Below are 69,799 nucleotides of genomic sequence, written 5' to 3' on the forward strand. Positions count from 1 at the left end.
ATTTATTTAAAGAGCGAATTATATAAAAAAAACTTATTATAAAAAACTTCCTGTTTTGTTTTTTGTCAGACATGAGAATTATTCCTGTACTTGAGGATTTCATTCATCTCTGGTAGTTTCAGGTACAGCTTCACCTGGTGGTTCAGGATTTAATGTTTCTGTCTGATAATCACTAACAATCATCTAAAAATTCACAATTAGTAGAAACTGAGGGTTTTATTGGATAATTAGTTTTATGTTTTGCAGGTTTAAGACTCACGTCCACCTTTACTGCGTCACTCTGACACCTAGTGGTCAAACCCAGCAGGTACAGCTCACTGACACTAGAAACCTGATTAATGTTTATCTGGTTTGTGTTTGATTTGAAAGTTCAGAGTCAGAACATGAAGGTTTTTTATTTATTTTTTATTATTATTATTATTTTTAGCAGATTTATGTCAAAAACAATGAATCAAAGTCCTTGTTCATACTTTTCCGACATTTTAATCATTCAAACATAAATGAAGCAGCTGCTCCTGCAGTAAATCCTCCTCCATTATTTAATTATCTCATTTTAAAAACCTGCTGCTAAACTGATTTAAAATTTAATTTTAAATATTTATAGATTAATGTATTTTAGTTTATTTGCTTTCTACTTTATTTCAGAAGGAAACTTTTACTTTTTAACTCAACTACAAATGTTTTAAAACCAACTGACTTATTTAAATTCTGCTTGACTGAAGAACATTTAGCTGATTATAATTTACTTAGAGTTTAAATTGTGGTGTTTCTATGTTTCTATGAGGACGCGAACATGAAGTAGAGACCAGATCACATTAAGAAACAGAAGATTTTATTAATAAATGATATAAAATAAATGGCAGCAAAATGAAAGATTTAGCAGCTGGAGAGGAGACTGTTTTATTCCTTTCTAGATTTAAGATGAAGACGATCATCCACCAGACCTTTAACATCAACAGCTGGTCTCACCTGTCCATCCACCTGGTCTTCATCTAAATGTGTCTCCACATGCGTCCCCAGCCAGCTCTTGAGATCTGATCTCAGTTTGTGTGTCTGTAAATCAGCAGCGCCATCATGTGGTCAGTAGAATATTGTAGCAGCTGCTGTCTCTAATGGATCTCTACCTACCACTGGATCAGAACCATCAACAGCTGCTTGTTGACTTGGAGACATGATCCAGATGTTGGAACAAGATGGAAAGACTCTCACATGTTAAGATCTGATTTATTTTAGAGACAAAGACTCAGATTAGACCTGAACCCTGAAGCTTCATCCTCTACAACAGACATCACTGATTCATGTGATCATTTCTACTAGTGGTTGAATGAATGAGTTAAACTCCTCTTCCACAGATCAGCCCTGTTGAGTAGGTGGTCTTTAATGTGACCCAGGACTCATTGTGTGTTCACACTACCAAAGGAAGGAGGTCACATGTGTCCCAGACCACCTCCACATGTGGACTGACACCAGATCAGTGTTCACACCTGGACCTGTTTAACCTGGACTCTAGAGACCAGATCAGTGTTCACACCTGGACCTGTTTAACCTGGACTCTAGAGACCAGATCAGTGACAAACATCCTGAATGATCCATGAACAGATGTGAACCATGTTCAGAGTCTTTATTCAAGAAGAAGTAAAAATACATTAAAAGTACTTGATTGTACGTAGGAGTAGTATGGTGTTAAAGCAATGATGGAGATGTGGAGGAAGAACAGGGAGGAAGGAAGGAAGGAAGGAAGGAAGGAAGGAAGGAGGGAGAAAGAATGGGGAGGAAGGGAGGAGAGGGGAGGAGGAGAGGGAGGAGTAAATCAGTGTCGGAGACTCTGACGCGGAAGAAGACGCGTCTCTGAGGAGGAAGAGGAGCCCAGAATGAAAGCAGAAGCTCGGCAGCACTTGTTGATCCTCGACTCTCTCCAGACCTGAAGCCGGACTCCGGGCTCTGGTCTCCGGGCTCCGGGCTCCTTCCTCGCCGCTGTTTTCGCCATTTCTCCGGGTTCGTTCCGGTCGTGTCCGGTGCATGGCTGACTGACTGGAAACAACATCCGTTTGGTTTCCACCGCGCTTCCACGCTGATCGCTGAGCTCCACCAGATCAATACTGCATCATTAATTCATCCAGCGTCCTGCCGCTGGGCCGGGACCAGGCGGAGCTCTGCCCCCCTCCTCCTCCTGCAGCGCCGCCGGGTGGCACCGCTGTCTCCGGGCGGAGCGACCGAGAGACACGACGACGAGAACCCGCTGAAAGAACCCAGCACCCCCTCCCGCCGGAGCTCCAGCTGTGCTTTCAGAAGGTGGATGCTCGATTAATATTTCAGGAGTTGGATGTTTCGCTAGCTGGAGAGGCGGGGGTTCTCCTGGAGCTACACCGACCTCGGCACCCTCTCCACCGGGCTGCACCGCTGGCTCCAGCCGGGGGGGATGTCTCCACCCTGGAGGACACCACATTCACTCTAAACTGATCTTTGTGCGTCGTAAAGTCGTAGCCAGCTGGTTTAGTTTGTATTTCTGTTTTTCTGTCGGGTTAAAAACAAGGGAGAAACTCAGGAAACCACGCCGACCACAGCGTCCTCTCCCCGGGCTGCGCCGCCGTGTCCTTCCCGGTGGGATGTCTCCTCGCTGGGGCTGGAATACCTTCTAGAGACCCGGGCTTTAACCTCGGTTTGTGTTTGAGGACATGGCCGACAGCGGCCGGCCCAGACCGGCGGACCCTGACGCCGCGGACAGCCGGACATCGAGCCCGCTGGCCGCCAAGAAGAGGGTGCAGCAGTCCCCGGCGCTCCGGCCCAAGTACCCGAGCTCCGGGCCGGGCCACTGCTTCAAGAAGGTCACGCTGACCAAACCCACCTTCTGCCACAGCTGCAGCGACTTCGTCTGGGGCCTCATCGGCTTCCTGTGTGAAGGTAAGACCTGCCCTGTACCCCCCACCTCAGACCAGGTGTGCTGGGTGTCTACTCCGGCTCTGTCCAGGCAGGTGGACCTTCCAGGCCTAGAGTCTGGTCAGTGTGTGTGTGTGTGTGTGTGTGTGCATGCAGCCAAACATGCAACAGCTGCAGCAGGTTCTCCTCCTCTTCCTCACTAGGCTCCAGATTAACCAGGAGTCCAGACCCGAACCTTCACCCCCCCCCCCCCCCCCCCAAATGTCCCCACAGACCCTGGCCCCCACAACTAAACATAAAACCAGAACACACACTCTCTGACTCCAGTCTGCCCAGTAACACTCTGGTCCTCCATCATGTGTCTGAGGAGGAGGAAGAGGAGGAGGAGGAGGAGGAAGAGGAGGAGGAAGAGGCGTAAAGTGTCTGTTGCAGTTAGAGATTTACTTCCTCCGGTTGGCATAGCAACAGGAGACTGGCAGGGATGCTCAGTGCTGGAGGAATGTGTGTGTGTGTGTGTGACCTTCATCATCATCATCATCATCATCATCCTCAGCAGCAGCTGCATTAAAAGCTGAACAGCTGGATTATGTAACGTTTCGTCTTTAAGCCACGACATCAACAACTAAACTTCACCTACAGCGACGGAGGCAGCGTCGGCCGTTCGTTCATTCATTCATTCTTTCATTCGTTCATCAGATGGACGGAGACATATAAATACATGTCCTCATACTTTCATGGTCTCACACCTCAGAGGCTGTCGAGGTTTTAATGTCGACAGGAAACAAGCAGCTACAAAGAAAATCAAAGCCTACGTGTATTTTTACAATAAAATGTTTCCTGAGACGCGTCAGACTGTCGGACAGGAAAGAGACAAAGAGACTAGAGACGTCCCTCTCAGGTCCTGACTGTCCTAGAGTTGGTCTCCTGTAGCTTCCTAAAGTCTGTCCTTGTCTTCCTTGTCTTCTCCTAGAGTTGGTCTCCTGTGTCTTCCTAAAGTCTGTCCTTGTCTTCTCCTAGAGGTGGTCTCCTGTAGCTTCCTAAAGTCTGTCCTTGTCTTCCTTGTCTTCTCCTAGAGTTGGTCTCCTGTAGCTTCCTAAAGTCTGTCCTTGTCTTCCTTGTCTTCTCCTAGAGTTGGTCTCCTGTGTCTTCCTAAAGTCTGTCCTTGTCTTCCTTGTCTTCTCCTAGAGTTGGTCTCCTGTGTCTTCCTAAAGTCTGTCCTTGTCTTCCTTGTCTTCTCCTAGAGTTGGTCTCCTGTGTCTTCCTAAAGTCTGTCCTTGCCTTCCTTGTCTTCTCCTAGAGTTGGTCTCCTGTAGCTTCCTAAAGTCTGTCCTTGTCTTCCTTGTCTTCTCCTAGAGTTGGTCTCCTGTAGCTTCCTAAAGTCTGTCCTTGTCTTCTCCTAGAGGTGGTCTCCTGTAGCTTCCTAAAGTCTGTCCTTGTCTTCCTTGTCTTCTCCTAGAGTTGGTCTCCTGTGTCTTCCTAAAGTCTGTCCTTGTCTTCTCCTAGAGTTGGTCTCCTGTAGCTTCCTAAAGTCTGTCCTTGTCTTCCTTGTCTTCTCCTAGAGTTGGTCTCCTGTGTCTTCCTAAAGTCTGTCCTTGTCTTCCTTGTCTTCTCCTAGAGTTGGTCTCCTGTAGCTTCCTAAAGTCTGTCCTTGTCTTCCTTGTCTTCTCCTAGAGTTGGTCTCCTGTGTCTTCCTAAAGTCTGTCCTTGTCTTCCTTGTCTTCTCCTAGAGTTGGTCTCCTGTGTCTTCCTAAAGTCTGTCCTTGTCTTCCTTGTCTTCTCCTAGAGTTGGTCTCCTGTGTCTTCCTAAAGTCTGTCCTTGCCTTCCTTGTCTTCTCCTAGAGTTGGTCTCCTGTAGCTTCCTAAAGTCTGTCCTTGTCTTCCTTGTCTTCTCCTAGAGTTGGTCTCCTGTAGCTTCCTAAAGTCTGTCCTTGTCTTCCTTGTCTTCTCCTAGAATTGGTCTCCTGTGTCTTCCTAAAGTCTGTCCTTGTCGTCCTTGTCTTCTGCTAGAGTTGGTCTCCTGTAGCTTCCTAAAGTCTGTCCTTGTCTTCCTTGTCTTCTCCTAGAGTTGGTCTCCTGTAGCTTCCTAAAGTCTGTCCTTGTCTTCCTTGTCTTCTCCTAGAGTTGGTCTCCTGTGTCTTCCTAAAGTCTGTCCTTGTCTTCTCCTAGAGTTGGTCTCCTGTAGCTTCCTAAAGTCTGTCCTTGTCTTCCTTGTCTTCTCCTAGAGTTGGTCTCCTGTAGCTTCCTAAAGTCTGTCCTTGTCTTCCTTGTCTTCTCCTAGAGTTGGTCTCCTGTAGCTTCCTAAAGTCTGTCCTTGTCTTCCTTGTCTTCTCCTAGAGTTGGTCTCCTGTAGCTTCCTAAAGTCTGTCCTTGTCTTCCTTGTCTTCTCCTAGAGTTGGTCTCCTGTGTCTTCCTAAAGTCTGTCCTTGTCTTCCTTGTCTTCTCCTAGAGTTGGTCTCCTGTGTCTTCCTAAAGTCTGTCCTTGTCTTCCTTGTCTTCTCCTAGAGTTGGTCTCCTGTGTCTTCCTAAAGTCTGTCCTTGCCTTCCTTGTCTTCTCCTAGAGTTGGTCTCCTGTAGCTTCCTAAAGTCTGTCCTTGTCTTCCTTGTCTTCTCCTAGAGTTGGTCTCCTGTAGCTTCCTAAAGTCTGTCCTTGTCTTCTCCTAGAGGTGGTCTCCTGTAGCTTCCTAAAGTCTGTCCTTGTCTTCCTTGTCTTCTCCTAGAGTTGGTCTCCTGTGTCTTCCTAAAGTCTGTCCTTGTCTTCTCCTAGAGTTGGTCTCCTGTAGCTTCCTAAAGTCTGTCCTTGTCTTCCTTGTCTTCTCCTAGAGTTGGTCTCCTGTGTCTTCCTAAAGTCTGTCCTTGTCGTCCTTGTCTTCTCCTAGAGTTGGTCTCCTGTAGCTTCCTAAAGTCTGTCCTTGTCTTCCTTGTCTTCTCCTAGAGTTGGTCTCCTGTAGCTTCCTAAAGTCTGTCCTTGTCTTCCTTGTCTTCTCCTAGAGTTGGTCTCCTGTAGCTTCCTAAAGTCTGTCCTTGTCTTCCTTGTCTTCTCCTAGAGTTGGTCTCCTGTAGCTTCCTAAAGTCTGTCCTTGTCTTCCTTGTCTTCTCCTAGAGTTGGTCTCCTGTAGCTTCCTAAAGTCTGTCCTTGTCTTCCTTGTCTTCTCCTAGAGTGGACTGGATTCAGTCCAATAAATCTTTCAGTCAAAGTTAATGTAGTGTGGAGAGGGTAGCTGGTACCTTGTGTTCTCTACTCCAGAAATGTTCTGGTCATCCAACGCTGCCATAAACTCCCTAACCCTCTCTGGAAGATGTTTCTCCTTGACGCTGTCTCCAGGAAACTTTTCTCTTCTTTTAAACGTTCAGTGTTTGTTGTTGTTGTTTGGGTGCAGCCTTTGACTGAGTGGACTCCATGGATTCTGTTTAGATGATCAACTACTACCACCTCACCACACATCCACACTAGTTACTGACTAACAGAGGACGACCTTCATCTACACAGCACACATAATTAGACATGTGTCTTCTTGTTTTTTCTTGGTAGCTTTGAACGCTCGCTAACCGCCCCGACACAGACAGAGAAGTAGTTGTAGTAATCTTCGGTGTGAACTAAAACCAGAGGACTGATTTACTGACCTCCGGTGATGAGCAGATAATCACTTCCTGTTTACACAGCTCTACCTCCTCTTCTCTGTGTGCATCTAGAGTTTCATCTCTGCTGGTTCACCTCCTTCATCAGATAATGACCTGCAGCTCCTGGACCAGATAAACCAGCCTGGGTCATGTTGTAGTTGTTGTTCTGGTTGGTCTGCAGCCTCAGGTTGAGCTCAGCAACACCCGCTCTAGATAAAACCACTCGAGTCAGTTTCATCTGAAGCCAGCGACGCTTCCTCCTTTTGTCTGAGGACGGAGAATAAAGACGTTGTTTGAATAACAGGAGACATTAAACGTTTCCTCTTTCTAAATATTCAACCAGGATGATGACGGCTACGAGCGTCTCCATCTGAACTGGGTTCTTCTCAAGTTCTTCTTGGTGCTTCTTCATCTTGAGACCTAGATTATTACTGACGTGATATAAACAGAGAAGTGACCCATAACGTTGTCACTGAGGCTTAGTTTCACATTAATCTTTTGGTTAATTCACTAAATAAAAACCTGAACTCCCACCGTCAGATCTGATTGGTTTATAACTGAATGTGTGCCGACCAGTCCAGCTGTCTTTGTCTCAGCTTTGTGTGTTTTTTGCTTTAACTTAACGAGTAAATAAAAGAACCTCCACCTGGAGCTGCTTTGCTCAGAGGCGTCTGACTCTCCTCCTCTGTCTCCTCCTCAGTGTGTAACTTCATGTGTCACGAGAAATGTCTGAAGACTCTGAGGACGGTTTGTTCCTGTTTGACGCCGACGTCGGTCCAGGTGAGCTTCATGACGTCTTGATTATTTAAGATTTAGAGACAAAAACTGCAGATGTTAACCCTCATTGAAATACAGCCCTAGAGTGTTATTGTAGGGCTTAAGAAAAATGTTTTTAAAAATGTTTAATTTTCATGTAGAAAATCAGCATTGATGTAGTTACCAAATATGGTTCCTTGTCCTGAAGTGGTAAACAAATGTAAACATGTCTTTAGAGCATTAGAACATCAGGGCTGATCATGAACGTGGTTTAAACTGTGGATGAAACTAAATATTTATAATTATAAAGGTCAGATAGTAAATGACGGCCTGTTCCTGTGACACCCTCTGATGTGTCTATTGATCTCTGAGCCTGACGAACTGCTGCATCCATCAGTAAACCTGAATAACCTTCCTGCTCTCTGATTGGTCACAGAGCTGCTCTGTGTCAGCTGATCCAAGTCATTTTATAAAACCAGAACATTTTTCTCTGAGAGAGTCGTTGAGTTAATTCACCTCCAGGATCAGTCTCCAGATAAAGAACACATTCATAGACATGAGTCTCTCAGCAGGACGCCACCATCGTGTTGTTCTGATGTTCTGCAGGAACCTGCGAGGCCCCCAAGGCCCCCGAGGCCCCCAAGCTCCATCCCTTCATACTAACATGTTGTTGTGTTGTCATACAACCAGTGACACCTTATGTTTCTGTCGCATCCAGAGCTTTAGAAGCAAACTAGACGACTTCCTGTGGAGGCTGGAAAACAAAAAACAAAGCTTCCGTCTAAATCTTTTAAAACAAACAGACAGAGCTGCTTCAACGTTTTAGCTTCCTTCAAAAGGTTTTGACTCAAAACATCAACAGATTTTCACACAAGTCCTGAAAAAAAAAACATACATGGAACAGAAATATTAGAATATTAGTATTTGTTTATTCTGGAAAATGAGCCAATATTACATATATGCTAATAGTAGCTCTTCCTAGCCTCAAAGCTAACTGTAGCCGTTTCCAACTTCCTAGAAAGGGCTACTGTTAGCTGGGAGATGCTACTAGTGAGATGCTAACTCCAGGCTTACCAGTTCTACCTGTACCCATTCTTACCTGTGTACCTGCTAAGATCCGTTGTCTCCGCTGCCCCCTGCAGGTGCCGGTGGCTCACTGCTTCGGTCCGGCCGGACAGAAGAAACGATTCTGCAGCGTTTGCAGGAAACACACGGAGGGAAGCACGGCGTTGCGCTGTGAAGGTCAGACCAGTTCAACCAGTCCATCATCATCATCATCATGAGATGCTCCTGATTATAAACCAGCTGATCCGGTCTAATGACACTAACTGGACTAACAGCATTTACATCTTTTAAGGGAACTGACGATTAAGAACTAATTAACAAACCCATGGAGACACTTCCCGCAAGTTTAGAGGAAATGATTAGCTTTAGAGTTTAAGGAGGAACAAATAGCTCTTATAATATTAGCTCCTCCTAGCTTCCTAGCCTCCCAGCTAACGGTAGCTCCTCCTAGCCTCCCAGCTAACGGTAGCTTCTTATTATCTGAGTGTTTTATTCAGCAAAATTAAATTCTGTTGAGAGAACGTTTACATCTAAACCTCTGACTCAGATTCCTGTTAATATGAAGTGTTTGTGTTTTCAGTGTGTGAGCTTCACGTCCACGCTGACTGCGCCGTCTTCACCTCTGCTGACTGTCGCTGTTGTCACCTGGACGGGACTCTGGAGCAGGTGAGCAATGCTTCTACCTGACAGTCTGTTAGCATGGAAGCTATCCTGGACGCTAGCGTCTATGTTGGGAACAGCTTCTGCTCTTCTTTCTTTCTGTTCCTTCCAGTTTATTTGTAGTGGACTAAAGCTGTTCTGGATTCTCTCTGTTGGGAACTGATTCTGCTGGGAACTGTTGGGCCAATCAGATCTTGTGGGCGGGGCTTACAGTCGTCATACACGTCATCTGAATTGGTTTAAATGTCTCTGACTGGCTGAATAATGAACTCCAGATGTCTGAGTCTGGCTACGCTAGGCTAACAGGGTGCAGGGTGAGGGTTCCTGTTTAAACACGTCTTTATTAAATGAAACTGTCTGTCCAGGACACGTTCCACCACCACTGGAGGGAGGGGAACCTGGCGTCGGCGGCCAGGTGTGAGGTGTGTCGGCGTTCATGCGGGTCGTCAGACGTGATGACGGGAATGAGGTGTGAGTGGTGCGGCATCACGGTGAGATCATGTCTCTGGTTCTTCTCCCTTGAACCACCTCCTCTTCCTCCTCCTCCTCTTTACCTGTGACCTGTGACCTCTGACCTCTGTCCTGTGTGTCACAGAGCCATGGAGCGTGTTACACCAGCGTTCCTGCAGGATGTTCTGTGGGCCGCCTGCGCTGCATGCTGCTGCATCCGTCCTGCGTCGGCCTCCACTCCAGGAACTTCAGCAAGATGCACCTGTACCGGATCATTGACACCTGCAGCCACGACCCAGGTACTACACCCTGTCCTGGTCCTCACTCTGACCAGCTCTACTCAGAACCAGGACCAGAACTAGGACCCTAAAACCAGAACTTGAGACAGTCTGGACTGTTAATAACTATTATTCTAAAGTTGAATAATTAACAAGTGGAACATTTCCTCTGATGCCTCCGAACTCCACCAGGTCGGTTAGAGCTGAGACAGAGGCTGAGTTGACTCGTCCAGACCACATCCTGTGAAGTTGAGTGTTAACCACAGGTTCTGGTTTCCTGATCTCAACTCTAACGATCAAAACTATCTTTGGACACGAACTACAAACTAAAACCAAACTAAATGAAACCAGTCGGAGTAGACGGCATGTACAAAATAAAATACATTTAGAAAAAAGGGATTCTTTCATTATAATTAATCACTAAAACAATAAAAAGGAAAAACAAGAAAATGAATTCATTGATACTTCAATAATAAACAAATATTAAAAGTAACTGCCATAAGAACATTAAATAAAATACTTAAAGAATAATAGAAAAAACGTGTTAAAGATTTATGATCAAATACGTAATAATGATAAAATATATCAGTCATTTATTTACATTATTATAAAAACAAATTAAAATGTATTGTTCAACTTAACAGTGAAATAAATCAATAAAACTAAATGTATATAAATAAATACAGCTTAAAATATGGACTTGGAGTTATTTAATATTAATAAAATACATAATAAATAAAGACTTTGACAACTATTGAGAGAGTTTGTACGTACTCAACAAAAAATAATGCAAATAAATAATGTGAAGATTGTGTTTCTTTCTGCATCTCTATCGTTAAACTGGTCTCTGTAACCCAGTTTCTACTGAGCTCCAGGTGCTTATTAATAAATAAAGATAATACATTAATGATTACATGAAGTGATTAATGAGAGCTGACTGGTTCAGACCACCATCTATGTTTAGCTGCTTTATAAACGTCACTGCTCAGGAAGTCGTGGTCGTCTTAAAAGTTTCCAGTAATCTCTTTGTCTCCGTCAGAAAACGCAGACGATGTCGATCCGACGGCTGCGGCGTCTAAAGACTCTCAGCCGGCTGCCGCAGAGTCAGGTCAGTCCTCTGATGAAGCTCCTGCTTCCTGTTCATCTCCATTTCATCCAGACAGAGGTTTAATACACCTGTAGCTTTAAAGGACCAGTGTGGTGGAGGTAGAGCCATCTGGTGGTGAGTGTGCAGACTGCAACCAACTGAATACAGCTTCCTACAGAAGAATGCAAGATGGCCGACACGTAAACACTAAAAACATCTACTCATAACTAAAGAGAAGATACTAATGAAAACATAATACTAGATTCTGCTATTAGACGGCCGCAGCGCTGGGCTCAGACTACAGGAAGTTTCAGGACGTTTTATTAACTTCACTAAGAAATCTGCTCTGATGTTATCCTCTAATGTGAAGTGTTAACAGAATTTGCAGAAGTAAAATCTGGATGATTATGTCGATAATTACACAATAACCAAAGAGAGAAATTCCTTTTTCTTTGATTAGCGGTTGACAAACCAGCATCAGGTGCAAAACCCAAACCAGCGCCACCTACAGGTCTGGAGCATTACAACAAGCTGTTGCTCCACAGTCTCTGATTTATTCACTCCATTTAAATAATATCCCAAGGACTATCTGTGAAGATTCTCCTCAAGTGTGTGATGCACCGTGATTTCTGAATCAGATAGGATTTTAAACCTTTGCAGACACAGAATCTTTAAAGGTTTCCCAGAGATCAGATGAACTTTTATAAAGTGAGCATGTTTGACCGACCAGAAACTCCTTTAACACAAACTACACCGTGTTTTAAATCTCAGAGATAAAGTTTGAGACCTGACAGACTGAATTGTCGGTAAACGCGTGACCTGTTATTCTGGCCCCGCAGGTAAGCAGTTCCTCAAGGTGTTTGACGGCGATGATGGAATCAAGCGCGGCTGCTTTCGATTGGTCCCCGTCCTTCGAGCCACGAGGAAAGAGGAAGTGGTGGTAAGAGTCGGGCTTCCTTCTCGAAAACAAGACACACCACTACTTCCTTTTTTTCTGTTTTTTTCACCGATGCTACTACTATTGATATTACTGCTGCTGCTTCTAAAGTAAAACATGTTTTTCAAAATAAAAATGGTTTTAAAATAATAAAATACAACATTTAACCCACATGCAGAACTTAAGGTGAGATCAGCTGTTTGTTGTCTCAGATCAATAATTTTATTAATAAAAATATGAGAAAGGAAAATATATTAAGTTAATTTGAAACATGGAGACTTTCACCTTTCTTCTGAAATTCATCAGATTTAGTTTATTTCTTTAATTTTTAATTAATTAATAGTTTATTACAGGTGACATTTGTCTTGTAGTTTTAAAACATGAGTATAAACAGCTGAAGGTGACAGAAAGGTAACTGCTAACATGCTAGCAAGCTAGGAGGTATGCTAGTTGTAATAATTAGTTTCTTTCAGTTTTCTCCTCAGGATTGTTAGCCTGGTTGCTAATGCTAAAAACAATAACCAAACTGTCTCTTGGTTCATATATAACTTAAATAACTGAGAACATGAGACCACTAGCTAGGTAACTGTTAGCGCCTAGAAGCCACCTAGGCTAACAGTTAGCGAGCTAACGAGTGGCTAACTTGAGCTCACACAGTTAAACCCAAACAGCTCATGTGAACGTCGTCGGCTCAGTGTAGTGTCCGTGTTTCCCTGCAGGAGGCGGCGCTGAGGGCCTTCTACCTCCCAGACGATCCCAGCGGCTTCGAGCTGCTCGAGATCGGACAACCACAGCATCTCCACAGCGAGGACATCCTGAACCGGAACGGCGGGCCGGACAACAGGAGCTCCCTGAAGGACGGAGGAGACTCCTGGCTGCTGAGGGCCAAGCCCAGGGACTCGGAGGAGATAAAGGTGTATGCCGGCTGGCCCAGGTGAGCAGGACGAGGGAACACTGGTATAGTTGTACTAAACTATCCAGACAGATCTTACATTTCAGGTTGTGTTTCAGGCCGGGTGCAGCGGTCGTCTCCGTCTCAGAGAACGACACGGCAGCTTCAGTCCTCGCTGAGGTCCTCCCCCAGCTGGACAGAAAGGTATCAGTAACCCCCCCATCCTGGAAACCCCTGATATACCCCTGAGCTTTAAAGTCTGTTTACAGGTAGAAACGTTTAAATAACAACCAGGAGTCCCTACAAAGCTCATCCTCAGAGTACTGGAGGATTATTTTATGGTTTAATTTTAAAATGATTAGTGAATAAAATGCTCCTGCTGCTGCTGATGATGATGCTGTTTGTTGTTTAAGGGTGAAGATGTGCCAAACTTCAGTCTGATGGAGGTTAACATGAACAGCAAACAAGGTAAGAAACAACAACATGTGTTAAATAAATATTACAGACTTTTAGTCCCAGAGCTTTTTAAGAACGACTGAAATCATGTGAAGAAAAAAACAAGCTGAACAATACTGGGATTAATAACTGGATGTGATGGTCGACTGTGACGTTACGTGAACGCACCACTAGGAAGAGCTGCTATTAACTGGGGGGCTAGCTTCCAAGGGGGCTAGCTTCCAAGGGGCTAGCATCCTAGGGTTCTAGCTTCCAAGGGGGATAGCTTCCAAGGGGCTAGCGCCTGGGGGCTAGCTTCCAAGGGGTCTAGCTTCCTAGGGGCTAGCTTCCTAGGGGGCTAGCTTCCAAGGGGGCTAGCTTCCAAGGGGCTAGCTTCCAAGGGGCTAGCATCCTAGGGTTCTAGCTTCCAAGGGGGCTAGCTTCCTAGGGGGCTAGCTTCCAAGGGGGCTAGGTTCCTAGGGGGCTAGGTTCCTAGGGGGCTAGCTTCCAAGGGCGCTAGCTTCCCAGGGGCTAGCTTCCTAGAGGCTAGCTTCCAAGAGGGCTAGCTTCCAAGGGGGCTAGCTTCCAAGGGGCTAGCTTCCTAGGGGGCTAGCTTCCAAGGGGGCTAGCTTCCAAGGGCGCTAGCTTCCAAGGGGGCTAGCTTCCAAGGGGCTAGCTTCCAAGGGGGCTAGCTTCCTAGGGGGCTAGCTTCCTAGCCTTTACTCTGAACATTTAGAGTCTTCATCATCATTAAACTTTAATAAACAGTGAGTCTGAAGGGCCGTGTGGACTGAAGCTGACGTCTGTGGGTCTAAAGTCATTTCTGTCTTTCAGTGCAGAGACAGACGTTGACTCTTCAGGAGAAGATTCTGGACAAACTGCAGGAGATCAGGAAGGTAAGAGGACCGGCAACGCAACAACAACAACACAACAATCTGCTGCTCTCACATCTGTAAAGAGATTAATTCAGGAAGGCAAATTAATTCTCAAGCTCCAGCTGGAACGAGGATGTTTAGCTTGTTGTGTTTCTCAACGAGTGAAAAAGAAAGATGAGAGTTCACTAGCTAACAGCTGCCCAGCTAGCTAACAGCTGCCCAGCTAGCATCCTAGCCTCCAAACTACCTGTAGCTCCTCTTAGCTTCCTAGCATCCTAGCTAGTCTTTGTCTTTGTGGTGCAACCATTTGGTCCAGACAGACAGTCAGCCTGTAACTGACATTCATTGGTTTGCTGTGTTCGTACTTTTAAACTGAAACCTGTAGCGAGGCATAAAAATGGCTAAATGACGTCCCTGACATGGAGCGGTTGTTTTCCAGATTTCTTTGCGGCAGATGAACCAGACTCGATTCTACGTGGTGGAGAACGTGAACCGAGCGGTGCAGGTGAGCCTGCTGATTGGAGGATTACCCACCCTGCTGACCAGTGAGGACTACGTCCAGCTGATCCAGGAACATCTGGACATCAAGAGTGAGTCTGCAGCGCCCCCTGCTGTTCAGATCTGATTACAGCTGTGTCACACTGAGGTTGTCTCTCTGTCTCTGCAGGTCACCTGGTCACCATCAGCCACGTCTATGGCAGTCAAGGTGAGGCAGTTGTCATGGAAACCACCCCAATTGAAGCTACTCTTTCCATTAATACCAAGCATCACATAGCTGGAGCTAACCAGCTAGCCGCAGCTAACAGAGAAAACACAATCTTTGAGTCTCAGTCATCATGTCAGAATTTATTCTTCTGTCTCAAATTTTCATCAAATCCAAAAACAACTGACAACAAATATATCTGATGTAGTTTCTATTATCTTCTGTCCTTTAGAGTCTATCCACATGATTCGACATCAACTATGAACCACATGGTGACTTGACTGATAGAATCTTAGCCCTGTGCCTCATACATGGTCCTTTGTCTCCATCTAGTGGCCTAGTGGTGGTACTACAGATACTAAACACAATTTAGCCATCTTTCAGTGGAAGTTAGCTTAGCATTGATATGTAGCATGCCTTGGTGACTGGTTTCCCTGGGGAGTTCCATGTGTGAACAACATGGAGGAAATCAGTAGTGGAATCAGTAGTATTTTGTAGCCAGATTCCCTTTCAAGAGGTAAAAACCCAACGTATTATTTTATTACTTATGGAAAAAGGTTCAACTTGTGTCTGACACAGTAAAAAGAAAATCTTATCACGACCGTAAATAAATACTTGGCGAGCCGCTGCTGCTGCGTGATACTAATACATGTTGATGTGTGTTCAGGTGCGGTGGCGTTGCAGATCTCGTGTTTCTCTGAAGCAGAGAGGATCTACATGTTGGCTAAAGACACTTCCATCAACAACAAGACGCTCACCGCCCTGGTCATACCAGACATCGTGGTAATGAAACCTTAGAGGATGAAATCTGGACAATATTTGGCTTCTTTGCATCAAAATCATAGTAAAATAGTTAATTTTCTGTACATTGATAAACTCAAAAAGGTGAATGTTCTGGAGTGGAAGCCCAAAAGGCCTGTAGTCCACCTGGACGTTTTCTGCTTTTATTGTTTTAGTTTAAGTTTAATCATGGTCAGTGTAATTTAGCTTTTTGAAAAAAATAACAATAGTTTAATATTTTAACTAAACATTGATCCATTAATATAGTAAAGGACTCTCTCTCAGATATTTGTAGACTGACTGGTCGTCCTTGTCTTTCAGCTCAGTAAGATGGGAAAAGACGTCTGTCCCCTTCTGGTGTTTGTCAACCCGAAGAGTGGTGGTCTGAAGGGCAGAGAGCTCCTCTACAACTTCAGGAAACTCCTGAACCCTCATCAGGTCTTTGACATTTGTAACGGAGGACCGCTGGCTGGGTGAGGACGTCTATCTGCACAGCTTCATAGCCTCCTAGCTAACAGTGGCTCGTCCTAGCTACATAGCGCCCTAGCTAACAGTGGCTCGTCCTAGCTACATAGCGCCCTAGCTAACAGTGGCTCGTCCTAGCTACATAGCGTCCTAGCTAACAATAGCTCTTCACAGCTTCATAGTCTCCTAGCTAACAGTGGCTCGTCCTAGCTACATAGCGTCCTAGCTAACAGTGGCTCGTCCTAGCTTCATAGCCTCCTAGCTAATAGTGGCTCGTCCTAGCTTCATAGCCTCCTAGCTAACAGTGGCTCGTCCTAGCTTCATAGCCTCCTAGCTAATAGTGGCTCGTCCTAGCTACATAGCCTCCTAGCTAACAGTAGCTCTTCACAGCTTCATAGTCTCCTAGCTAACAGTGGCTCGTCCTAGCTTCTTAGCCTCCTAGCTAACAGTGGCTCGTCCTAGCTTCATAGCCTCCTAGCTAACAGTAGCTCTTCACAGCTTCATAGTCTCCTAGCTAACAGTGGCTCGTCCTAGCTTCATAGCCTCCTAGCTAACAGTGGCTCGTCCTAGCTACATAGCCTCCTAGCTAACAGTATCTCTTCACAGCTTCATAGCCTCCTAGCTAACAGTGGCTCGTCCTAGCTTCATAGCCTCCTAGCTAACAGTAGCTCGTCCTAGCTTCATAGCCTCCTAGCTAACAGTGGCTCGTCCTAGCTACATAGCCTCCTAGCTAACAGTATCTCTTCACAGCTTCATAGCCTCCTAGCTAACAGTGGCTCGTCCTAGCTTCATAGCCTCCTAGCTAGCAGTAGCTGTTGTAGTCTGCGGAGGAAGTCCAGGGAAGGGTTGGACACGTATTTCTCTTAAAAAGGTGTCCTAGCGAGGCGTCCTAACGAGGCGTCCTAACGAGGTGTCCTAACGAGGCGTGAATATTTCACATTTGAGGATAAAATGGAGGAAGTTTCTCCTCGTGAAGATTCATAAAGTCTGAGTAAACTCAAGAGTTTAAACGTCTCTGATGTCTCTGGTTCAGCCTCCACACATTCAGGGACGTCCCCAGGTTCCGGGTGCTGGTCTGTGGGGGCGATGGGACGGTCGGCTGGGTGCTGGGGGTCCTGGAGGCCGTGAGGCACAAACTGGTCTGTCGAGAGCCGCCCATTGGCATCGTTCCTCTTGGAACAGGTGAGACCACATCAGCTGATTCTCTTTGACTTGTTAATTGATTCCTAACGAGTCGGGTCGGGGTCTAATCCATCAGGTAACGACTTGGCTCGAATCCTGCGCTGGGGGGCCGGCTACAGCGGAGAGGACCCCCACCACATCCTGGTGTCTGTGGACGAGGCCGACGAGGTTCTGATGGACCGCTGGACCATCCTGCTGGACGCCCAGGACATCTCAGAGGACGGCAAGGACAACTGCTTTCTGGAGCCGCCCAAGGTCTGCACCGTGTCCACGAGGACCGGAACCACTTTTACTTCTGTTGTTATTTGGACTCGTCGTTACCATGTCGATTTAAACTTTGAGGGTGTTTTAGGAGGATGGAAACTTGGCTGCTCAAGGTCAAGAGTGAAACCAACCAACCCTCTGGTTTTCTTTCAGATCGTCCAGATGAACAACTACTTCGGTCTCGGTATCGACGCAGAGCTCAGCTTCGACTTCCACCAGGCCAGAGAGGACGAACCCGACAAATTCACCAGCAGGTAACCGAGCTTCACTTCAGTTCAGAGCCCCGGACTGTAGGTGATGATGCGTTCAGGGACTTGTGGAGATCTGGACTCCTCCTGAGCCCTGAAGGTGTGCTGTGGTATCTGGCACCAAGACGTTAGCAGCAGATCCTCTGGAAACGATCAGCTGGTTGCTGCAGCTCAAACGTTGTTTCTCTGTGGTGGATTTGTTTATCTGTGTCCTGATGTTTTAGAATATTTAAGTGGTGGTATTGGCTTCAGCCTCAGACTGAGCTAAGCATCATTTATTAATTAAAGACTTCATTTCCCATCAGCCCTCTCTGCTCGCTGCCGTTCACAGGTTCCACAACAAAAGTGTGTACGTGAAGGTCGGTCTGCAGAAGATCAGCTACACCAGGAGTCTCCACAAAGAGCTGCAGCTTCAGGTGGACGGTCAGAACGTCCCGTTACCGAACATAGAGGGCCTGATCTTCCTCAACATCCCCAGGTAACACACACACACACACACACACACACACACACACACACACACACCACCACACACACACAGTCTTAACCCTCAAACAGTCTTGTAAAGAAGTGAGGACCGGTCAAAATGTCCTCACTCTGATGGTGTACGACTCAGAGAGACAGAGCACACACACACACACACACACACACACATTAATCTACCTGTGTGTGTTTGTGTAGTTGGGGTTCTGGTGCCGATCTCTGGGGGTCAGAGGCCGACAGTCGTCATGGGAAACCGAGCATCGATGATGGCCTCCTGGAGGTGGTCGGGGTCACCGGGGTCGTTCACATGGTAACGCACTAAAAACATCTTCATCACGGCGTTGTTGTTTTCTTCTCCAGAGATTTAAACTTTAAACCTTGTGTGTGTTTCAGGGCCAGGTGCAGAGCGGGATGAGGTCAGGGATTCGCATTGCTCAAGGGAGCTACATCCGGCTGACAGTAAGCAAACCCATACCTGTCCAGGTGGACGGAGAGCCGTGGATCCAGCCGCCGGGACACATCATCATCTCAGCCGCTGGACCTAAGGTTTGTCTCTGCAGACAGTGAAACATGTACATGACCACTGCTCAAAGCCTTCTCCAGCACATCCCAAAGATTCTCAATGGGGTTAAGGTCTAGACTCTGTGACAATGATGTCTCATGCTCCCTGAACCACTCTTTCACAGTCTGCCTCTCTTCTTACCCTGATGGTTCTCCACTATCTTGTGTTGATCCAGATTAAACTGGTCTGAAGAGAGAAACACTCTGATTAATGTTTAATCTAAAGACAACCGGTTAAATGAATGTTGTTATAAATGGGACTAAGACTAAATGAACCTCTCCTGACCTGTTGTGTATTTATTTTGTGTAGTCTGCTGACGGTGTAGTTCGGTTCGTGTCTGCAGGTTCGGATGCTGAGGAAGTCCAAACAGAAGCAGAAGCGTCCCGTCAAGGACGGACGTTTGGAGAGTCCTTCCTCCAGGGATGGAGGTCGCTGAGCGGCTCGCCCGAAGCATAAAAAGAAATAATTAGTGTCTTACCTTTCGCCTGCTTCCTGCTGCACATGGGAAGCCATGTTGGTGCCAGCGGGGAATTCACTCATGTAGCTCTGTAGCGACGTTCAGGGGCCAGAGATCGACCTGAAGACTGAAGGAGGTTAAACATCCCGTGAAGTGGGTTCCATTTCATTCCCGCTGTCCAGAAATCTCACAAACGGAGGTTAAAACCTAAAATTCTTACTTAAAACGATAATAAGTGATTCATCTCATCACTGCAGGAAGAACTGACGTTGAGTTTTGACCCAGTGTGAATAAGCTCAGAGTCAGAACAACAACAAAACTAAATCTAAGAAGTATTTAACAGAAGTCCTTCATTCCTGTGACTGTGTGTGTGCAGTAAGTAGCAGTAGACTCAGTGTCCGTTCTTATATTGTAATAACTTTAGTTGTGATAAATAATGTGCAGCTATAGAACGATTGAGACCTCAGAAGTTTAATGAGTCTCCAGAGACGTTTCCTCTTTATCTCTGGAGTCAAATCGTTGGACCGTGTCGTCTTTGGAAACATCCCAGGAGAACGTTAGTGACGCTCCTTGAAGCCAACGAGCGCCACAAATCAAACAATACTCATCATTGATTCTCTAAACCCACGGTGACGGCTGTGCTGCGTTAGTCACTGAAATAAGAGTCAGTCTGAGCCGTCTGAACAGAAGAGTAACGTCTGCAGCATAGTTTATGTTTCAGATCATCTGAATTTCACACGATAATCATCTAAACTTGATCTTTGAGCAGGAATTACTGAATAATAAGAGTTTATTGTAGAGTAACTCAGACGTGTTTTATTTATTGATGCATTTAAATAATGAAATATAAAAGAGCTGCAGTAGACCATGAAATATGTTGGTGATCAAGTTAGTAACCCTGACTTAATAACTGAAGAATTATCTTTAGTTCAAAATCTGTTTATTTAAGATGTTATGAATCGTTAGTTAAAAGCTAATTATCTTCTAGAAGACAGATGTCTCTTCTAAATTCCTGCAGAACATTAAGTGTAAAGTTAGTTTCCAAGGTTATAAACTGTTGTATATATGATTATAAACTGTGCTGCAGCTTCTCTTTGTTTTCAGTTCATTTAGCGGCTGTGACGTCTGACTTCGTTTTCCTCCTTCCTGTCTGCTCTGATCCAGTTAGCCTTCTGACGCTGTTCACTAATTTAGGAAATGCAGCAACTATTAAAATGAAGATTACTTTAAATCCAACGTTCAAAACACAAAATCGACAACTAGCATCTGAACAGAATATGTGTCCTGCAGACTGAGGCCACGGTGAGATTAGAAATAATACGAATTTAATTATAAGGCAGCACCAGACGCTAAAACTACATCATTAACATCTTTGTCGACATCAAAATAATAACGATTACTAGAAATGATCTAAAACAACACCTGCATTGTTTGACTAGTTAGCTGGTTCGCTAAGCTAGCTAACCTAACTGACAAAGAATGACTGATCGGTTTGTGACAAGTAAACTTACTTTGTAGTGTAAAGTTTTAAAATGAACAGTGTGCTACTGTAGTTGTGTAACTCTGATTACAGGTAGCAACGGAAACAAGAAGCTAGAGAAGTTAGCTTAAAGCTAGTTTGGTTGCTGCCAAATTTACCAAAACCAGAATAAAAATAAAAATAATTTTAGGAGAAATAGAAAATGGAGGGTGCAAATGTATTAAAGTGCCACTGCTGTTAAAGATTGCACATGACTAGTAAAACTAAAAACAGATTATTTCATTGGCTAGTAACAAGCTAAACTAGCAGGTTAGCTAGTATAAAATATAATTTGTAGAGTAAATTGAGCAAAAACTGAATATTTCTTTCTTTGTTTTTGTCATGAAGTTTACAGAAATATTCAGTGTAATCTGAAGACAAATTTACTGTAATGTGTCACTTTGACATTATAATTACAAATGCCATAAAGTTAAGCTAAGTTACTAGCTAAATAAATCAACAAGCAGCAACTTAGTGAGCGATTTACTTTTTGTAGAGTAACTTAAGCCAAAGCTAAAACATTTTTTTAAATCATTTTAGGTTACAAATAAAAGATATGTAGGTATAAGTCTACTCAAATGTAAAATGAAAGCTAGCTACTAGCTAAAATGTCGAGTAAAGTGAGCTAAAGCTAAATTAGAACATTCTGTTGTGTTCAAATGAAAGAAATAATAAATCTACAAAAATGTGTTACTATCACAGATAGCGCTAGACGTAGCTAGACTACTAGCTAATCAACCGACCTAGCTACTACTTGTCGCGTTAGCTAGCTAGTTTATTAGGGAACGATACTGCCAAAAGAAAAAATATTTTGTAAAGTAAATTAATATTTTCACCGACAAAGATGTGAAAATATTTCCTTAAAGTTTGCAGGTCACTATGAGAACTAGCTCTGTACTAGCTAAACAAGCTAGCTAGCTAGCATGCCAGGATCAAATCAATTAGTGGCAACGAACAGAAGTAATCTGTAAAAATGAATTAATAACGTGTGGATATGAATATGAAGGACCAAAACGATGCTGAAAGCGTCGTTAGTTAGTTGTAGGAATGTTCTGAGGGTGAAACACAAACCAGAGCTGACAGGTATCAGATGAATTAGTACAACACAATAAGACCAGCAGAGTCCAAACTCACATTTTATTTCCTTCATTTTAGTGAGTCCTGCTGCTTTAATATAAACTTTAATAAAATAAATGATTAAAGATGAGCTCCAGCTGCCGAGAAGGATTTAATGCAAGCGACACTTCGTCCACATTCCCAGAGACGCAGCTGTTAAAGGACGGCCGTGAAGCAGACGATGTAGCCTCGGCGGTATCTCTTTACTGTAATCTGGCTGGAACATTTACTCTTTTTAAATTAAATCATTAACTGGTTTATTGGGATGTGTTTGGTGCTAGAAGATTAGTCTTAAAATGACGTGCTTGACTTGAGATTCAAGGATCGTGGTTTTATTTCAAAGCCTCAAACCGAAGTTTAAAAGAAATAATAAAACTCCTAGACGTCTTTATTAACCTCCCTCTGTGCTCGCCTGTCCTGTTGGGCCTATCTCACCCAGAGTTCATTTGAATAGTTTTATTTATCTCAGTTAATAATTGAGCCTACCAGACTGTTTTAAAACTTCCTGATTCTTGTTCACAACACAAGTTGACTTTGGTTTAAATATTCACAAGATGTATTAAAAAACAGAAGGAGACACTTTTACTTCTCTTCACATATTTGTAGAAGTTTAGCTGTTGCTCATAATCCTGCAGGGGCGCGTCGGCAGACAGCAGGTGGCGCTGCAGAGGTTTCTGGCTTTGAGTGAACACTGATCTGAGATCCATGGCTGTTACATTAGTGGCATTAACTGTTAATTATTGACTGTAACCTGCTGAGCTCCGTGTAGCGTCACTGTGCAGACGTGAAGTACTGTACTATACTCATCAGCTCCTCCACCTGCTGCTTTAAAGGATTTAAACTGCCAAAATAATACTTTCACATCATTCTTCATCTTTAGTCACTTTCCTGCTGGTGTCAGGCTGATCTTTGTGGTTCTGAAACTTCCTGCAGAGAAAAGTCTTCTATGTTTAGAGCATTTAAAAACAAATCAATGCTGTTCCTTTTAGGGTATAAATAAAAGTGTGTTACTTCACACGCGGCTAAGCTAGCTAAACATAGCCCGTAGCCCGTAGCTAGTTTACTGCAGAGGTAAAAGACTGACCACAACCTGGACCCAGACTGATGCTAAGAGTCTGAAACTGAGCGTTTAGTAGATTCCTGTTTGTGTAAACTCTTCATCTGTCTCTTGACGCTGGCCTGCTGAGAGTTAATGCACCAGAAGTTTTCTAAAAATCTCAATCTGACGGTCAAACGCTTTATTTCCTGCTTTATGTCAAAGTAAAAAAAAAACATGAAAACATCTGCTCCAACACATTAAGCCCCAGACAACCACTTTACTCCTTCAGTTAACATCAAACCTGATCAGTCTGGTCTCACCTGGTCTCACCTGGTCTCACCTGTCCATCCACCTGGTCTTAATCTAAATGTGTCTCCACATGCGTCCCCAGCCAGCACTTGAGATCTGATCTCAGTTTGTGTGTCTGTAAATCAGCAGCGCCATCATGTGGTCAGTAGAATATTGTACCAGCTGCTGTCTCTAATGGATCTCTACCTACCGCTGGATCAGAACCATCAACAGCTGCTGGTTGACTTGGAGACATGATCCAGATGTTGGAACCAGATGGAAAGACTCTCACATGTTAAGATCTGATCAGAGGTCACATGTGTCCCAGACCACCTCCACATGTGGACTGAGACCAGATCAGTGTTCACACCTGGACCTGTTTAACCTGGACAGGTGTGACTGGACTGATCAGGATGGATGTTTACAGCTTTAGATGTTTGAGGCTAAATTCATTTCTCTCTGTCAGTCACGTTACGACTCTTCATCGCTGCTGTTCATGTTTTCTTGTTGCTGCTTTAACGTGACTTCTTCTTCTCTGCTTCTCTGTGTCCGCTGTGCCTCCGACGTGGCGTCTGACTCAACCAGACCCGGGTCAGGAACCAGGCTGTAGGTCAGGAACCAGGCTGTAGGTCAGGAACCAGACCTGGGTCAGGAACTAGACCTGGGTCAGGAACCAGGCTGTAGGTCAGGAACTAGACCTGGGTCAGGAACCAGATTGTAATTCAAGAACCAGATTGTAGGTCAGGAACCAGGCTGTAGGTCAGGAACTAGACCTGGGTCAGGAACCAGATTGTAGGTCAAGAACCAGATTGTAGGTCAGTAACTAGACCCGGGTCAGGAACCAGATTGTAGGTCAAGAACCAGATTGTAGGTCAGTAACTAGACCCGGGTCAGGAACAAGGCTGTAGGTCAGGAACTAGACCCGGGTCAGGAACTAGACCTGGGTCAGGAACCAGGCCGTAGGTCAGGAACCAGGCTGTAGGTCAGGAACTAGACCTGGGTCAGGAACCAGATTGTAGGTCAGGAACAAGGCTGTAGGTCAGGAACTAGACCTGGGTCAGGAACTAGACCTGGGTCAGGAACCAGGCTGTAGGTCAGGAACTAGACCTGGTTCAGGAACTAGACCTGGGTCAGGAACCAGATTGTAGGTCAGGAACCAGACCCGGATCAGGAACCAGGCCGTGGGTCTGGGGTCGATGCCCGGTGACTCCCTCACTGCTGCTGCCGTTCAGTGTGTGTTCATGCGTGTTCTGCTGGTGGCGTGTTCTAGCGTGTTCTAACTGGTTCTAAGCGGTTCTCTTGTGTTCTGAGCTGACTGTGCCTCTAGACGACGTTTCTCTCTGATAGATGATGATTCTTATATTTTTGCAGACAGAAGCTGTTTTTGGGTTTAAACTGTAAATTGCACTAATTGTTTAACAGACGTGACGTTCAGGTTCTTATGAATGTTGTCAGAACTAAAGCTGAATATATAGATATAGATATAAATAAATATATGTTTAAAGAACTGATTCTAACACGTGTTTGATCTTAATAAACTACAGACGTCTAAGAACACAAGACTCTGAGTTTTATTTCACTTTATTTGGTAGAATAAATAATTACATGTGTCAACATCATTAGATGATTAGAGGTTTTTAAGTTCTCCTCCTCCTCCTCCTCCTCCTCCTCCTCTTCTTCTCCTGCTGTGGACCTGATGTCAGAAGGTTGTTAGAGGTTGTCAGAACTGAACCAGCAGAGGGCAGGAAGTGAACGACTCTATGTCAAAGATGGTCTAGAAGGAGAGATGACTCACTCTGTATGAAGAAAAACCTCAGACCTGATGGAGAAGAGTTAAACATAGTAAAACACAGTGAAATGTGTTCGTGTATCTGCAGCCAGTAGTAAAACAGTAATAATGAAGGTAATTAATTAAGTTAAACAGTATGAGTATAAATACATAACTGAGTAAAATAAAATAAAATATTTTAAAGCACTTATAAGACTAAGTGCAGTTTTATTTCGGTCCAGTTCAGCCTCAGAGGAGACACCGTCCTGACGGCAGTAGAGAGGAGACAGAGTGTCCAGGGTGTCCAGGCTGATCGTCCAGGATCTTCTTGGCCCTTAACCTGCAACGTGTTGTATAAATGTCCTGCAGGTTGGGGGGGAGTTCTGATGGTCTGCTCCACTGAACAGACCCCCCCTTTTGAGGGCCAGGAGCATCCAGGTGGTGATGCTCCCACACAAGATGCTCTCGATGGTGCAGGTGTAAAAGTTCCTGAGCACCTTGAGAGGGAGCTTAAAGTCTCTGAGGAGGTAGAGACGCTGTCTGGCCTTCTACAGGTCCTGTGAGACGGACACTCCCAGGTATCTGAAGGTGTCCACTCTTTCAACCTCAGAGCCACAGATGATAACTGGACGTATGTCCCTCTGCTGTTTCCTGCTGAAGTCCACCATCAGTTCCTTTGTTTTGCTGACGTTCACCAGTCCCCCAGGTGGAGGACACCTCCCTCCTGGAGGACTGGTGAACGTCAGTGGTGTCGTTATCAAACTTGAGGATGATGTTGGAGTCTGACGTGGACAGTGAGTACAGCAGAGGGCTGAGCACAGCCCTGGGGGGATCCAGTGTTGAGAGTGAGGGGGGCTGAAGTGTGGTGACCCTCTGGAACCACCGGTGGTCTGACGGTCAGGAAGCTGTAGATCCACCTGCACAGGGAGGAGTCCAGACCCAGGTCACCCAGCTTAGAGTCCAGTCTGGAGGGGGCTGAGCTGTAGTCAACAAACAGCACAGTGTCCACATGGGAGGAGGAAGGGTGGTGGCCTGTGTGGAGGTGGTAACCATGGTAACCTTTACTAATCATCATCAGGTGAGGGACAGAAACATGGAGGTAGAAAAACTAGATGGAATCAATGTGGACAGAGACGATGGAGACGTGGAGACATCTTGGAATCCTTCTTTTCTCCACTCTCTCCTTCTCCTCCTTCTTCTTCCTCCTCCTCTTCATCTTCTTCTTCTTCTTCTATTCCCAGTAGATGTGAAGCTCCTCTGCAGTGACTGATGTTCGGATGTAAACTCACGTGTCCCTGATCACATCTTGTGATCTGGTCTCCATGGCGACCGTTAAACCTCTGATCGGAGTCATTGATCAGGATGGAGACGTATTGGTCGCGTGCTGGTCACTGGGAGCTAACGTTGTGTTTATTATTTTTATGTTAATTGTGGAGGATAAATGATGAACGTCTAAATGTAAAGGAGGATGGCGTGTTTTTGTGCTCAGAGTGAGACCTCTTCTCGTTTCGCTCCTCTCTGTCTGACCTGGACGTCAGAGGGAATTTCCAGTGGGGAAGGAAATCAAACTTTTTTATTTTAGCGCAGATTAAACTCGGTGTCACCTGCGGGTTGTGCCGCTGCTTCTGCGGGACTAACGCCTCCTCGGTCGGATTGAAGCCGTTCCTCCGCTCACAGGTCGTGGATGGACCGTGTCTGGGTCACGCTGTAAATGGATCTAGTGGTTCGGCGTGGGCATGGCTGTGTGATGTGAAGCGGACTGTCAACTCTTAGTTCCTGCTGAGAACACGACTTTTCACCTGAGCGCGCGAACCAGGTAACCCTCCAGTAACTCTACACTTTATATATAATCAATAATCAGATTAACCAGCTGTCTGTTAATCAGCAGTCGGAGAACTCCGCGTCTCCGTGACCCGTCTCAACGGATCGCTTTGTTATGCTACTCACTTCCTTGTTAGCCAGGTAACTCGGAGAAACTTCACACCAAAGCCCATTTTAAAAATATCAACTTTACGTGGTATTTCTTCTCATGTGGCACAAAAATATTTCACAACACCGCTTAAGCTGGGTTCTGTATTAGTGACATCTACCGGTTAATTCGGCGCATTTATATCAAACACTAAGTCCTGATTTAAGTCAATATTTTAACTTTTACTAGAGCTTCAATCGCTCATGTTGTAAGCAGCGGAAGGCAGAGAGAGTTAACGGACACTTCCTAAATAAGGTTAAATACATATTTGAAGTGAGCCGCTGTGTGGATTTTAACACAAGCCGAAATCAGCGTTGGGTTCATCTGATTTCGATATTTATCAATGAACGTCTTGTGGTTCAATGTCTGAAGGTGAACAGTGAAGGACGGTTTAACGGGCGGATTGTTCAACGGAGTTTCGAGTTACACTCTCGGCGTACGGAACAGGCTAGCTTGTGGTTAGCTAGGGCAGGTAGCGGTTAGCCGAACGGGCACAGCCTGAGCCCGGAGCCGTGAGTCGGTCAGGAGCTGCTCGGTTGTCGCTGCCGCGGAGGTGTCGTTTGTTTACAGCTGTTTGCTTTATGGCGTCCGCTTTAACGACACAAACAACAACGACTAGAAGAAACGGTCCGGTTGTGCTAATTAGCTGTTAGCCACGGAGCTAACACGGGCACGTCCATGAGAAACATGAGCGGGAACGCGCTCTGATTCTGAGCTGCAACAAGTTGTCAGAGGATTTAATATTATTTAATCAATTATTGATTTAATTATTGTTGCTGAACCTTTCTGACAAAAACGTATTTTATTTAGACTATTTCTATTTAATTACTGTTTAATTATCAGTTAACCAGACCAGTATTTCTCTATTTTAAATGTTTTGTTTACAAAAATAGTGAATAAATACTTTTTAATAAACTAATGAGCTGTTCTGTTTAACCTGGACAGAATATAAATGTATTTAATTCACTGTCCTATGTGAAAAATAAAGGCATCGCATTTTCATATTTAGATTAAGTTAAACAGAAAAAAATAATATTTTTATCCCCCCAAATCTGCAGTACTAAGTATTAATAATAAATATTATATATTTTACTGTATGTGGTTTGAAGTACATTTTTTTCCAAACCTCTGACCTTTAAATTAATTAGTTTTATTAATCCACCCATTTCCAAGCTGTGGTTAATTATTAATATATTACTAATAATTAAAAACAGCTTCAAGGTGTGAACCAACCAAATATCTTCAGTTTCCTGTGACAAAAGAAACTTTTCACATTTTCAGTCTGAAACAATCATTCTGCGCCAGAATTATTGTTATTATTATAATTATTTATTATGTTGGCTAACAGTTATTAACATTGTTGATCAGCTGTTTGATTGAGAACCGTAATAAATCCCCGTCAGACCTTCAGAGATCAGATGTCGCCCACAAAAATCCCCAAACGTTCTGGAAAAGTCAGATGAATGTTTGACTTGTTCACTGAAGAAATGATGGTTTATTAGTAAAATAGTTTCATATTTAGTTTCTTTCTTCTATAAAACTACTGATGAAATAAAACATGAAGGATGTTTTCATCATGAGCAGACTTGGTGTTGACCTCTGTGCTTTGACCTTTGCAGACATCATGGCTGGAGACGACCCCTACCTTCACACCGCCAACCCGGTAAACTCACATAACACACTTTAAAATAAAAAGAATTAAAGATTCAGCTGTTGGACAAACATGAAGTTATCAGTGTTACACCAGAATAAATGAATCCTCACATATCTCTAAAAGCATTCAACACAAATTAAACATCTAATTAACAGTAGTAACTGTTGACTCAACCAGTTTAATCAAATAGAAATAACACTTGATTGATTATTAAGAGTTAAACTAGCGTCTGTGTCTCTCTCACAGATCTTCGACATGATGGATTCGTCGTGGGAGTTCACTCATTTTTCTGCGATGGGTCCAACGACTCCTCTGAGGGCAGGTGAGGGTCCAGCAGGTGTGTCCTCTGCTGCTGTAGTTAATTAGAGGATGAACCAATAACCCCCTGAGACATGTTAGCTGCACATGTTAGCTAGCTGCTCAGAGGCGTGTGGCAGGTGTTTGGTGGTTGGTTAGCGTCTGTGGTTCTATTTTTTTTTTCTAGTAGCATCCTCTAGCGTCCTAGCTAATAGTAGCGCCCTCTAGCATCCTAGCTAATAGTAGCGTCCTCTAGCGTCCTCTAGCGTCCTAGCTAATAGTAGGATCCTCTAGCGTCCTCTAGCGTCCTCTAGCATCCTAGCTAATAGTAGCGTCCTCTAGCGTCCTCTAGCGTCCTAGCTAATAGTAGGATCCTCTCGCATCCTAGCTAATAGTAGGATCCTCTCGCATCCTAGCTAATAGTAGGATCCTCTAGCATCCTAGCTAATAGTAGCGTCCTCTAGCGTCCTAGCTAATAGTAGGATCCTCTAGCATCCTAGCTAATAGTAGCGTCCTCTAGCGTCCTAGCTAATAGTAGGATCCTCTAGCATCCTAGCTAATAGTAGCATCCTCTAGCATCCTAGCTAATAGTAGCATCCTCTAGCATCCTAGCTAATAGTAGCGACCTCTAGCGTCCTAGCTAATAGTAGCATCCTCTAGCATCTTAGCTAATAGTAACTAATAGTAGCGTCCTCTGGCGTTCTACCCTTCAAGCTAAATTGCTAAAGCTAAATAGCGCTAGCATATTCACATATACATTGTTTAACCTTCTCAAACTTCACATGGATGATTAGAGTCCTAGCTTGAGCATATCTACACGTCAACGTGACATTAGCACCACGTGCTGGAAGCAGGAAGTTGACCTGTTGTCGTATACATGGTCCAATAATCAGCACAAGATAAGTCTTGTTTTATTTCATGGATTTCCTCCAGAGTCTTCGCTACGTATCTCAGACTGTAACCTGATGAGCTGATAGAGCTGCAGGTGTGTCGTTCTACCTGAGGAAGCTTCTTCTTGTTTCTGATAAACTCAGATCAGTCATATTTGTCTGGAGTTATTTCTTCTTCCTGTCTTCACACCTAGAGGTGTTGTCATCACACCTCTGTCTTAAATCAACAAGCGCTACTTCTGACTAGTTTTCAAACCTGTTAACCCACAATATCACATTAATGTAGTGTCACTGGCCCCGCCCCCTCAGGTACGACTGCAGCCGCTCTAAAGTTTACTCTTTGAGTTTACTTTAAGTTTGACTTCCTGACATTAAACGTGTCTAAAGAAAAGAATATTAATGTTCTTTAAATGAAACCCAGAGGCTGTTTATGAGCCACCAGCCTCCTCCTTCATTTATTCATTTAAGAGTCAATTAGCTTAATTGGATTAATTGATTTATAACATGTATGTATGTAATAGTAGCCCCAACTACTGTTAACATGACGTGGTCGACCTGTGGTAACAAAATGATGGAGAGGAAGGAGGAAGGAGGAGGCGGAGAAGAGGATGGAGGAAGGAGGAGGAGGAGAAGAACCAAATAAAGGAAACTGTTTTTTCACAGCGTTTTAATCTTGTGTGAAATCTCTGAGTGATGCTGTAATCTGCTGCAGCCTCTTCCTCCGTCTTCATGGCTGGAAACAAACCTCTGACTCTTCTACATGCCGTGACCTCTGACCGGGTTGCACAGATACTTTCCTCCTCACCTTCATCTCATCTAAAATCTCCACTTCTATCTTTACTCCAGATTAACGCCTGGTGGAGACGAGAAAGAGGAAGTGAGAGTCACCACAGAGGACACGTCATGAAACTCCTCTTTCACTTTGCCTTCAGTTTTATTTCCTCAGAGAAACTCGTTTCTCCAAAGAGAAAGTTTCTGTCTGAACCCAGAGCTCGTTCATTCATTCGTGTCCGTTCATCTCCTCTCTGTCTGACGCCAGCACGTCCATGTTTGACTTTTACAGACGGACTCTAAGTCAGTCATCAACAACCTTTAAACCAGTTTAATCAAATCATGAAATAATATTCTTCTTTATCGACCTTTGCTCCCTCAGGCCGACTCTAGCTGCTGTCCACCTGTCTTCAGTTCTACTGTCACTGAGTCTGTGTGTGTGTTTGTGTGTTTTCAGTGGATGGACCTTACCTGGAGATCCTGGAGCAGCCCAAACAGGTAACTGATACGAGTCATTACACATCATGGCACCAGGAAATGAAGCTGGAGCGTTTCAGTCTCACCTGGACGACTGTCACTCCTCCGCTGGTTGTTTCCTGACCTTTAAATGATGGAGTGTATGAAGCACAGGAAGTCACACTCAGGTTTTATTTAGTGGGGAGTTATAAATAAATAAATAAATAAAAGCTAAATTTGTTGTTTCAGTGGTATGATGAAACACACAGCTGATGAATGTTAATAAAACCTTTAATAAAACCTCTGAGATACAGATAGAAAAGTGATAAAAACAGGATGAAACTAAAGTTTAAACTTTAGTGAATTCAAGTAAAGTCAGCAGGAATTTATTTTAAATGTTATATAGTGTCTTTACTGCTAATGTTAAATAATAAAATCATTCTTTATTAATAGAAAATATCAGCATCGATGAAATAAAGATCAGATCTAACTTCATGGCTCTGATTTAGATCTTGTTAGCTTTGTGGTTTGTTAGCCTATTAGCCTGTTAGCTTGTTAGCCTGTTAGCCTATTAGCCTGTTAGCCTGTTAGCTTGTTAGCCTGTTAGCCTGTTAGCCTGTTAGCTTGTCTGCAGACATGTCTAGGTCAACAGCTGTGTTGATGAAGTCCTGTGTTTTCCAGCGTGGCTTCAGGTTCAGGTACGGCTGTGAAGGTCCGTCTCACGGCGGTCTGCCCGGGGCCTCCAGCGAGAAGAACAGGAAGACCTACCCCACCGTCAAGGTAACACTTCCTGTCCATCACAGAAACACCTGTAGTCCTGTTTATCAGGTCAAAGGTCACAGTAACAGTTTGTTAGACCCTCAGGTTGACATCAGTTTATATCACTGCACCTTGGTGGAGAAAAGGAACAAAAAGGTCTGATTGGTCTGTCTGATTGGCTGCACATGGGGGGGCGTGTCTGTGATTGATTGGTTGCACATGGGGGGCGTGTCTGTGTTTGATTGGTTGCACATGGGGGGGCGTGTCTGTGTTTGATTGGTTGCACATGAAGGGCGTGTCTGTGTTTGATTGGCTGCACATGAGGGGGCGTGTCTGTGATTGGTTGCACATGGGGGGCGTGTCTGTGATTGGTTGCACATGAGGGGGCGTGTCTGTGATTGGTTGCACATGGGGGGCGTGTCTGTGATTGGTTGCACATGGGGGGGCGTGTCTGTGATTGATTGGTTGCACATGGGGGGCGTGTCTGTGTTTGATTGGTTGCACATGGGGGGGCGTGTCTGTGTTTGATTGGTTGCACATGAAGGGCGTGTCTGTGATTGATTGGCTGCACATGAGGGGGCGTGTCTGTGATTGGTTGCACATGGGGGGCGTGTCTGTGATTGGTTGCACATGAGGGGGCGTGTCTGTGATTGGTTGCACATGAGGGGCGTGTCTGTGTTTGATTGGCTGCACATGAGGGGCGTGTCTGTGTTTGATTGGTTGCACATGGGGGGGCGTGTCTGTGTTTGATTGGTTGCACATGAAGGGCGTGTCTGTGTTTGATTGGCTGCACATGGGGGGGCGTGTCTGTGATTGATTGGCTGCACATGAGGGGTGTGTCTATGATTGGCTGCACATGGGGGGGCGTGTCTGTGATTGGTTGCACATGGGGGGGCGTGTCTGTGATTGGTTGCACATGGGGGGGCGTGTCTGTGGTTGATTGGCAGCAGCTGGGGGGCGTGTCTCTGTCTGATTGGCTGCACATGAGGGGGCGTGTCTGTGATTGGTTGCACATGAGGGGCGTGTCTGTGTCTGATTGGCTGCACATGGGGGCGTGTCTGTGATTGGTTGCACATGAGGGGCGTGTCTGTGTCTGATTGGCTGCACATGGGGGCGTGTCTGTGATTGGTTGCACATGAGGGGCGTGTCTGTGATTGGTTGCACATGAGGGGCGTGTCTGTGTTTGATTGGCTGCACATGAGGGGCGTGTCTGTGTTTGATTGGTTGCACATGAAGGGCGTGTCTGTGTTTGATTGGCTGCACATGAGGGGGCGTGTCTGTGTTTGATTGGCTGCACATGAGGGGGCGTGTCTGTGATTGGTTGCACATGAGGGGTGTGTCTATGATTGGCTGCACATGGGGGGGCGTGTCTGTGATTGATTGGCTGCACATGAGGGGGCGTGTCTGTGATTGGTTGCACATGAGGGGTGTGTCTATGATTGGCTGCACATGGGGGGGCGTGTCTGTGATTGGTTGCACATGGGGGGGCGTGTCTGTGATTGGTTGCACATGGGGGGGCGTGTCTGTGGTTGATTGGCAGCAGCTGGGGGGCGTGTCTCTGTCTGATTGGCTGCACATGAGGGGGCGTGTCTGTGATTGGTTGCACATGAGGGGCGTGTCTGTGTCTGATTGGCTGCACATGGGGGCGTGTCTGTGATTGCTGCACATGGGGGGGCGTGTCTGTGTCTGATTGGCTGCACATGGGGGCGTGTCTGTGATTGCTGCACATGGGGGGGCGTGTCTGTGTCTGATTGGCTGCACATGGGGGCGTGTCTGTGATTGCTGCACATGGGGGGGCGTGTCTGTGATTGGTTGCACATGAGGGGGCGTGTCTATGATTGGCTGCACATGGGGGGGCGTGTCTGTGATTGGTTGCACATGAGGGGCGTGTCTGTGTCTGATTGGCTGCACATGGGGGGCGTGTCTGTGATTGCTGCACATGGGGGGGCGTGTCTATGATTGGCTGCACATGGGGGGGCGTGTCTGTGATTGGTTGCACATGGGGGGGCGTGTCTCTGTCTGATTGACAGCAGCTGGGGGCGTGTCTCTGTCTGATTGACAGCAGCTAAAGGGGCGTGTCTCTGATTGACAGCAGCTGGGGGGGCGTGTCTGTGTCTGATTGACAGCAGCTAAAGGGGCGTGTCTCTGTCTGATTGGCAGCAGCTAAAGGGGCGTGTCTCTGTCTGATTGGCAGCAGCCCTCATGGTGGTTTTCTTTTTTAAATGATTCATCAACATTAACTGTTTATTTTACAACCTTGAATCTGGATCCAAAATGGAGGCCGCAGCGAGAGGCCGTGCTCTGGTCGGTCCTGGTCAGACGTTTCCTGTCATGTTGTCGGTGTTGATGTTTAGTGTGAAGCTCCCACATGTTCAGACCAGAGCAGAAGGGGAATCCCCAGATTCCTGCTGTCGCTCAGAAAGTAAACGTAAACGCTGAATGTCAGACACGTGTCCCAGCAGATGTTCATCCGTCAGATCACACTGACCTGAACTTATACCAGGAATCAATCAGACAATGAAAACAGGTTTTATTAGAGTTTAGGACTTTAAATAATTTCCTTTTAGATGAATGAGAAGCAGGAAGACTTCCTGTTTGAGTCGAGTCTGGTTTTGTTTGAATACTCCGGCTGCCGCTTGGGAAAACCCCTCCTGATGATAACTCACCAGACTTCTCTCTCCCTCTCTGTCTGATTATCTGATGTTTAATTGATCAGTCATTTGTCAGACTCTTAACTGATGACCTTAAAGCTTCCATGGCAGCGTGTTCTTCCTCAGACGTTTCTTGTTAAACTTCCTTTAACAGACATGTTCAGATTTTCCTGGTTTCCTGTGGCGTGTTCAGTATCACAGAACATGATCAGACCAGCAGCTTTACTGGACTCCCAGAAACCGTAAACCCCCTCCAATCATTTCTAAGGAAGTTTCCTGGTCATATTTCTGTTCATGCAGGACATGTAGGAATTCCCCCAAGAGAGCAGTGAATAATCAACCTTTAGATTTACCCCAGAAAAATAAAAACACCTTCTGTGGAAGAAGCTGTGTTTTCATTTTAATTCAGCCTGAGACTGAAACCTGAAGCTGACACGAACGTCCACCGGAGGCTCCAGCAGCGATCGTCCAGTCATCACGACTCAAGAGTTGACTCTAACTTCTGTGCACATATTAAAAATATTTTTTAGTTTACTCCAGTAGAACACAGGGCTTCATCTGTTCTGCTTTTATGTGCTGTTCTACTTCTTATCAACTATCCAGGTTCAGTACGTCTGAGGAACTGATGGAAGAATCACACTGAACAGAAGTAAAGACAAACCATCTGATCACAAGAATCAGAATTTAGTGAATTTCTTAGTAAAAACAGTTGAGAAAGTGCTAATGCTAACGTTAGAACATGGTGAGGATGTGAGCTTTAACTGTTAGCATGCTAACGTTTGCTCATCAACGAGCTAGCGTTAATCATTCAGATAGATTCCTCAGTATCCAGCTACAAGTCAGTAAACGTGTAAAAACAAGACCTTTAATGAGGTAGAGATGTATAAAGACTAGTATATATAAAATATATATATACACAAGGATAATATATGGATAATATATAGTTGAGCTGAAGAAGCTACGTGGATGAAACGTCCTCTAGAATGTCTACTGGTCCAGGTGTCCTGGTCCTGGTCTCAGCTTGGTTTACTGGATGTTCAGGTCTGGCTTCTAAAGGACTGGAGGAGAGTTGGGCTTTAAATGGGACACCTGTGGATGAACTCACCTGAAGTCACATGACTAGAGTCTGTTAATGATCAGATACTCACCTGGAGACGAGGACACGTCTGAAGAAACCTTAAAGTCCAGTTATCTTTGACAGATTTAAATGTTTTCAGGTAAACCAGTTAGTGATCAGTTTAAGATTAAAACCTGTCAGGATGTGACATCAGAGCCCAGCTCCTGACTCTTACCTGCTGATAACCTTCACCCTAATATCAAGCTTTAACAGGTTTGAACACTCAGAACCTTCTCTGATAAATGTCCCCACAAGGTTAGCACTCTCCAAGCTCTTGGTCCTCACAGCCTAATAAAAACCTGACCACACACACACTCACACCTTACATGTCTGTTGGGAATTTCCTCCCGTGTCGCCCACGTGTAATTACAAGGAAGCAGAGTTGCGTCATGTAAAAGAAGGTGTTGAGTTTCTGCTCCGAGCGCCCACTCTGTCCCACGCATCCTGACGTCTTTATTTAACCCTTCACATTCAGGACGGCGGCATGTGATCAGGAAATAGACAAAGATCAGAGACTTTATTGGGATGTAGCAGCTGATTTAGTCTTTTCAGAAAGACTTCATAATAAATGAACCTTTAAATCAGCTCTTCACCTCCATCTTGTTTCAATAAAGGTTATTCAAAGTGGGCACGGGGGAACGACTGAAACAAGTTCCTTGAAGGATTAATAAAGTTTTCTGATTCTGATTAAAGGACGACTCAGAAAATAGATTAAAACTGATTAAAAAATAGTGGTTTGTTGCAGCTCTGCATCATTTCATGGTCAGATTCAGCAGGTGCTAATGGCGAAGCTAATGGCGAAGCTAATGGCGACTCTAGAGCAGCAGCTAATGGTGATGCTAACAGCTAGCTGTCAGGTTGTCTCTGCTCATATCAGCCTCTACAGATACCTTTGGGATTTCTGCATAAATTGATCATAAACCAGGTTCTGATCTTCATCTAATTAGACAAACAGTCTGATTTCATGTTTTTATTGAACACAACATGTAAACAACGTGCTGCAGGGTGGAAGAAGCATATGAACCTTTGGGCTAATGACTTCTCTAAGAGCTAACTGGAGTCTGGAGTCAGTCAGTCTGATGAGACTGGAGGCGTTGGTTAAAGATGCCCTGCTCTGTAATAATGTAATGTGAACCATGCATCACAGAAAAGATCTCTCAGAAGACCTACGATCAAGAACTGTTGGTTTGCATGAAAGGGGGACACAAGAGCTCTAAAAGCCTTGATGTTCATGTGTCCACACTAAGACAGGTTGTCTACAAACGGAGAGAGTTCAGCTCTGATGTTACTCTGCTGAGGCGTGGTCGTCCTGTAAAGAGCACAGGATGCTCAATGAGGTGAAGAAGAATCCTAGAGAGTCAGATGAAGACTCATCATGCTGCTGGATGATCCACAGCTCTACTGCAAAATACTCTGTGGACAGATCAAAACAAGACTGAGCTGTTTGGAAGGAACACACAATGATACTACCGCTATGAGTGGAGTAAACGTCTGGTTGTTATTGAGGATCAACCAGTCATTAAACCAAAGGTTCACATACTGTTTCTTGTAACTATAAACCAGGTAGATTACCAGTAACGTTCTGTCTCAGCGTTAGCATCTGTTAGCTGATCACTGATGCTAATTATCTGTCTGAATCCACTGATCAGATGTCGTTGCGCTAAGATTCTGGATTCATAGATCATGTCTGATAAAGACTTGATTTTCATTGTGAGCGTCTTTGAATCAGGAAACCATCGAGCAGCGTCGCTCGCTGTGTTTCTAGGAACTGTCTTCGCTCTGAGTGGCCCTCAGAACCGGGAAGAGGAAGTGGGCTCGACGTTTATTTACTGCGGCAGTTTGCAAACGTTCCTGCAGGCAATTATTTCTGCAACGATCAGAAACAGGAACAGAGTCTTCTGTGGTCTGATTTCCTTCATGTAGAGCAGCTCGCTAACAGAGCAGTCACATGATCGTCAGACAGAATGAAAACCTGGTGAAAGGCTGAATGTGGAGGCTGTTATTCTCTTCCTCCATCATTTCCTGTTTCAGTTTTTACAGCTCAGGGTTTGTAGCCGACATGAGTTTAAGGAGCAGGTTTGATCTGTTTATGTTTAAAAGAACGCCACCAGTCAGCTGATCAGTTCTATGTCTCATTATTTAAAGGTGGAAATGATCAGAACGACAGAAACATGTTCACAGCTGATTTATTAACCCTCTGATTAATTAGTTATCAGTTTATAAATGATTCATTTATTTAATCGTCCTGAGAAATGAACTGAATTCTGACTGACTGATTGTTGGGAGCTGATCAGACGTGACTCTTTATTTAGTTGATATTTATTTAGGCTGTGATTGAGCTGGAGGTTTGAGGTTCATCTGGACTCATTCATTATTCATTACACAGATCTAGTTTAATATTTAACTTGTTTTATTTCTTAAATCATGGCTGTCGTGACACCTGATAGTGATCCATCCTCAGGGCGGCTGGCTGTTTGTCTCATCATTTCATTTAAACCTGCAGCCATGTTTTTATTCAGGCCTCCGTATCGTCTTCTAAAGATCTGATTTCCTCTGTGAACAGTAAAGTGAATATGGCGCGGTGGTGAGTCATCTGTAGCAGGAGAAAGTTTCTGAATCAGCTCGTTATTAATCAGCCTCCTTCACCAGAACCCACAGTTTAACCTCAGTCACCTCTGGATGGTTCAGACTCGTCCACAGACCGTTTCATTTATTTATTCAACGAAGACAAGACTATTAAAAGTCTGGAATGAATGAGTTAAACTGTTTTAATGATGTTATAAGGAGTAAGTTAACTGTCATTACTCTGATTATTAATCATTTAGTATAAAGCTGTAAATGATCAGAAAGTTTAGAGACATTAAAAAGAAGCTGTGACAGATATGAGAGCTGGGACCAAACCTCCTGAGACATGAGACGAGACATGAGAAACACATTCTGTAAAATCACTTCAACAGTCTGAGTCTGATTAATGATCAGTGACAGATAAATATTTGTCCTGAGGACAGTTCAGTGTCTGTCCCTCAGCCTCACATAGAGACCTCGTGTCCTCGTGTCCTCATGTCCTCGTGTCCCGTTGTGTTCCAGGTGTGTAACTACCAGGGTCAGGCCCGGGTGGTGGTCCAGCTGGTGACGGCGCTGACCACCGTCCCTCAGCTCCACGCTCACAGTCTGGTGGGGAAACAGTGCGATAAAGGCATCTGCATCGCTGACCTCCAGTCCAAGGACTCCACCATCAGGTCTGCGTCTCTGACTTCTGAACTCCGTGACCGTGAGGAGCGTCCTCGTCTCACACCGACCCGTTTCCTCTTTCTTGTTTCTCGGTAGCTTTCCAAACCTGGGCATCCTCCACGTGACCAAGAAGAACGTGGTGAAGACTCTGGAGGAGCGGATGGTGGAGGCTTTCAGGATGGGATACAACTGTGGGGTCTCCATCCACCCCGAGATCGACGCCCTGCAGGGGGAGGTCCGAGTTCCCCGAGAGCTCAACGGTCAGACGCCGTGTCCACGTTTTCTCTTCTGTATTTAAAACGTTGATGATGTGACTTTAACGTTCTCTGGTCGTTCCTTCAGACCACCAGCGTAGCGTCATCAACAGCGCGGCGTCCACTCAGGCCAAAGAGATGGACCTCAGCGTGGTCCGCCTCATGTTCACGGCGTTCCTCCCCGACAGCGACGGCGGCTTCTCCAGGCGCCTGGAGCCCGTGGTGTCTGAGCCGATCTACGACAGCAGTGAGTCCAGACAGTCATGTTTCATCAGGGGGGGACGGGGGGGGGACGGGGGGGTTCAGATCAAGACGTCTGTGAAGATGTTGCTTCAGAAACCACAGCGTTGACTTTCATTTTCACTTCAGTTCAACTTTGACTTAGTTATTTTTTTCCATCCTGCAGAAACTGATGTGCAGTGTAATGCAGTATAATCCACACCAGACTCCATTCAAATATCTGATGATTTAAGGAATCTTCCCCAAACTCCTTTTAATTTTCTGCCAGTTTAACTTCAGCTTTGGTGACTTAAAAATCAAGTCACCTAATATGAATCCACACCAGACTCCATTCAGAAATCTGATGATTTAACATCAGCGTACAAAGGCTGGTGTTATATTCATATCTGCTGTATTTTTTGATTCATTTTCATTAATCCAATAAAAACATGGATGTTCTGTTACTGCCTTCTAGTAACAGAACAGGTGAGGAATCAGCTGTGAGCAGATCTGTCACCTCATACTAATATGTTGGTCGGCCGCTGACCGTCAGTCTTTCTCTCGCTGTTCTTCCCTCAGAGGCTCCAAACGCCTCCAACCTGAAGATCGTGAGGATGGATCGGACCGCCGGCTGTGTGACGGGAGGAGAGGAGGTGTACCTGCTCTGTGACAAAGTCCAGAAAGGTCAGTGGATCCTCAAACACCTGATGTTACCTGAGCCACTTTAAACTAGAGCTACAGAGCTAACGGCTAATTCAGCTGAATAGAGGAGCCTTGGTTGGTTTGGTGTCAGGAAACGAACGCTGCTGCTTCTAGAAGTCTTTCAGTTTCTCATTATCTTATCATCTACCTGCGTCTTCATCGTTCCATAGAATCAGTTTCATCAGTTTCTCTTGTGCTACCAGTGTTATATAGTGAGTTCTGAACAGTGTCAGGTTTTTCCTGGTTGGTGTTTGTTGTCCTGGAGGAAGTCCAGCGTCAGGGAATTCCCCTCAGATATGGAAATCCAGGCAGTTTCCTGCAGCCTAGTTTCTATCAGACTGAAGTGTTTGTGTTTTCAGACGACATCCAGGTTCGGTTCTACGAGGAGGACGACACCGGGCTGACCTGGGAGGCTCTGGGAGACTTCTCCCCCACAGACGTCCACAGACAGGTCCTTATAAATATATAGTAAATATTATTATTATTATTATTATCAGCTGTGGCTCCGCTGCTTCTAATGCATGTTAACTTGTTGCTATGGCGACAGTTTGCCATCGTCTTCAAGACTCCGAAGTATCGAGACCAGAACCTGCAGAAACCGACGTCCGTGTTCGTGCAGCTGAAGAGGAAGTCGGACAACGAGACCAGCGAACCCAAACCCTTCACCTACCACCCTCAGATCATAGGTAGCTCACCTGGCTCCGCCCCCAGACCATGACCCCGCCCCCAGACCATGACCCCGCCCCCAGGTCACAGGTAATCACGGACTATATTCTTTGTGTTTAGACAAGGAAGAGGTGCAGAGGAAGAGGCAGAAGACGCTGCCGAACTTCCATGACTTCAGTGGTCATGGAGGAGGAGGAGGAGGAGGTCTGTACCGAGGAGGAGGAGGTGGAGGAGGCCCAGCTGCAGGAGGAGGACCTGGAGCTGGAGGAGGAGGAGGTAAAGTCAGGAGCAGGGATCATCAGCTGTCTTTGTCCTGAGGGTCAGTCTGATCTGGTTTGATCTGGGTTTTCAGGATACTTCCAGGGCTTCGCCGCCTACAACTATGGAGGAGGAGGAGCAGGAGGAGGAGCTTTCTCTTCAGCATACTCAGCTGGTCTGGGAGGAGGAGGAGGAGGAGGAGGAGCGGGAGGAGGCATCAAACATGGTGAGGAGCAGAGTGAAGCCAGTAGAGTGGAGTTAATGTAGAAACATGATGAAGAGGTCTGACGTGTGCTGGTGTCTCAGCCTCTCAGAGCAACGACGCAGACGACAGCGACGCTGCAGACGACAGTGACGCAGACGACGACGAGACGGGGGCCGCGCTGCTGCCCCCCGCCCAGACAGGAGGCCTGGGGCCGGGGGAGACGAGTGAGGAGGGAGGGGGCAGTGTGGAGCAGGAGGACACAGGTAGACACCTGTCAGCTGTCTGAGAGATGATTGGTTTAGAAGATGAAACCGTTCAGTCATCTGTTAGTTAGAGGTTTCACATCAGAGCACAAACCATCCTTCCTTCATCCCTTCCTTCCTTCCCTCCTTCCTCCCTCCCTTCCTCCCTCCCTCCCCCTTCCTTCCCTCCTTCCCTCCTTCCTCCCTCCTCCCTCCCCCTTCCTTCCCTCCTTCCCTCCTTCCTCCCTCCTCCCTTCCTTCCCTCCTTCCTCCCTCCCTTCCTCCCTCCCTCCCCCTTCCTTCCCTCCTTCCCTCCTTCCTCCCTCCTTCCTTCCTTCCTCCCTTCCTCCCTCCCTCCCTCCTAATCATTCTTTCATCATGTTGTCCTCTCTGTGTTTCAGTGTGTGATGCTGACCAGCGCTTGGTTCAGGTGACCAGTCGACAGTTGGAGGCTCTCTTCCACTACTCAGTTACAGGTGATTCAGCTTACCTGCTGGCTCCACAGCGCCCCCTGATGACGGCGCAGGACGAGGACGGAGACACGTCAGTAACACAGAGGACACTAATGGTCTCCAGATTTAATTTAGCAGTCCACTCACTCTGCTCCTCTCTGCTCCTCTCTCCCCTCAGGGGCCTCCACCTGGCAGTCCTCCACAGCCAGCAGGAGGCGCTCAAGAGTCTGACCCAAGTGGTGTCTGCTCTGTCTGGAGAGGAGGTGCTCAACATGAGGAATCACCTGTACCAGGTACTGACAGTCTGACCAACGTCTACCAGAGCTTTAAGATTAAAAGTTGAGGTTCCTCAGTAAATATTAAGACGTTATCCATTAATGAGCTGTTACTGTTAGCTGGCTGTGTTGTGTTGTTACCTGTAGCGCCACCATTAAGATTAAATATAATATAATATAATCATTGTGTTTCACTGACTCCATTTCCCAGACTCCTTTGCACCTGGCGGTCATCACTCAGCAGAAGGAGGCGGCCGAAGCGTTGCTGTTGGCTGGCGCCGACCCGACTCTGACAGATCGTCACGGCAACACAGTGCTCCACCTGGCGTCCCAGCAGGAAGGAGGCGGAGCCATGGTCCAGTTTCTGCTGCAGCGCCGAGCCCTGAGGGAGCTGCTGGACCACACCAACACAGCAGGTCTGTGTGCCATCCACCTGGCGGTTCTGGCCAATCAGCTGTCTTCCCTCAGGGAGCTGCTGGAGGGCGGGGCCAACGTGGAGGCTCAGGAGCGAAGCTGTGGACGGACGGCGCTGCATCTGGCGACCGAGATCGACAACGTGTCGCTGGCCGGCTGCCTGCTGCTGGAGGTAGCGCCTCCATCCATCACTCAGTCGTCACCGCTTCACTTTGTTAGTAACTCATAATGTTTGGGTTTGTGTCGTCAGGGAAACGCCAAGGTGGACTCCTGCACCTTTAATGGCTCCACCCCCCTCCACATCGCTGCAGGGCGGGGCTCTGTGAAGCTCACAGCGCTCCTCATGGCTGCAGGTATTTATCACCCAGAACCAAACCATCTGATTGGTCCGTCAGACTCCTACATCTCCCACAATGCACCTGGATAGAGCTCCCTCCCTCAGGAAGATTCCTTCTTCAGCAGATTTCTTCTTCCTTCCTTCTTTCAGACTCTTTTTACTCAACATGTTTTAACTCGTTTCCTGTTACAGAAACATTTTGTTGATTCAGCATCAGTTCAGTTTCTCCTCTGAGTCACAGTGACCCCTTCAGGCCACACTGGGAACTACACCACGTCCTCTGTGACACACTGACAGGAATGATTTAACATTTAATAAAACATGTTAATAGAGTTTATGAAGGCAGAGAGTTTATCAGTCAACTTCAGCTCCAGGTTAAAGGTCAGATCAGCTTCACTTTGTGTTCAACGTGTTCACGTTTGTTTCCAGGTGCTGATCCTCAGAAGGAGAACTATGAGCCGCTCTTCTTCAGAGAGGAAGACGTCTGTGATGAAGAGAAGGACAAAGACGACGAAGAGGAAGACGAAGGCTACATACCTGGGATGACCCCGCTCAACATGGCCGCCACCGCTGAGGTACGGCTGCTGTTCACAGTCTGAGTCTAGGTTGATCCTGAACACGTCTGGTTCATGGTCACAGTCAGTAATCTGATTACATGGTCAGTAATCTGATTACATGGTCAGTAATCTGATTACAAGGTCGGTCAGTAATCTAATTACACAGTCAGTAATCTGATTACAAGGTCAGTCAGTAATCTGATTACATGTCAGTAATCTGATTACACAGTCAGTCAGTAATCTGATTACATGTCAGTAATCTGATTAGAGGGTCGGTCAGTAATCTGATTACATGGTCAGTAATCTGATTACTGGGTGTAGTCCAGTAACTGTGGCTCAGGTTGATCCTGGTCTTTGTCTTCAGGTGCTGGAGCTCCTCAACGGTAAAGAGTACGAACCAAAGCCTCCTCTCAGAGCCTTCGTCCCTCCTCAAGGTGAGTGTGATTGGTTGACGGCAGGTCACCTGATCAGCTCTGAACCAAACAGGAAGCAGGAAGTGTTTGAATTAATGTGAGGTGTAAATGTCTGCCGTAGGCGACCTGTCCAGTCTGGACTCTGAGGTGAAGCAGGCGCTGTGTGGTGCTCTGGAGAGTGAAGGATTCTGGGAGAATCTGGCTCATGGTCTGGGTCTGGGGATCCTCAACACGGCCTTCAGGCTGAGCCCCTCCCCCGCCAAGACCCTGCTGGACAGCTACGAGGTGAGTCCACAGCCCTCCCTCTCTCTCGACTGTGTCGTTGTGTTCAGAGCGACCTGGAGGCGCCGACCTCAGAGGAAATATTAGAATCATTTAAAACGCCGTCCCGTTGACTTCCTGTCTGGTCCCGTTGACTTCCTGTCTGGTCCCGTTGACTTCCTGTCTGTTCCCCGTTGACTTCCTGTCCGGTCCCGTTGACTTCCTGTCTGGTCCCGTTGACTTCCTGTCTGGTCCCGTTAACTTCCTGTCTGTTCCCCGTTGACTTCCTGTCTGGTCCCCGTTGACTTCCTGTCTGGTCCCGTTGACTTCCTGTCCGGTCCCGTTGACTTCCTGTCTGTTCCCCGTTGACTTCCTGTCCGGTCCCGTTGACTTCCTGTCTGGTCCCGTTAACTTCCTGTCCGGTCCCGTTGACTTCCTGTCCGGTCCCGTTGACTTCCTGTCCGGTCCCGTTGACTTCCTGTCCGGTCCCGTTAACTTCCTGTCCGGTCCCGTTGACTTCCTGTCTGGTCCCGTTGACTTCCTGTCTGTTCCCGTTGACTTCCTGTCTGGTCCCCGTTGACTTCCTGTCTGGTCCCCGTTGACTTCCTGTCTGGTCCCGTTAACTTCCTGTCCGGTCCCGTTGACTTCCTGTCTGGTCCCGTTGACTTCCTGTCTGTTCCCCGTTGACTTCCTGTCTGGTCCCGTTAACTTCCTGTCTGGTCCCGTTGACTTCCTGTCTGGTCCCGTTGACTTCCTGTCCGGTCCCGTTAACTTCCTGTCCGGTCCCGTTGACTTCCTGTCTGGTCCCGTTAACTTCCTGTCTGGTCCCGTCTCAGGTCTCTGGGGGGACGGTCCGGGATCTCCTGGCTGCTCTCAGGTCGGTCGGGGAGTGCAGAGCGCTGAGCGTCCTGGAGGAGGCGCTGCGTCGCGACCGGGACGCTCCGATGACCGGTGAGCAGGCGCAGACCCTACGTTGGTTAGCAACCGTTGCCGTGACGACAAGCGCCTCACTTTGTGGTTTTCTTCTCTGCAGCAGAGTCCCTGGTCCAGGACCCGAAGGCGGACGTTCGGCTCGACAGCGGGGTCTGTGACAGTGGGGTGGAGCTTTCCACGGCGTAGCGATCTGATTGGTCCGTCATCCCTCCGTCATCCCTCGCCTCCAGAGGCAGCGACGCTCCTTCATGGCCGCTGAAGTTTCCCTCTAAAACCTTTAACGCGTTTTTAAAGGTGTTGACGTGATTCATCTTTTATTTTTCGTTTAACTGACACAGAAACATTTTAACTGAAAGAATCGACGTCTGTCGATCGAGTGCCTTCGATGATCTGGTCTGAGCTGAAGGAGGAACGGTGCTACTGAGCTGAAACGATTGTAACGAGGATCCAGACCAACGCGGTCTTTAACTGGACTCATGTTTTCTGTTAGGACGTCCTGAAGGCTCTGGACCCTTCTGCATGTTTTAAGGTTGATTTTTTTTATTTAGTGTTTTTTTAAATATTTTTTATTCCTTTCGTCCGTCAGCAGCTTCATGAACTGTTTTCCATGTCCAGTCTGTCCTGGAAGCATCAAGAGAAACCTGACACAAGGCATTGTGGGAAAGGTAGTCCAGATGATATTTATATCTCCACCCTGCACTGTACATTCATCACGAGCTTCTAACTGGTTGTATGATTATTTTTTAATAAAGTTTGTTTTTTTTATAGAAAATTATTTTTTCTCCTGAGATCTGAAAACAGGAAGTGAGGTCCTGTGTCCTGCTCTCTGATTGGTCGAGGCGTTTATATATAACAAACTCCCAGAATCTTTGTTTATAAGATGATGAACTCAAGCTCAGTTGAGCCAGTCAGCCGTAACATTATGACCAGCATACCTGGGTCCTGACTCCTCTTCCTCCTCCTGTCTTTTCCCTCTTCATCCTTCTTCATCCTCTTTCCCTCAGCTCTGGACATGTTCTGACTCAGTCGTCTGGTTCTTGTTAAAGTCAAATTCTTCCAACATCAGCTCTGACGACTAAACGTTCAACTTCCTGTCTGATATTTCCTCCCACTGTTCCTAATGTTATGGCGGATGCTTTAAGATAAATAATGACAGGACACAGAAGCTGCAGTTTGTTCAACTTTATTGAGAAAAACATCACAGAGCTATTAGTTGATCGATCAGCCGTTGAGCTTCGTTTCTTTTCCAGTGCAAAAAGAGGAGAACAGTGTTGGATGAAGGATGAACTAACGGCTCTCGTCTAAAAACAAACAAAACGAGAAGAAGAAGAAACCAAGAGAAGAAGAAGAAGAAGCCTTTTTAAACGTGGACACGTGTTCTCAGCAGCACATGAACCAATCACTGACATGCATTACACCTGGTCTCTCCTCGCCGTCCACTCGGCTTCGTTTGTTTTGCGGTTGGCACATTCACAGCTCAGAGTCCTTCACAGAGAAAACCCAGAATTTAAAAGCTTTAAAAGAAACGGGGGGCGTGGCCACGGGACAGGCAGGTGAGGGACAGGGGGCGTGGCCGTGGGGCAGGTGGGTGAGAGACAGGGGGGTGTGGGGCAGGTGGGTGAGAGACAGGGGGCGTGGCCGTGGGGCAGGTGGGTGAGAGACAGGGGGCGTGGCCGTGGGGCAGGTGGGTGAGAGGGAAAGGAGGCGTGGCCGTGGGACAAACTGAAAGGGGAGGCGGGTCACATGGCGTATTTCTGAGTCCAGTCCTGAGCTGTCTTGTTGTACCTGTGGGGGGAGGAGAACAGGAAGTGAGGAGCTGAGGCTGATGGACGGGTTTTAAGGACGATGCCATGCCTGAGAGACACACACGTCAACTTCCTGTCTCAAACTGAAAACTACAAACAAATGTCCAAGTGTGTTTTGCTGTTTAATAAAACGCAGCATTACCCACAATCCTCTCTGCTCCACTCTGCCATGCTGGGTGTCATTAGAAACTAGAGAAGCTACTCTTTCCATTGATACCAAGCATCACGTAGCTGGAGCTAACCAGCTAGCCTCAGCTAACCAGCTAGCCTCAGCTAACAAACAAGCAGACAAACTTTACATCTCAGTCATCATGTCAGAGTTTCTTCTTCTGCCTCGATGTTTCATCAAATGTAACTGATTCTACATCACCTACCTACCTACCACATGGTGACTTACTGACAGAATCTGAGCCTGTTTCACACCTGGTCCTCTGTCTCCACCTAGTGGCCTAGTGGTGGTACTACACATAAACGTTACACCTAGTCGAGAAGGTCCCTCCCTCCCTCTGATGACGTCCTGTTTCTCTTGCTCCTCCTCTAGTTTTCAGTAGCTGTGCTGCATGCAGCTGTAACAGCAGGTATCTGGAGCCATGCTTATCATGAGCCGACAGGTGAGCACCAGGTGAGCACCAGGTGAGCTCAGCTCTTACCCTCACAGCATGGCATACTTCTCTGTCCACTCTCTGGCTAGTCTGTTGTACCTGAGACCAACCAGACCAACAACCTCTATGAACACATGAACCCTCAGCCTCTCATTCCTGACGGGGTCCACATTTATTTCATCATTTTATCGTTCATGACGCCAATCAGCTGATCACTCACCGTACAGGGTCTGTTTTGTAGATACGAGCGATCTCTGGCACTAACGGGTCGTCAGGGTTCGGGTCACATAACAGAGAACAAATGGACAAAAGGACTGAAGAGAGAAGGACGAGTGTTAGAGGTCATCCTCAGCATCGAGTCACAGGTTATTACATGAATGTCTCACTGAGGCTGAGAGGCTAGGAGGAGCTAGCGTTAGCTGGGAGGCTAGGAGGAGCTACCGTTAGCTGGGAGGCTAGGAAGAGCTACCGTTAGCTGGGAGGCTAGGAAGAGCTACCGTTAGCTGGGAGGTTCGGAAGAGCTACCGTTAGCTGGGAGGCTAGGAAGAGCTACCGTTAGCTGGGAGGCTAGGAAGAGCTACCTTTAGCTGGGAGGCTAGGAGGAGCTACCGTTAGCTGGGAGGTTCGGAAGAGCTAGCGTTAGCTGGGAGGCTAGGAGGAGCTAGCGTTAGCTGGGAGGCTAGGAGGAGCTAGCGTTAGCTGGGAGGCTGGGAAGAGCTAGCGTTAGCTGGGAGGCTGGGAAGAGCTAGCGTTAGCTGAGAGGCTAGGAAGAGCTAGCGTTAGCTGGGAGGCTAGGAAGAGCTAGCGTTAGCTGGGAGGCTAGGAAGAGCTACCGTTAGCTGGGAGGCTAGGAAGAGCTACCGTTAGCTGGGAGGTTCGGAAGAGCTACCGTTAGCTGGGAGGTTCGGAAGAGCTACCGTTAGCTGGGAGGCTAGGAGGAGCTACCGTTAGCTGGGAGGTTCGGAAGAGCTACCGTTAGCTGGGAGGCTAGGAGGAGCTAGCGTTAGCTGGGAGGCTAGGAGGAGCTACCGTTAGCTGGGAGGCTAGGAGGAGCTAGCGTTAGCTGGGAGGCTAGGAGGAGCTACCGTTAGCTGGGAGGCTAGGAGGAGCTAGCGTTAGCTGGGAGGCTAGGAGGAGCTACCGTTAGCTGGGAGGCTAGGAAGAGCTAGCATTAGCTGGGAGGCTAGGAAGAGCTACCGTTAGCTGGGAGGCTAGGAAGAGCTACCGTTAGCTGGGAGGCTAGGAGGAGCTGCCGTTAGCTGGGAGGCTAGGAGGAGCTACCGTTAGCTGGGAGGCTAGGAGGAGCTGCCGTTAGCTGGGAGGCTAGGAAGAGCTACCGTTAGCTGGGAGGCTAGGAGGAGCTGCCGTTAGCTAGGAGGCTAGGAAGAGCTACCGTTAGCTGGGAGGCTAGGAAGAGCTACCGTTAGCTGGGAGGCTAGGAAGAGCTACCGTTAGCTGGGAGGCTAGGAAGAGCTGCCGTTAGCTGGGAGGCTAGGAAGAGCTACTGTTAGCTGGGAGGCTAGGAGGAGCTGCCGTTAGCTGGGAGGCTAGGAGGAGCTACTGTTAGCTGGGATTTTTCATTTCATCTTTTATTCTTCTGATTCTGATTCTTTTACGTCTCAGTACTCTTCCAGATCTGATTCAGCGTGGTTTCCTTTAGACATCTAGTTTTTATTTTGTCGTCAGTGGCTCCAGAGACCTGTGCCTCCTCCTCAACCTGAAACCAAACCCAGTGAGTGTGACTGTGTCCTCTCACCTTTAGAGATAGTTAATGCTGGAGACCACTGTGATCTCAATATATCCAAGCAGATGCTGCCGTTACTGTTAATATTTGGGTGATAAATTCTTGTTGTGAAGGCGACCTGAGGACAGACACAAAGCAGCAGTTAGACACATGAACTCTGACTCTTACAGCTGGAGGAATCAGGAAGTGACTGACCTTGGGTGGTTTGAAGGGATAATCTGTGGGGAAATGAATAGTCAGGAAGAAGACGCCGCCCTGATAGGGACTGTCAGGCTGCAGCAGAGAGAGGACGAGAGGACGAGAGGACGAGAGGACGAGGTTAGACATCTGAGTTAAACTACTGTTGGTTTCACTGGTGTACCTAATGAACTGGCCAGTGATGATCAGTTACTCCACATTTCTTCCTGTAAGCACTGGGATTTGAACCGGCGACCTTCCAGTCCCAGGCCCACTCCTCAGACACTCAGTGTCCAGTTCATTAGGTACAGCAGTGGAGGACATGTGATCCAGTCTCTGATACTTACAGGCCCCATAATAGTCGCTTGCCAATGAAACACTGGAAACAAAGAAGGAGAAGAGTTAGACAGAGCTCATCTGTTTGTGTCTTTATGTGTGAAGGAAACAAACGTCCTCTTACTGTCTTCACCGACCGGCCCGGCCGAGCACTGAGCCGGAGGATCTCTGGACAGATCGGTCAACTCCTGGAGACAGAAGACGGAACAAGAGGATGAGACTCTGGTCACTCTCTAACAATCAGATTAAAACCTCAACAACCACAAGAAGATGAAGCAGCTGGAACCCATGTGGACGGAGACGCTGGAGACGTGGAGACATCTTGGTCGTCTTCTAAGACTCTTCACATTCAGGACATGGAGGAGGACATGGAGGAGGAGGACATGGAGGAGGAGGACATGGAGGAGGACATGGAGGAGGAGGACATGGAGGAGGAGGACATGGAGGAGGACATGGAGGAGGACATGGAGGAAGACATGGAGGAGGACATCTTCATTTTCTTCTCCCTCTCCTTCTTCTTTTTATTCTGTTCTTCCTCCTCCTCTTCCTCTTCCTCGTCCTCCTCTTCTTCCAGGTTGATGTGATGCTCCTCTTCATCAGTAAAGTTCTACAGTCATAGAGGTTTTATGTGCGGTCAGGTCTCCATGGTAACAGGTCTGCTGATCAGGACGGAGACGTATTGATTCATGTCTCAGACTGATTGTCCATGTCTCCATGTGCTGGACAGCAGCGTCCTCTCCTGTGTGGAGGCAGCATTACAGACTCACTGAGACACTCAGGTCAGTGTTGATGAGTAAGCAGCAGGCTCTATTTTTACCCTGGGGGGGTGGGGGGGTGGGGGGGGGACACATGGCTGCTTATAGGACCAGGGTTTGTATTTCCACAGTGTGTCTGTGTCGGTATGTGACACTCAGCATCATCTTTCACGTCCGACCAGAAAACATTTTTAAATCACGCTCCTCTTTTAGAGGAAGACGACACCATTTATGTTTCAGCACAATCTGCAGAGAAGACACTCAGCGGCCACTTCATTAGGTACACTAGTGACAACATGTGAAGGGTCTGGTGTTCAGCTTTAGTTTCTACTGAGAGAGATGTTGACTCTACTGTGTTTTCATTGTGTAGATCTACTGAACTGTAGCTGGTTCTAAAATATGGATCATCTCCTCAAGTCAGTCCAGATTAACTCCATCCTCCACATCATCAACTCAACCTTATTTAGATTAGAACCACTTCACTAGTGTACCTAATAAAGTGGCCATTATTTAGATTAGAACCACTTCACTGGTGTACCTAATGAAGTGGCCATTATTTAGATTAGAACCACTTCACTGGTGTACCTAATAAAGTGGCCATTATTTAGATTAGAACCACTTCACTGGTGTACCTAATGAAGTGGCCATTATTTAGATTAGAACCACTTCACTGGTGTACCTAATGAAGTGGCCATTATTTAGATTAGAACCACTTCACTGGTGTACCTAATGAAGTGGCCATTATTTAGATTAGAACCACTTCACTGGTGTACCTAATGAAGTGGCCATTATTTAGATTAGAACCACTTCACTAGTGTACCTAATGAAGTGGCCATTATTTAGATTAGTGACTTCACTGGTGTACCTAATGAAGTGGCCATTATTTAGATTAGTGACTTCACTAGTGTACCTAATGAAGTGGCCATTATTTAGATTAGAACCACTTCACTAGTGTACCTAATGAAGTGGCCATTATTTAGATTAGAACCACTTCACTGGTGTACCTAATGAAGTGGCCATTATTTAGATTAGAACCACTTCACTGGTGTACCTAATGAAGTGGCCATTATTTAGATTAGAACCACTTCACTGGTGTACCTAATGAAGTGGCCATTATTTAGATTAGAACCACTTCACTAGTGTACCTAATAAAGTGGCCATTATTTAGAATAGTGACTTCACTGGTGTACCTAATAAAGTGGCCATTATTTAGATTAGTGACTTCACTGGTGTACCTAATGAAGTGGCCAGGGGGTGAGCAGACATTAATAAACTACATGTTTGTGCTGCTTGTCCACTTCCTGCTGGGGTTAAAGAGAAACCATCACCATTAACTACACGTTACTAATGTTGAGTAACGTCAGTGTTTAACGTGGAGGCCTGTGAGGAGCTAACATCAGGACACTGAACTCAAACTGTTTGATGTAAAACCTTTAAAACCTTCTAACGGAGCTTCACGTTAAATGTGATTCACGGAAACACGACACACACAACATCCTGAACCAAACCACAACAATCATTTCACGGCTTTTCTGTCAAACGCTCCGACAGCAGCATCATGCTAACGCTGCTAGCTGACATGCTAACAGCACACAGGCACCAAACTGAACACCTTAGCCTCTGTTTGCACTTAATGTTCAAATAAGGGGTCGTGTGTTACCTTAGAGATTCGTTTTAAAGCCATTGTGTCTGCGGAGAAGGGACCGGCTGTCGAGGAGGAGGAGGAGGAGGTGGTGAAGGAGGAGGAGGAGGAAGAGGAGGAGGAGGAGGAGGGCAGGCCAAGCTAGGTGACGCTAACTAACTAGCATCTAGGACTTGGCTAGCTTTGGTGGCTGGCTAAGCTAGCTAGCTCTGCTACACATACGCCGGTTAAACTACTGGCGGTTGTTTTTCGGTAACGTCCCGTCTGTTCGCTGCTCCGTCTGGAGACCGACTCTCCAGCACGTCAGCCCCGAATTCAGGCCGACACTCACGGATAAACGGACCGCACCGACAGCTCAAAATGTCTTCCGTTACACACACACAGCTGTCAGAGGACCGGGAGCAGGAGGTCTCACTCCGACTCTGTTTCCAGTGACCGAAGAAAACAACAACATGGTGGCGGAGTGGGTGGGGCCGAAAAAATAAATATTTATTTATATATTTATTTATTCATTTTTTTTGTAATTTGAGAGGATTTGTTCATGTATTAGCAACGATGTATTTATTTATTTATCTGATAATATTACTTAATATAAGATGTATCATTTTATTTGTTTTATTTATTTGCCCAGATTTATCCATTGATTTAAATAAATCCTTTTATTTATTTATCTATTTGCATATATGTAATAAGGCATCCTAATAATCCTGAAACAACAGTTATTTTAATTATCAGTACATCTTTGTAACTGATCTGGTGGAAGATGCCGTGTGACGCACAGGTGGAATCTGTTGGAGGTAGGTTGTTTAAAACACTTTATGTTAGAAATACAGTGAAACACATGATCTAGATTCAGAGGGAGCTAAATAAATAAATAGGTTTTATTCAAAGTCAAATTAATTAGTTAATAGTAAACTAGAAAAAAATCAGCAACAACAAACGGAGCTCAAATTATAAACACAAGAAGTCACCAAATCACTGTCAACAGCAAACTTCCTGTTTATTGAACATTTATTTTAAGATGTTTTGCTTCTGTCGTCACCAAATGAAAATGATTAAACAGTTGGATTCTGTTTCTAATGATTGATCCATCAAGGTAACCTGTAGCATCAAGCTATTGCTTCATTAGCATCATCATTTAAACTAAAAGACGCTTTATTATTTTGAGAGACGCTATAAACTTTATCTTAAACACCTCAGTAAGTATTTGATTCAGTGTTTAATATCGAATTTATTGATGAAATGTATAGAAGCCACTGCTGGCTAACATCACCTCAGCTAGCATGAACCAACGTTAGCTTGGTGCTAACTCAAACATTCAGTACCAGCTAACGTTGGTTCATGCTAGCTTAGACCACATTTACTTTGGTAAGTTATTAATAAAAAATACTAAAAGTAAAAACACGAGGTGTTGAAGCTATAAACATGAGCTTAAACGACTTTAGAAGTTTATATGATATATAGCTGAAATACATCTACTGCTAGCTAACCTCGGCTAAGCTAGCATTAATAAACAAACGTTAGCTTAGCGCTAGCTACAACTTTAGCCACCAGCTAATGTTTGCTAAACGGTTTAAGTATTAAGATATGTTTTATTACGTTTAGTGTGTTTTAACACAGACAGAAAGTATTTAAGTGTTTTTATTTGCCATTATGATATTACGTTCTCTACACTTTATAATATTATGACTATTTTAATAACTAAGAGGAGATTAAAATAAATAAACAGATCATTCCTGGAAAGTTTTCTCAGGAGGGTTTGTAGTAATTTCTTGTAATTTAATTTGCCGTTAGTGTTTGTAGTGATGTTTGTGGTGCTCTCTATATGTGAGGGTCTTTGTTTTATGTGTCTATTGTTACAAACTGTTTGGAAATACAGTGAAATCTGAGCTAAATATCTGTCCATAAATATTAGTAGGTCTTAGTTGACCTGTTAAAACCTCTGTGTTTGTCTTGTTGTCAGGACGTTCATCAGAGGGTCTGGTGAGCAGCCTACAGCTGAGGAGGTTAAATGTCTGCTGCTCAGGTATTTAATGGTTATTATGCTGTAAACGTGAAGTTTTAAAACACTAATTAGAATATATTAAAGAGTCTTACAGTTCATTTCTAAAGCTCCTGAATATTTCTGTTGCCTGGTGTAGATGTTAGGTTGGTTGTAATGTGCTGTTGTTGATATAGAAAATATCACAACAACAAAACAACTTTTATTGTCCATCAGTTTGACACAAATGTTAAAATATGTCTTCAGCTCCTGTTATGATCATGATTCTCTCAGGAACTTGTAAATACACGGTTTTATGTGCAGCGTCAGAAGCTTCCAGTGCGTGAGGTGATTTATTTCAGTGTAACCTGCTGCTCTGTCCACCAGGTGTCCCTCTCTACCTTCTGTCCACCAGGTGTCCCTCTCTACCTTCTGTCCACCAGGTGTCCCTCTCTACCTTCTGTCCACCAGGTGTCCCTCTCTACCTGCATTCAGTGTCTGTCCACCAGGTGTCCCTCTCTACCTTCTGTCCACCAGGTGTCCCTCTCTACCTGCATTCAGTGTCTGTCCACCAGGTGTCCCTCTCTACCTTCTGTCCACCAGGTGTCCCTCTCTACCTTCTGTCCACCAGGTGTCCCTCTCTGCCTTCGTCCAGTGTCTGTCCACCAGGTGTCCCTCTCTACCTGCATTCAGTGTCTGTCCACCAGGTGTCCCTCTCTACCTGCATTCAGTGTCTGTCCACCAGGTGTCCCTCTCTACCTTCTGTCCACCAGGTGTCCCTCTCTACCTGCATTCAGTGTCTGTCCACCAGGTGTCCCTCTCTACCTTCTGTCCACCAGGTGTCCCTCTCTACCTTCTGTCCACCAGGTGTCCCTCTCTACCTTCATCCAGTGTCTGTCCACCAGGTGTCCCTCTCTACCTGCATTCAGTGTCTGTCCACCAGGTGTCCCTCTCTACCTTCTGTCCACCAGGTGTCCCTCTCTACCTTCTGTCCACCAGGTGTCCCTCTCTACCTTCATTCAGTGTCTGTCCACCAGGTGTCCCTCTCTGCCTTCATTCAGTGTCTGTCCACCAGGTGTCCCTCTCTACCTTCTGTCCACCAGGTGTCCCTCTCTACCTTCATTCAGTGTCTGTCCACCAGGTGTCCCTCTCTACCTTCTGTCCACCAGGTGTCCCTCTCTACCTTCATTCAGTGTCTGTCCACCAGGTGTCCCTCTCTACCTGCATCCAGTGTCTGTCCACCAGGTGTCCCTCTCTACCTTCATCCAGTGTCTGTCCACCAGGTGTCCCTCTCTACCTTCTGTCCACCAGGTGTCCCTCTCTACCTTCATCCAGTGTCTGTCCACCAGGTGTCCCTCTCTACCTTCTGTCCACCAGGTGTCCCTCTCTACCTTCATCCAGTGTCTGTCCACCAGGTGTCCCTCTCTACCTGCATCCAGTGTCTGTCCACCAGGTGTCCCTCTCTACCTGCATCCAGTGTCTGTCCACCAGGTGTCCCTCTCTACCTTCTGTCCACCAGGTGTCCCTCTCTACCTGCATCCAGTGTCTGTCCACCAGGTGTCCCTCTCTACCTGCATCCAGTGTCTGTCCACCAGGTGTCCCTCTCTACCTTCATCCAGTGTCTGTCCACCAGGTGTCCCTCTCTACCTGCATCCAGTGTCTGTCCACCAGGTGTCCCTCTCTACCTTCGTCCAGTGTCTGTCCACCAGGTGTCCCTCTCTACCTGCATCCAGTGTCTGTCCACCAGGTGTCCCTCTCTACCTTCATCCAGTGTCTGTCCACCAGGTGTCCCTCTCTACCTGCATCCAGTGTCTGTCCACCAGGTGTCCCTCTCTACCTTCATCCAGTGTCTGTCCACCAGGTGTCCCTCTCTACCTGCATTCAGTGTCTGTCCACCAGGTGTCCCTCTCTACCTTCGTCCAGTGTCTCTAGGTCCTGACAGTAAAAACCAACCTGAACAAACAAAGCTGCAGCTGTTGACCCGTTCAGACGTTATGTGTCCTGATAGTGAGACAGTTCACATGGATAAACACTGATATTCATCGTAAAACAAATCAGTCAGACAATAATATGATCAATAATAATAAATGATCAATAATAATAATATGATCAATAATAATAATATGATCAATAATAATAATATGATCAATAATAATAAATGATCAATAATAATAAATGATCAATAATAATAATATGATCAATAATAATAATATGATCAATAATAATAATATGATCAATAATAATAAATGATCAATAATAATAATATGATCAATAATAATAATATGATCAATAATAATAAATGATCAATAATAATAAATGATCAATAATAATAATATGATCAATAATAATAATATGATCGATAATAATAATATGATCAATAATAATAAATGATCAAAATAAAATGAATTATGATTCAGACACATAAATCTGAGCGTGTTCAGGAAACAGAGACTCTGATGGTTTTAAAATAAAAGGAATGATTCTAAACTCCATGTTATGAACTTCCTCTTCCTCCTCATTTTGTTCTTCGTCTTCGTCTTCTTCCTCCTCTTCGTTCAGTGTACCCTGCAGCTCTGTCCACCAGGTGTCCCTCTCTACCTTCATTCAGTGTCTCTGAACCCTGACAGTAAAACAAACATGTCTCCGTCACATAAACTGATTCCAGGGACAAACGTGAAAATATGATTATTATGATTTATTATGATATAAAATATGATTATTATGATTTATTATGATTTATTATGATTTTAAAAAATTGAAAAACATTTGAACATTCATCTGAACGTGTTCATGAAACGTAAACGTCTGATAACAGCAGAGACTCTGAGTTTAAAATCTAACTCCATGTTATTGTTTCACAGACAAGTAAAACTACCAGTACTAACTATTATATCAGCCATAACATTATGACCAGCATATACCTAGGTCCGGACCCCTCTAGACTCTAAAGGTGTTTAGATCCTCTAAGTCCTGCTTCAGGTTGAGAGGTGGCGCCTCCATGGATCAGACCAGCTTGTCCAGGACGTCCCACAGAGTCTGGACTGGGCTGAGATCAGCACCTTAAGCTCCTCCAACCATTCCTCAGCCAGAGAGCATCATCCTGCTGAGAGGGGACGTCAGGGAATCCTGTCTACGGAACCAGAACCAGAACCACCTTCCTCCGTGTCGCCGTGGTCCAGGGGTCAAAGGTCAGCATGGACACCCTGACTGGTCTGAGGACATCTGAGTGTTCTGACAGAACCTGCATCAAGTTCTTCATCAGAACCACACGAGTCAGAACCAGTGATCCCTGGTCCAGGACCCTGACTCTGGGTCTCCTCCTTCATTGGACCTCCTTCTCCTCTACTTGCTTTTCATCCTCTTATTTTTCTTCTTCTTCTCCTCCTCTGCCTAATTTACATCTTCCTCTTCCTCAGATCCTTCCTCTTGAACATGTGTCCGAGAGAACCAGACCATCAGGGGCTCTGGTCATAATGTTATGGCATAGCACATAGTTCTGAATCATGGAGTCTGGTTCTGTTCAGACAGCGTCCGCTAACGAGGTTTAATCTGGTCTGAGTTTAAAATCAAGCAGCTGAATGAACCTGGTCTTAGTGTGTGTGTATGGGGGGGGGTCTCGGAGGTTAAATGCCCCTCAGATGGTTGGAGTGGTGTCGTGACCCCCCCCCCCCCCCCCCAGCAGGAGGTCTGCAGCCTCGTCAGGACGAACCAGGACTGTGTTTGGGGCCTCAGCGCTCAGAGTGAGTCCAGAGTGAGACGAGTGTTCAGACCCAAACTTCTCCAAACTAAAGTCTGAGGCTGGTTTGAACTTAAATGTCAGCGTTTATCTCCCACTGTTCATAACATGTGAGTCCTCTGCTGCTCTGAATGTCAGAGCAACAATTAACAGTGAATCAGTGACAGAGTTAAGGTCAGAGCTGGTTCACTGGGACGAGGAGCGAGCGAGTCCTCTCTGACTGATTGATTGATTGATTGTTTGTGGCGGTTTACAGTTTATATCTACAGACTTCAGTAAACACACTAAACTTTAATATATTTAGTGTGAAACAGATGAACCTGTGTCTCCGTCTTTAGTCTGTTTCTATCAGAGCTGGTGTCAGTGACTGAGCTGCAGTACCCGGGTTCTTCCACTGGGGGGCGCCCTGTGTCTGCAGACTGGGCTGGTTCAAACTCACTGCTGGATTTATTTTATTTATTTATATTCTTACAGAACAAAGTGCCATCTGTGTTTCACACCCGGCAGATTCTCCCGTTCGTTACGAGAGCAGAAGAATTAATAAAGTGATTATTTTAAAATAGAAAACAGATTAAAGAGACAGGTGAAGGTGAGAGTCAAGAGCTGCTGCTGCTGCTGCTGGAAGTGTTCTGCTGAGATTAAAGAAATTAAACCGACTTTAAAAAGGAAATACAAGCAGATTTCTGATTAATCCGATTATTTATTTAATGAATGGATTGTTCTTGAAGGTTCTGCTTCTCCCACAGGGTTTCCAGGACGGTTTGAAGAAGAATAAAAAGGAGCAAGGAGGCTCCTCTCTCTGCTCCTCCTGGAAGCAGCTGCAGGACATCGGAGAAGATCCCAGGACGTCTGAGGGAGGTTCTGGTGATGTTCACGGGATCTGAAACGGTTCATGGGTTCATGAGTGAGGGAAGAAATTTAAAGGGCTAATGAGGATCTAGAAGAGGTGACTCCAGAGAACCAGAACCTCTCTGCTCTGGAGCATCTGGAGGAGGTTCTGAGGAGGACTGAGGAGGTTCTGAGGAGGACAGAGGAGGACAGAGGAGGACAGAGGAGGACAGAGGAGGACAGAGGAGACATTGGTTGCATTATTCTGAGCTGTTAGAGGCTGATGAAGAGGAAGTAAATCTATCATCAGAGGCTTTCTGTTTTATCTGAGGAAGGTTCTGGGATGTTTTTAGGAGCTCTACGGAACGGTTCCAGTTTCACCAAAATCTAGAAAAAGCTGAAAAAGAAAATCAGGAACATCAACAAAATAAAAAATAAAATACAATAAATTCTTTCTTCCACCAGCTGTTAGAAATGATTCAGTCTGAAAACAGTAATAATATTAATTAGCAATAATTAGTTTTATTAGAAGATTAATAAATGGTGTAATTATAGGAGAGTTACTAAAATGATCAAAACATATTTATAGTTTTATTTAGAGTCTGCTTTCTAATCCGGCCTGTCTTCCTCCTCATCCTCCTCATCCTCCTCATCCTCTCCTTCATCGCCCAGCGTCTCATTGACTTTTTCTCTCCGCGCACAGAAGTCTTTTTCCAGGCTTTCCAGACGTTTCTGGTTCCCTGGAGGAAGGCAGCGGGGCTAAAGGAGGATAAATATTTAATCAGTGCTGCTCTGGAGTTTTTTTTTTCTTTTTGCTTAATTAGAGGAATTCTGCTCCCGCCACGAAAATGAACCAAAAAATAATAATAATAAAAAAAGTCAAATATTAAAAACATTCAAGAGAGATGATCAGAGACATTCTCCAAACTATTATTATTATTATTGTTAGAATTAGATCTGATTCTAAAAAATCTGAATCTGAATTTAACGAGAATTATTTCTAAGGCCGTGTGAAATAAAACGGTGTGTGTGTGTGTGTGTGTGTGTGTGTGTGTGTGTGTGTGTGTGTGTGTGTGAGTGTGTGAGTGTGTGTGTGAGCGCCATATGTCCGTGCGTAAAAATGCGCAAATTGGTGCCAAATTTACGCGCCGCCCGTGTCAGTCATCCTGAACGCGGATGACAGAGGAGATTATTCCACATGAAACCGGTTAATCCTCCAAAACCTGGAGAAGTCTGTGGTGTTGTAGGAAGTGAATACAGATGACGGGGTTCAGTATTAAAGTCTCGTATCCTCAGAATAAACCTTTAAACCCGGGAGTGTTTTATTTTTTTATTTCATTTCTTCTTTTTCCTCCAGGCCTGTGTGGAAACAGACACGGAAGGTTTGGATGGAGGAGACTGAGCCGGTGTCTCCTGTCAGCCTCAAACATCTCATTTAATCAGGAGTCCCACGGTTCTTAAACACTAGTGACAGAAACACGAGTCCGGGGTGAAGTGGTCTGACTCCGTCACACGCTGCGTGTTGGTCAAACATCATCCACCTCCATCAGAGTGTTTGCACCTTCTTCATCTCATTAACTCTAATCTGTTGTTTCTGTCCAAACCTTTTTTCTTTTCTTTTTTTATTTATTTCTTTATTTATTTTACAGTGAACGCGGCCGAACACGCGGAAACCCTTATTTGGAGCGCGCTCTGCGAAGAAACAATGACGCGCCGAGAGTCTGCAGCCAATCAGGGGGCAGAGGTGCGACCAGTATGCAGATGAGCGCTCCTTATTTGGTGGTTTCCCCGCCCCCTCCTGGTCCACGCCGGTCCCCCGGGAACTCCAGAGCCCCGGACCCCGGGAGAAGGAGCTCTCCGCCGGGACGGAGGAGCCATAAAGAGCCGGGGAGGGAGGGGATGAGATTTCTCGCTGCCCAATCCCCCTGTTCCCCCGGGATCCGCAGCCTTCCACGGTCCGTCCCTCCCTCTTGTTTGCTAATCATTTCATTTTACTCCTTTTTGAAGCGCTGGCGTGTTTTTTATCCCACTTTTCATTTCTCCACAATCCGCGGCTGCTCGCCTCCCTCTGATCCCGGCTCTCCCCGCTCCGTTCTCCCGGCGTCAGGCTCTCCGGATCCCGGCTGGCTCTCCTCTCCTCTCTCTCCTCTCCTCTCCTCTCTCCGTGTCTCGGCTCCTCTGAGATGCTCTCTGCTCCTCTCTCAGCTCCTCTCTCAGCTCCTCTCTCAGCTCCTCTCTCCGCCCTCTTTTAACTTCACAGAGGCGCTGGTTTAAAGTCCGGGCTGTTGGAACCGGGGCTGGGATCTAAAACAACCCCGGAGAAACCCAGAGGGATCCCGGGCTCTTCTCTGGATCAGGACCCGGTACTTTGGGGAAGCTCGCTCCTGTGTGTCCCCCTGCCCTCCTCCTCCTCCTCCTCCTCCTCCTACACCTACACCTCCTCCTCCTCCTCCTCCTCCTCATCGCCCCACTTCTCTCCACCTTAATCCAGGTGGTCCTTTGGCTTTTTGAGTGGCTGGTACAGGGAGGATTATTCTTCATCTGCTTTCTTGTTTCTGGTGAAGACAACGCTCCCAGAAGGACACTTTGATGTTCTCCATCCAGGACAGCCTCCCCCGGGGGGCCCTGACCATGAAGGAGGAGCCGCTCCCCACCGGCATGACCCCGGTCCGCTCCTGGATGCAGGGCGCAGGGATTTTGGACGCCAACACAGCGGCCCAGAGGTAAAAACATCCCCAAACATGCGACTTGTCCTGTGCCAGGCGGCGTGTTGAAGCTGCAGGAGGCTTCGGTCTAAAGTTAAAACTGCTCCAGAGAAAAGTCACAGCTTCAAAAAACTAAAAACTAACTCAGCTTGGTGCTTTTTCCTCTGATTTTATCCGCAAAGACATAAAATAAGTAAAAGAGAAAAACGTGGAAACATCTGAGCTCAAACTTTCCGCCACAAAAACCGCAGCAGGACATTTTAGTTTCCTCCTCAGATCCAGTCAGATCAAATTAAGAAAACTAACAAATACATTTTAGAGCATTTGCTCTTTTATTTGTATTTGTATTTGTATTCGTGCTCGCTGGTGCTGGGGGCTGAGCTGCAGCCTCTTCACGCCGCCTGCCTCCTCCTCTCCGCTGGGTTCGGCTTCTCCAGCCTCCCGGTGGCGAACGGAGCGAGACGCCGAATTCTCTCTCCGCTTTCCCGCGACTTTACAAAGCAAAGCCGGAGCAGAAACAGCTTCACATGTCCCACAGCGCGACTCCGCTTTTTCCTTTAAACAAATCTGACTCGAGGTTTGGTGCGTAAAGAGCGCAGAGAGGCGGCGGGAGACGCGCCGAGCTGCCGCCGCTGCGCGCCTCCGTTTCTCCGGGATTCTCTGAGAATAATTAAAGATCATTAAAGGACTCACCGGATTTTAATTAAATTACAACTTTCTGCACAAACTGGTGAATATGAGATGTAATTTATTAATGAGCCAGAGCGGAGAAAGAAATACAAGCTTTAAACAGGAAGAATAAAATCTACGTTTAAACTCCGACATAAATCAGCTTTTATAATTTATAATGAAATAAATTTAAAATCTTAGAATGATTTAAAATAAACGTTACGTTTAAAATAAAATAAAAAACATGTGTTCAGAGTTTTTGTTTTCCGTTTAAAATTTAAACTCCAATAAATCGATGATTTAAATCCTCCGTCACATTTAAACAGCTTCATGTTCTGTTGCTTTCAAACCTTTTATTTTATTAGAAACAAATAAAATGCAACAAACTTCCCTGAATCATTAAATGTTTTAGTTTAAATCTAAATGTTCAGTAAATAAAGATCTGATCCACATTTAAACACCTCAAAGAAATCTGTAAATAATCACATTATAGAAACTCAACCAGAGATTTTTTGGTCATAATTTAAAACATTTAAAAGCCTCCTCTGTGTGAGTGAGTGGATGAATCACAAACAACAAAAATCACACGTTCATCTATAAAATGTGAAGCAGAGAGGAAACCTGAGGAGGATCCGTCTGAAACCTGATCGTCCTGAGAAGATCCAGAAATCTGCTGAAAGCACAAAACCTCACGACGGAAGGTTTCAGCTCTGAGACGAGAAAATGAAACATTAAATTAAAGGAATAAAAGTCTGAGGCTGGATTTAAGGTGGACGTGTTTAACATTTAACTAAAGACAAGTTTAATTTGTGAAGATCCAGACGCTGTTTAAATAACACAGAGCCTCATCCTGATGATGGTGGTGATGATGATGAGCTGCCGGGTTCCTGAGCAGGTGGATTTGTGGGAAACGATCTGAATTAGGTTAAAACACATTTGACAAATTTACAAAGCGTTTGACACACGATGATTAAAAGTGGACGGACAGATGTGCAGCAGGTGTTTGAACGTAACGACGAGAAGAGAAGGAATAAATGAGGCTGATTTAAATTTAAAGCTTTATTCTGAAAACCTGGAAGATTCCAGTCACAAAGATTCAGCCTGAATGTGCAGCTTTTATTAATTTAGCTAAAATATGTACAAATGTAGAGAAGCAGGAACAGCTGTGGACAGATGTGCAGGAGTTAAATTATTAGAATGTGAAACGTTTTAAATCTGAGCAACAGGTGACAAAGAAACGTCCTGAGAACGAGAAGAAATCAGCAGAAACATCTGGTAAAGATCAGACCAGACGATAAAAACTGAACCGCAGCAACAGAATCAAACATGAAATGATCTGATGTGGGTCAGCGCAGGAAACATGAGCTCAGCGTTCACAAAGCAGCAAACACCAGGAGAACGGTACAGGTGACAACAACAGATCATTCAGAGACGACTTTAACGTTCCCTCAGACAAACGTTCTGTGGTTCCTTCAGTTTTTAGTTGTTTCAGAACAAGAATCAGGAATAAATGGATCATCTAGAGGTGGAGCTGAAGACCAGACGTTTTTAATAAATGTAGTAAAACATTATGTTAAAGACATGTTCTCCTTAAACGCCTCAGGACGGGACGCTCCTCACGTTTAAATCGTTTATCTGTCTCCGTTGCTTCCATTTATTTATCTGTAACTCAGAAGTGACAACGGGAAGTTGCTGGTTTGAATCCCGCGGCGGCGTTCAACGCGTCTGACGCTCTGGTGGCGAGGTCTCACACAGCTGATTAACAAACACACAGAGGTCCAGACGTGTCCACATCATTAAGACCCCCCCCTTTAATAAGAAGAACATTTAATAATGACCCAGACCTGGTTCTGATCCAGACCTGGTTCTGATCCAGACCTGGTTCTGTTGGTTCTTCACCTCCAACACAAGCAGCAGCAGATAACTTTTATTTTGAAGTAGTCTGCAGACATTTTATGGCTCTTATTGTGAAAGGGGAGCTGTCATCAGGTCGACGCCGTGGTCGGTTCTGATCCGTTCAGACTCAGGTCGTGTTCTGATGTTTGCTGCAGAGTTTTGTTTCTTCTGAGACGAAGAAGAAGAATCAGATAGAAAATACAAAATAGAGACGAACGCTCTGCAGCTGAAGGAACAACAGAAATGATTCTTAAATGTTGTAAATATTTTATATTTATTTAAACGGTTCATGAGGAATCAGGACGTTAAAATAAAAATAAATGAATAAAAGACATTTAAACTGATCACCAACAAACTCCAAACGTCGTATCGTCACTGTTCCTTCAGGTTGTTTTATATTTTATTTATATTTATGTGACGTTTTATTACAATAATCTCGTCTTTATCTAAAGTTAATCTAGTTCCTGTCTTTAAGAGGTGGTGCATGTTGGAGGACGGGGATTTAAATAAACCTTTAAATTTAAAACGTAACGTGAAGATGAAATGTAGAGAAACGAAGCTGAACGTCTCAGCGGTCCGTGTTTCTGTCAAACTGATGAAGACGTTTTTTAATCTCGTCTCCTCGTGGACGTGAAGGACGACGCATCAAATCAGACGGGATGGAAATATAAGTTTTATTTAAAATAATTATAATTACTGATGAGTAAAACAATCTGAAGAGAGATGAGCTCCTTTTAATACGGCGTCAAAAATAATCCAGATTATCTCAAAACACTTTATGGATGAAGGCGACGTCGGCGGGAAAAAAACCCATGAACCTGATTTAGTTTAAACTCAGAGTCTGTCTGTGTCTCCTGGCTTCAGATTTTATTCATTTTAAACTCAGTTATTCTGTTAAACATCTCTAACATCGTCTGCAACAAGAACACGATTAAATAAAAACACTTTCACCTAATCTGATTACTCTTAATTAACTTTAAACTCCTGATTTTTTCTTAAAACATAAAATGATGTATTTTTTAAATGGAGTCTGGTGGAAGTTTAGTGGCTCATAAGTCTCCTCATTAATTAAGTGTTTAACTGATCCTATTGATTATTAGTAACTGATAATTAGTATTATTAAAGTGATCATTGATCTTAACAGTAACTACACCAACTATGTAGACGAGACGTTTAAGGACATCCCGTAAAAGATAACGTCCGACAGAAACTCATCAAATTCTTCTTCTAGAATCAAAACGTTCTGAGTCACGTTTACAATAAAAGTCACATTTTAAAAGAATCCAAGGCATTAATGTAATCTGATTACTTCACACTTGTCAGTGTTGGAAGATTTAAACTCAAAATGTCGTCATGATGTAAAATCGCTGATTTTTTAAAAGGAGTCTGGTGGGCCGAACAAACTAACAAACGTGTAGTTATGTAGTTTTTAAACATTCAGCCGTAAAGAGTTGTCTTCAGATTTTCTTTTAATCACCGTGGAGACGTGGTCGCTGAGAACAGCTGATCTCAACACACACTCATCAGGATCCTGAACCTTCAGAACCAGGTCTGAACAAAGACTCAGTGATGTAATCTGATTACTGTTAATTAACCCTCAGCCCCTGCCTTTTATCGAGACGTAAAACAGCTGATTTTTATAATGGAGTCTGGTGGAGGTTTAACTGGTACTGATCCTATTATTATTATTATTATCTTTACTTTGATTGATTGATGTTTTTTAATTATTGATCCCTGATCATTACGCAACATTAACTACACCTCAGTGAGACGTTTAAAGACATCCTGTAAAATAAACAGACGTTTAAACTGGAACCAAAACAAATAAAAACAACACGAACATATTAACAAAGATGTAAACAGCAAACAGTAACAGTAAACACAAATGGCTCCAAAGGTTTGATTATTTATTTCTGTTTATAAGGAAACAAGACGTTAAAATAAATTAAATTAGAACCTTTGAGTCACAAACGTAAAAAAGTTTCCCTGTCGTCGTCTTATTCCCTCCGTCGTTGCTCTGCGCCGTCAGGTTGTTGTTTTATATTTCTATATATTTATGTGACATTTTATTTACTCTGAACTTTTTCCTACAACAATCAGTTCTCAGCTTTTTAACATCGGCCCTAAAAGATTAATGTAATGAAACGTTGACGCAGGACTCAGAGCAGAGTGAGTGTTCCCGTCCTTCCTATCTCTGCGGTGCCGGGGTTATAAACTACAGTGGGGGAGGTGGGGGAGGTGGGGGAGTTCAGGTAAGGGCTGGGATGAGGTGAATAATCATCGACTCGGGGATTCCCCTCTTTGGACTCGTTCCTCATCGACTCGATCGTGGAGCGTTTGGCGTTCTGCTCGGTGCTCCCTGGAGGCGAGAGGAGACGGATCGGGGACGGATCGGAGAGTTTTTATCAAGATGAGGGATGATGGAGAGGTCGACCTCCTCCTCCTCCTCCTCCTCCTCCTCCTCCTCCTTGTTGTCACTTCCACACAATTAAACTCCCCTGAACGCCACCTTAAAGACGTGTTAGATAATTAAACCGCCAGCAGAGGCCACGTCAGCCGCGTTGCCACAGATCCTCGTCGACACGTCGTGGAAGTGAAGCCGCCGCGTCTAAATACATAAAGAAATAAATAAGACCCAAAGAAAAGCTGCAGACGTTAACCTGGAGCAGCAGGTGATGCGTTAGGAGGAAGCAGCTGACTAAAGGAAACACACAGCTGGTGTTGGTTCGTCCTCAGCAGAGAAAATAAATCAGAAAACCATTCACATCCAGACAAACAGAGAAAAACTCTGATTTACAGAACCCGAACGCACCGCGGAGTTGAGTCATTTAACATTTTGACGTTTTAGTTTATTTAAATCTGCTTTTTAAATATCTGTAGTTTCATGATCTGAGAAGGAAATCTAATAATTACTGAAACCCTGAATGCACCTCGTGTTTTACATCATTTTAATTCACCAGAGTCCATTTAAAAAATCAACAATTTAGCATCATTTTACGTTGTGTTTATGTATATATGGACGTATTTTATTTTATGGAGAAATGAACAGCAGACCAGAGTCCATTCAGAAACGATCAGATTTTACGTGGCGTTCGCTGGAGGGGAAAGAAGCTGCAGAACATTTTAATGCTTTTTAAATATCTGGCATGAAGCAGGTTTCATGATTTGAGAAGGAAAACTAATAATTACTGAAAGCCTGAACACGCCACATGTTTTTATATCACTTTTATTCACCAGAGTCCATTTAAAAAATCAAGTATTTAGCGTTGAGTTTGTTGTGGAGAAGCTGCAGAACAAACAGCTGCAGGTCGTCTGCTTTTACACTTCTCTGCATTTACATGGTTTGTGGAAAAAACTCAGATTTACAGAACCTGAGGATTTAAACGTGAAACCCTGAATTACTTTCACCCTGAATGCATCTCGTATTTAAATGACTTTTATTCACCAAAGTCCATTTGAAAACTCTCAGGTTTTACGTGGCGTTCACTGCCTTCTGAGGCCGCGGTCGTAACGTAAACGTGTGTGTTAGATTCCGTCTTGTCGTCGAGTTGAAGAGAAGCTACAGAATTTTTTCATGGAACATTTACAGAACCTGAACGCGCCACACAGACACCAGACTCCTTTTAAAAAAATGTGTTTTAAATAATAAGGAAGCAGGTGTCATGATTTATGTGGGAAACGCTACTGAAACGCTACTGTTCTTCACCAGAGTCCATTTAAAAAATCAACAATTTAGCTTCATTGTGAGAATTTTCCTTTTCTGGACAAATGAACAGCGGACCAGACTCCGTCACAGTTTTCTTTAAATAAATGGAACTTTTGAAGGAACTTGAATCTCAGATGTTACGTGGCGTTCGCTGCCTTCAGAGTCCTAATGTAAATGTGTGTATTAGTTTCTGTCTCGCCGTCGAGCTGAAACCTGCAGAACAAACAGCTGCAGGTCGGAGCTTGACGTCGTCGTTTACACTCTCGTTCATTCTTTCACACGCTGAACACCCACCAGAACGCACTAATTAGCGCACACGCCTGGTCGGAGGCGTCTGAGCGCGTGCAGAAGCCCCTCAGTCTAAAGACTAATTTGTTGGTAATTGCAGCATGACAGGAGCAGCCACTCCAGCATCGAGCCGCCGTTTCCCCGAGCCAGTCGCCCTAATTAGGAATGACACACACTATTAAGGTGCACAAATGGAAATCAGTCGGCGCCGGCCAACCCACAGCGGACCAGCGACCTCCCACAATGCATTTCTCCTGGCGTCACTGCTCTCAGACCAGCAGGAGGAAGAGGCTGTGTTGTTGGTTCATGCAGAAAAAACGCATGGAGTAAATAAATACTCATTCATGTAATCTGATTACTTTAATCTACGTTACACTCGTGTCCTGCCTTTTATAGAGATCTAAAATAAGAGGTTTTTATAATGGAGTCTGGTGGATGTTTGGTCTCATCAATAATTAACTGGTTAAATGATCCCAGATTGATTATTGTTTTTACTGAACTTTAAACTCCTGCCTTTTATTAAGATGTAAAATAAGAGGTTTTTATAATGGAGTCTGGTGGAGGTTTGGTGGCTCATCAGTAATTAACTAGTTAACTGATCATATTATTGTAACTGCAGTGATTGATTGGTTAGTTATTGATCACTGGTCAATACACCAGCTATGTGGGGGGATGTTTAAGGACATTCTGTAAAAATATTTTTACTGAAATAAAATAAAATAAAAACTGTTTTGGGTCAATCACCTTAAAAATGAAGTCAGATTTTAACCTTTAAACTGTAACTAGTAATAAAAGTAGTAATGTAATCTAATGTGAGCGTCTTATAACGGGACAGACGTCCCTCAGAGTGGACGGACGTTTGTTTTTGTCTCTGGTTGGAGACGAGAGGACGAGGTTGTTACGGAGGTGTTTCTGTTTAGTTGACTAATATCAGATATTTCAGATTTACTGGTTCCTGAGGTTCGTGGCGTCTCCTCCGTCTCCTCATCCTTCATGTGACGTTTTAAATCCTGACTCTGCTCTCAGAGCTTCAGTCCTGATCTGGATCTTCATCTCACATGTGGACTAGACTCGTTGCAGTGAGACCACGTTGACCAGATCCAGGACTAACAGTTTACCTGGCTTTAAAATAAATCTCCTTCAGAACAGAGAGAAGCTGAATTATCTGTGAAAGCTCCGTCCCCCGTTCCTTCTGTCTGCACCGAAATGTTTTTATTCATCTTGTGTGAAACCAGTAGAGCCTGAAATAAAGTCCAGGCATCAGGATGTTCTTCACTGGGATCACTGGCCGAGGCCTGGTCCTCCTTTAACACCAGGGAAGAAACAACCTGCCCTGGTTAGTTACTGGTTAGTTCCTGGTGTGTTCCTGGTGTGTTCCTGGTGTTCCTGGTTAGTTCCTGGTGTGTTCCTGGTTAGTTCCTGGTGTGTTCCTGGTGTGTTCCTGGTGTGTTCCTGTTAGTTCCTGGTGTGTTCCTGGTTAGTTCCTGGTGTGTTCCTGGTTAGTTCCTGTTAGTTCCTGGTGTGTTCCTGGTGTGTTCCTGGTTAGTTCCTGGTTAGTTCCTGGTGTGTTCCTGGTTAGTTCCTGGTGTGTTCCTGGTTAGTTCCTGGTGTGTTCCTGGTGTGTTCCTGGTTAGTTCCTGGTTAGTTCCTGGTGTGTGTGGCTCTGATCTGACTGCTGCTCAGTGATTGTTTGCAGAGCTGATCTTTGGTTTGAGTCGTGTCGTCCTGTTTGCTCTCCTCGCTGTGATCTAGTCTCGGGGTCTGATACTGTTTTTATTACACCTAGCGCCGAGAGCTAACGGCCGAGTAGATGCAGCCGCAATTAGCTTAATTGAAATAATAATAACGCTAACGAGGTTTGTGAGTGGAGGCAGAGTGGCCGTCTGTCTGGACACGGCTCTGTGGTTAATTTGGGATAATGTGCTGGATCAGAGCGTTCAGGATGAAACAGGTGACGGACTCAGTCGCACTGTTTGTTGCTTTAAAATCTAAAATGATCTGTTTTAATATTTTACTCCAACACAGAATATTTGATAGAGTCACGTCTCTGTCTTTAGACCCAGGTCCTCCAGACCTCCTTAAATCCAGATCATTCTTTTCATGAACTGCTCCACTTGTTTCCTCTGCTGATAACTAGACACT

General features: G+C 45.3%; 4 protein-coding genes across 5 annotated transcripts in view; 3 read left to right on the forward strand and 1 right to left on the reverse strand.

The window, feature by feature from the left end:
* Positions 1–1,872: 1,872 nt before the first annotated feature.
* Positions 1,873–24,579, forward strand: dgkq (diacylglycerol kinase theta). Of its 2 annotated transcripts, XR_014699196.1 has the most exons (24): positions 1,873–2,901; positions 7,196–7,275; positions 8,394–8,493; positions 8,897–8,982; positions 9,342–9,467; positions 9,572–9,725; positions 10,744–10,812; positions 11,631–11,731; positions 12,448–12,662; positions 12,740–12,824; positions 13,034–13,088; positions 13,890–13,951; positions 14,370–14,520; positions 14,598–14,636; positions 15,301–15,416; positions 15,735–15,886; positions 16,912–17,060; positions 17,137–17,315; positions 17,478–17,578; positions 17,904–18,050; positions 18,254–18,365; positions 18,449–18,601; positions 18,961–23,813; positions 24,019–24,579. XR_014699196.1 is itself a non-coding variant. In XM_084549854.1 (23 exons), the coding sequence occupies exons 1-23, from the start codon at positions 2,676–2,678 to the stop codon at positions 19,051–19,053; spliced, it is 2,751 nt and encodes a 916-aa protein (XP_084405980.1). In that variant the 5' UTR covers positions 1,873–2,675; the 3' UTR covers positions 19,054–24,579. The 2 variants fall into 2 exon arrangements, 1 of the variants encoding a protein (XP_084405980.1); XM_084549854.1 differs by having other exon boundaries at positions 18,961–24,579.
* A 1,783-nt stretch (positions 24,580–26,362) lies between these two features.
* On the forward strand, positions 26,363–45,553 carry nfkb1 (nuclear factor of kappa light polypeptide gene enhancer in B-cells 1). The gene is made up of 23 exons (XM_084549569.1): positions 26,363–26,620; positions 28,393–28,436; positions 28,674–28,749; positions 30,843–30,883; positions 31,523–31,621; positions 38,456–38,607; positions 38,696–38,859; positions 38,942–39,100; positions 39,652–39,756; positions 40,134–40,225; positions 40,322–40,460; positions 40,561–40,716; positions 40,793–40,924; positions 41,005–41,166; positions 41,547–41,688; positions 41,776–41,890; positions 42,084–42,458; positions 42,537–42,639; positions 43,053–43,198; positions 43,545–43,614; positions 43,715–43,878; positions 44,691–44,805; positions 44,888–45,553. Exons 2-23 carry the CDS (start codon positions 28,398–28,400, stop codon positions 44,971–44,973), a joined length of 2,832 nt encoding a protein of 943 aa, XP_084405695.1. The 5' UTR covers positions 26,363–26,620; positions 28,393–28,397; the 3' UTR covers positions 44,974–45,553.
* Positions 45,554–45,954: 401 nt separating this feature from the next.
* ube2d2l (ubiquitin-conjugating enzyme E2D 2, like) lies at positions 45,955–52,269 on the reverse strand. The gene is made up of 7 exons (XM_084549653.1): positions 51,867–52,269; positions 49,576–49,639; positions 49,463–49,494; positions 49,134–49,211; positions 48,951–49,056; positions 47,415–47,508; positions 45,955–46,572 (listed from the first exon to the last, which is right to left on the reverse strand). The coding sequence occupies exons 1-7, from the start codon at positions 51,888–51,890 to the stop codon at positions 46,527–46,529; spliced, it is 444 nt and encodes a 147-aa protein (XP_084405779.1). The 5' UTR covers positions 51,891–52,269; the 3' UTR covers positions 45,955–46,526.
* An 8,713-nt stretch (positions 52,270–60,982) lies between these two features.
* Positions 60,983–69,799, forward strand: part of LOC311492236 (transcription factor COE3) — a gene marked incomplete at both ends in the record, with an annotated part of 85,836 nt that continues 77,019 nt past the window's right edge. The window contains one exon of the mRNA XM_084550456.1: positions 60,983–61,116. Within this exon, the coding sequence (XP_084406582.1) occupies positions 60,983–61,116 (134 nt within the window). The remainder of the gene's footprint in view (positions 61,117–69,799) is intronic.

Source organism: Chelon labrosus (assembly GCF_963514085.1).
Source record: "Chelon labrosus genome assembly, chromosome: 8".
NCBI lineage: Eukaryota > Metazoa > Chordata > Actinopteri > Mugiliformes > Mugilidae > Chelon > Chelon labrosus.

Bases quoted from the DNA above. Each gene is read 5' to 3' on its own strand.
- nfkb1 (XM_084549569.1), top strand. From the start codon at position 28,398: ATGGCTGGAGACGACCCCTACCTTCACACCGCCAACCCG. The intron at 40,461-40,560 runs GTAGCTCACCTG...CTTTGTGTTTAG, and splicing joins CTACCACCCTCAGATCATAG to ACAAGGAAGAGGTGCAGAGG. The intron at 41,689-41,775 runs GTCAGTAACACA...CTCTCCCCTCAG, and splicing joins CAGGACGAGGACGGAGACAC to GGGCCTCCACCTGGCAGTCC.
- ube2d2l (XM_084549653.1), bottom strand. From the start codon at position 51,890: ATGGCTTTAAAACGAATCTCTAAG. The intron at 49,057-49,133 runs GTCAGTCACTTC...GTCTGTCCTCAG, and splicing joins ATCCCTTCAAACCACCCAAG to GTCGCCTTCACAACAAGAAT. The intron at 47,509-48,950 runs GTGAGAGGACAC...TTCTCTCTTCAG, and splicing joins AGCATTAACTATCTCTAAAG to TCCTTTTGTCCATTTGTTCT.
- dgkq (XM_084549854.1), top strand. From the start codon at position 2,676: ATGGCCGACAGCGGCCGGCCCAGACCGGCGGACCCTGACGCCGCGGAC. The intron at 9,726-10,743 runs GTACTACACCCT...TGTCTCCGTCAG, and splicing joins CACCTGCAGCCACGACCCAG to AAAACGCAGACGATGTCGAT. The intron at 17,316-17,477 runs GTCTGCACCGTG...GTTTTCTTTCAG, and splicing joins GCTTTCTGGAGCCGCCCAAG to ATCGTCCAGATGAACAACTA.